Source organism: Anomaloglossus baeobatrachus, chromosome 3 (genome assembly GCF_048569485.1).
Source record: "Anomaloglossus baeobatrachus isolate aAnoBae1 chromosome 3, aAnoBae1.hap1, whole genome shotgun sequence".
Taxonomy (NCBI): domain Eukaryota; kingdom Metazoa; phylum Chordata; class Amphibia; order Anura; family Aromobatidae; genus Anomaloglossus; species Anomaloglossus baeobatrachus.
In genome coordinates, this window is record NC_134355.1 from 400,197,245 (window position 1) to 400,269,333 (window position 72,089).

At 46.5% G+C, this 72,089-nt stretch overlaps 1 long non-coding RNA gene across 1 annotated transcript; it reads left to right on the plus strand.

The window, feature by feature from the left end:
* The first annotated feature begins 7,254 nt into the window (after nucleotides 1-7,254).
* On the plus strand, nucleotides 7,255-30,405 carry LOC142295337 (uncharacterized). The gene is made up of 3 exons (XR_012751427.1): nucleotides 7,255-7,314; nucleotides 28,704-28,902; nucleotides 30,168-30,405. It is a non-coding gene; the product is annotated as an uncharacterized LOC142295337 (long non-coding RNA).
* Nucleotides 30,406-72,089: the final 41,684 nt, after the last annotated feature.

Here is a 72,089-nt window from a genome sequence, read left to right on the forward strand (position 1 = left end):
TGAGCCCTTATACAGAGCGGAAGCATATCAAATGATATTTTGGGGGGTATACGAGGAGGGGATGTGGGGGGGTAGTCTGGAGGTGATAGACATATTTCTGGAATGAAAAATCTGCAATGTTTGAGAGTAGAAGTGGTTGACGCCGCGCTGTCGCCAATGGATGATAAAAAAAACACATCAGAAAAATCAACAATATTGTTGATTTTTCTGATTGTTGTGGTCCTGAAGAAGAGGTCCTCACCTCGAAACACGTAGATGTTGCGGGCGGGGGCCGCTGCTGCTTCTCTGGGCCCGCTCATGTCGCGGGTGGGGAGGAGGCCGTCGCTGCTGCGCTCTCGCTAACGCTCGGGTCCGGCGCTGCTGCGGCTGCTCGGTGGCTCTAGCGGTGGGCTGGATCCAGGGACTCGAGCGGCGCTCCTCGCCCGTGAGTGAAAGTGGTGGTTGGTTTGGGGGATTTAGTCCGTGACGCCACCCATGGGTCATGGTGAAGATGGGCACCACTGCTGCTGGTGACGGCGATCCCGGGAGCGATAGTAGGGAGCAGCTGGGATGTTGTTTTCCCCCTCCGTGGGTAGGGATCGGTGGTCCCGGGGCCCAGTGATGTTGTGACTGGGAGGCAGGGTTGGTGAGGTGCAGGGTTGCAGGGACAGCGCAGCGCGGTGCCGGATGGCACGGGTGTACTCACTCAGCAAGAAAGGTACAAAGTCCTTGGTAAACCAAACGGCTGGATGGACGGGTCCCGCAGCCAGCTGCAGTGCTTCTCCCGGACAGGTGATGGCGGCTGTCTTTCCCTGCACCTTAATGTTCTCTTTCTGACTACTATGGATTCCCAACGGTAGTCCGCTCCCCGGTGTATAGGTACCGGAGGAGCCCGTTTGCCCGAAGACGCTGGCCCTTGGGTCTCTAGCCTTAGGCGGTAGCTGTATACCCTCACGGTGTGGGCTGTTGCCTTCAATCGGGACTTTTGCTGTTGTGAAACCCCTGGGGTTCCAGTCACATTCGGATCTGACTATTGTCAGCGGCTCCAAGCCTGGTCGGGGTCCGATGGCCCTGCCTGTGTGTGCTGGCTTCACTTCGCTCTCTGGTCGGTACCGGCGGGCCGTCGCCCATCCCCGGTCCTACGGTTCCGCGTTGCTCCACCACTCCTGCAGACGGCCACCACTGTCTGCCAACCTTGCTGTCAGTGCCTGGACCATAAACCCAGACACCCAAGTGTTTGCGCCTCTCACTTCAAACTCCTACACTGTTCTGTCACTTTTCCCGCCTCCAGGCCTGTGAACTCCTCGGTGGGTGGGGCCAACCGCTTAGCTCCGCCCCACCTGGTGTGGACATCAGATACTGAAGGGAGGCAACAAGGGTTTTTGTTTGGCTGGTGTCCCTGTCTAGTGGGGGTGTTTGGATGTTATCTGTGACGACCTGGCTAGGCCAGGGCGCCACACTCAGATCCGGGGTTCGCTGCTACGGCTCGAGCGGTGACCGGACCCGGGCTCGCACGGCCGTCCGTCCTCACAACCGTCGTAAAGGGGGATATTTACAGGGGATTTGTTGTGTCGGTGACGCCACCCGTGGGTTGCGGTGAGGGATGGTGACACCACCGCTGCCTGGTGATGTGGCGCCCGGGGCTGATGGAGCGGGGCAGCAAGATGGGATCCCTCCACAGGTAGGGGAGGTGTAGTCCCGGGGCCTGCGGTCTGAACACGGGAGTAATGGCTGCTGGAGGTGGCGCGCCGGGTTGAACCGGGGGTCAATGGTGTACTCACAGTTCAGTAATTTCACACAAGTCCAGTGGTAAACCAAGTTGCCAGTGACCGGCGGCCTTTGGAGGGTGTATTCGGATCCCACACCCGAGTTAGTGAACAGGTGTCCCTTTCCTCCTGCACGTTATGTTTGTCTCTCCTGTTGGACGACTTTGCATGGAACGGGGAAGTCCACTCCCAGTTCTGTGTGTATTTGGGAGCTGTGGCCTGCGAAATCTGACCTTTGGGATTTCTGTGGTTTCTGACGGACACCCTATCCCCCGCTGGACTTCCATTTCGCTCTCTGGGCTTCGGGAGAACCATGCTGAAACCCTGTCCTCTGCTGGTTAATTACCAAGGGGGCTTGCAACCTTTCTTGTCCTAGGGTCTAGGCACCCCGTCTGTGCATGGCCTCCAGACCGGATTCCCGCTGTCGGCACAGACAGGCTACGACCCTGCCCCGGCCCACTTAAGGTCTCCAGCGACCGGATCTCCATCGCCTGTGGCCCTGTTCACCGTTTGCCACCTAGCAAGGGCACCTACCCCTGACTACACTGCAGTCTCCACTCACTACTCCTCCCACACTTCAACTTGAACTAAACTCTTCTTCTCTCCAAACTCAACTCTTCTCTTCTGTTCCCGCCTCTGACACCTCAGGACCCCTAGGTGGGCGTTCTCATTTGCTTGATCCCGACCACTGATGTGTCCTTATCATGAGGGGGTGGCTAGGCTTTAATTTCTGTGTGTTGTACCTGGGTGTGGGTTTTTGGTGGTGACAAGGAGGACGAACACTTTTGTGACTACCTGGTTTTGCCAGGGCGTCACATAGACCTATGGAATAATATAATATTGTATTAAATCAACATTTTTTTTTTTTATCATCCTTTGGCGACAGCCTGGCTTTAACCCTTTCTACTCTCCAGCATTGAAGAAATCTACACGTGGGGCTGCGGCAGCCGCCTATTATCTGTGTGCTATTTGTGTTGGTTGTGACTTTCACAACCACACTAGGCGAGTGTACAGTAACATACATTTTATTTTAATATCTGGTAAGACACTATTTTGCACTCTCTTTCTCTTAGTTTTACTTTGGAATGAAAGAAAAGGAGCAGTTAAAGGTGGTGACATTTGTTCACAAGGCTCAAAAACTAGAGACCGGTTCCCTTTTGAATAAAACAAAATCTATACATGTTTGGCATCTTCGTAATTGAACGGACCTGGAGAATCCATCTGCCAGGTCAGTTTTATCATTCAACTAAAAGCTGTAAATAACAAAACAAAAAACAAATGCAGAATTTTACTTTTTTTGTTATTTCACCACACTTGGAATTTGTTTTTACTTTTTTGCCATTACAGCATATGATAAAATGAATGGTGTCATTCAAAAGTACAACTCGTCCCGCAAAAAAGAAATCCCTCAAATGGCTTTATCGGTAGAAAAATGTAAAAAAAAAAAAAAAAAATGGCTCTAGGAATAAGGGGAGGTAAAAATTGCCTGGTCCTTAGGGGTTTTGTTTTAAATAAGTTTTTTTGTTTTTTTTTTTTTTTGTTTTTAACACTTGAGGAGTTAATACATTTGGAACTTTTTTTTTTTATCAGCCTATGCCATACATTTTTGTCAACGGTCTCTAAGGTTTCGTAGGAAGTTGACTCAGGAGCAGAGTCCATGTCATATGTGACAGATGCCGGCTGTGCTGCACAGCCAAAAACAGCCTGGATCTGTAGCATCTGAACTTTGCTCTGACTAAGTTTATCCATTTAAATTTCACTGTCGATCATCGAATTACGGATTACCATGGCAACAAATATGTATAGCGTAAACAATTGAACAACTGTGGGTTCATATACGCTAGGTGTACTAAAAAAAAAAAAAACTCTTCAAAGCATTTAGCCACTCAAATAACTCCAAACTTTTTTAGTACTAATGATCTAAAACTTTTTATTTTCTAATTTTTTCATCCAAATAGAATATACCTATTTTAAACCATAAATGAAATGTGGAAAAGAAAAACAGAAATAGAAATGCTACCATTGCCATTTTTCTGTCACAGCACTTCCCCCAAAACAATCGGGCAGAATGAGTAGGTGCTTAGAACTTACAGGCAGGTGGATGTTAAGCTCCATGAGAAGAAAATCTAAATTTTCTAAGATAACCCCTTTAAAAAGTTAAAGAAAAAATGGTTTGTGTGCTGTAGGCCAGATTTTCACAACTAAATTTCAGTCCATGTTAAAGAGCAGAATACTCCGACCGTCCACAGATGTCCTGACCTCAATTCAGCAGCTTCATCTGTCTGAGGTTTAGGTCTGCCTGTTAGGCCCATTTCACACGTCCGTGTTTCCAGAGTGGGGTGTCCATTTTCACACATGCTGTAGACACATTCACACGCATACTAATTAGTCAAATGAAATCTTCACAAATCCGTGTTTTTACAGGGCTCGTGTCCATGGGTGCTCCAGATATAAATATATATAAATAAAAATACACACACTATATAAAGTGAAAGCTGCACACCAAATACAGAGACATATGAACAAGCATAACTGCTTTATAATACATATGGAATGAAAAATACAATTAGCCATATGAAAAATTGAAATGTGAAATTGCATAACTGCTGAGGATTATTTGAAAAAGAGATATTTCGCTAATGTATTGATCAATTCATTACTGCCCCATGACCACTTCACGGTAATCTGTTTATTTATGGGGTCTCTAACCAAATGTTACTTCTATATGCGGTTAAAACCTGCTTATGTGTTTTTTTAGCTAGCACCCTGTTCACATTTACAATGGTGTTCCAGCAGTCTTTTTGATTGTTTTGCATTTTTTTTCTGTCTGAGAACCCAGTCCTGCCCTTTAGTCATGTTTATTCAATTTCCTCTATAGCCAGGTCCCTTGCTTCCCATACACAAGCAGGTTTCAACTGCACATAGCGGTAGCATTGGCTAGGTACCCATACATGCAAGCAGGTTTTAACCACATATAGAGGTAACATTTTGTTAGGAACCCCATAAATAAGAGATTACCATGAAGTGGTTATGGAGCAGTAATGAATTGATCAATACATTAGCTAAATATCATTTTTTTTATTTTTTTTTTTTTTCAAATAATCCTCAGCAGTTATGCAATGTCACATTTTAATTTTTTTTCAATTTTTCATATGGCTAATTGTATTTTTCATTCTTTATGTATTATAAAGCAGTTATGCTTATTCCTATTTCTCTGAATTTGGTGTGCAGCTTTCACTTAATATAGCAGATGGATAGCGTCCGTGTGATACGTATCGGAAAAAAAACCGGTTGATACTAAAATTAACCCCTTAACGACCGCGGGCCGTAAAATTACGTCCTAAATGACATAATCTTACTGCCCGCGGTCCTCCGGCGGCAGCATGCCGCGATCGGCACACATCTCAGCTGATTTTCACAGCTGAGATGTGTGCCTGCTAGGCACGAGCAGAATCGTTATCTGCTCGTGCCGATTAACCCCTTATATGGCGCTGTCAATACATGACAGCGCCATTATAAGCGCGATCGCGGTAAAGTTTTACTTACCGCCGAAACCGGAAGTCACGTGACGCGATCACGTGACTCCCGATAGTTGTCATGGTAGCACAGGGTCATGTGATGACTCCTGTACTACACATGAATTGGTTTCACTTTCGCTGTGCCCGGGGCACAGCAAAAGAGAAAGACAGCGTATCTGCTGTTTACAGCCTTCCAGCTGTGATCAGCAGATACTGCAGAGCGATCGGAATGCTGATCGCAATAGCCCCCTAGGGGGACTAGTAAAATAAAAAAAAAAAGTAAAAAAATAAGTTTTAAAAAATTAAAAAAAAACAAAAAAACCTAAAAGTTCAAATCACCCCCCATTCGCCCCATTGAAAATTAAAGGGTTAAAAAAATAAAAAATATACACACATTTGGTATCGCCGCGTTCAGAAACGCCCGATCTATCAAAATATAAAATCAATTAATCTGATCAGTAAACGGCGTAGCGGCAAAAAAATTCCAAACGCCAAAACGACGTTTTTTTGTCGCCACAACTTTTGCGCAAAATGCAATAAGAGGCGATCAAAACGTAGCATCTGCGCAAAAATGGTACCGTTAAAAACGTCAGCTCGAGACGCAAAAAATAAGCCGTCATTGAGCCTAAGATCCCGAAAAATGAGAACGCTACGGGTCACGGAATATGGCGTAAAACGTGCGCCACTTTTTTCGGACAAACTTCCGATTTTTTTTTTTTTTAACCCCTTATATAAAAGTAAACCTATACATGTTTGGTGTCTACGAACTCGCACTGACCTGAGGCATCACACCCACACATCAGTTTTACCATATAGTGAACACAGTGAATAAAATATCTCAAAAACCATAGTGCTATCGCACTTTTTTTGCAATTTTTCAGCATTTGGAATTTTTTTGCCATTTTCTAGTACACAATATGGTAAAACTGATGGTTTCATTTAAAAGTACAGCTCGTTCCGCAAAAAATGAGCCCTCACATGACCATATTGACTGAAAAATAAAAAAGTTACGTCTCTCAGAAAAAGAATGGCGAAAAAAAAAAACGGAAAGCGAAAAATCGGCCGGTCGTGAAAGGGTTAATGGTTTTCTTGGTTTAAAAGATGTACAATGCTCGTAAAATGATAGATATTGTAGATGCAAGAGAGATAAAGAGATAAGCTAGATAGCTTGTGCAGCTTTTTAGCAGAGTTAAATACATTTTTGGGGAAAAAAAAATGACATGCGGTTCCCCTTAATTTTCAGAACCAGCACAGGTACAGCAGCAGATGCAGGCTGCAACCTCAGCTGTTAACTGTCTCTTGGCTGGCTTTGAAAAGTAAAGTTAATCCCATGCGTTTTTTTTTTTTGTTTTTTTTATTTTTTATTATTATTATTATTATTATTATTATGAAACATAATTAAAACTATGTAGGGTCCCTCCCCCCATCTTTTTTTTTTTTTCTTTTTTTTTTTTCAAAATCAGCCATTGTACTGTACAATGCAGTTTTCAGTTATTTTGTCCTATTTTATTGTTTGCAGTTGCAGCAATGTTCCTGTTGCAAACCATAAAAAAAAATGAAAATTCCTCATTGTGAGGTAGCAAAACACCAAAAATGCCAAGGGGGTTGAATACTTTCATAAGGCACTGTATACTGCTGGTTGCAGGTCATAATAATTAAAGACAGCAATTTCTCCACTCCAGGTACCTCTATAGATAACGCTGTCTCTGATCGTTGTTGTTCTCTTTTCTTCTTTTTGTCCAGACACTATGAAGAATTTTCACATCCAAAGCTTTTCCTCCGCAGACTTCCATCTTCTCTGGTCTTCTGTAGAACATCCCGGCACAATAGCCTTAAAAATAGCAGAATTATTATACTGTTCCTGAATAATATCTATCCTTCACTATGCAACTGAATAAATAATCGCCCTCAATTTGTTCCCTGCAGAAAATATGATGTACACACTGCATCTTCTGGTACATTCACACCCCCCTTCCTCCCGGCTGCCAAGGACCCCAGCACTTGCGCCGGCCCTGAGTATGGACACTGCTTGAATTGCGCTGGCATCGGAGGTGAGTATAAGTGTTGTTCTTTTATAAGTGGGAAACCTACAGATTGAGAAGGGGTTGTCCAAGTAGAAATCAACCCCTTTAAACCAGCAAGCAGAGCCGAGTCCTATCTATGTATATTTTACTGAGAGAAGGTGTGGGCTACTGGCTGTCTTACTACCCATGCACCTGCATCAGGGCCCAGAGGTTAAGGGTGGCTCATGCAGGGCAGTTATCAATGAGTGCAATCTGACTTGTTGTTTGGAGCCCCATGACCAGATTGTCCTCATCTATCATAATCGGTGCACCGCGCAGGGAGCAATCCTGATGCTCCGCTGCACAGTGCAGGCAGCAGAATCACAGGAATACATCCTCTGTGGCTAGAATGTAGTTGCTCCTGTAAGATGATGATGTAACTGGAAGGGGTGGGGCTTCCTCCTCCAGTGCGATGCTGATTTCCATCATCCTAGTGCTCAGAAATGTGCTGTGGCTGCTGAAGATGATGGCTGTGGAGAGGTCACACAGAGGACTAAGGCTATGTGCCCACGTGTGTGAGCTCTGCACAGCAGCGTAACGTCACTGCATATGTGCTTCAGAGCGCAGCTGAAAAGCTCCATTCTGAAGCTTCGGTGACTGCTGATTTCATGCGCTCTGACTGCAGCCCCTCCCATAGAGCGGGGGCTGCATGCAAAGCACCCGAAAGAAGTGACATGTCACTTCTTAGAACGCAGCGCTTCGGCAGCAGCCGAATCGCTGCGTTCTGATACGCCACGTGGGCATGGATTAGGCACAATCTTCATAGATTGTGCTGGGGACGCATGCAGTTACGCTGCGGTGCAGATCGCAGCGTAACTGCATGAATATGCGCTATGTGGGCACATAGCCTAAGGGGCTGCACCAAGGAGATAAGGGTGAGGAATGGGAGGTGGTGTTTTTGGGGGCATAGTATAACTGGATGTTCCTACATGGAGGCTGCATATTGAAGGATTGTAGAGGGAAGGTGGTGCATATTGGGGAATTGCACAGGAAAGATGCTGCATATTGAGGAATTGTACAGAGAAAGGGGTCATTTTACATATGTGGGGCCGAATGGGGAAAGGGTTGATCGTGCATTTGTGGGGCTGCGTACTGGGAGGCTGTGCAGCAAACTGGGTGATGTTACTCACTTGGGAATTGGGAAGGAGATGGTGATGTTACAGTTGTTGGGGGGGGGGGGCTGCATGCTGGGGGACTGAATGAGGAAGAGTTAAGTTTACTTGCGTGGGGCTGTATGGAGAAGGACGTGATGTTTTGTGTGGGGGGGCTGCGTTGTAAAGGGGGTGATGTTACATGCAGGAGCTGTATAGGGAATGGGGTTATGTTATATATGTGGGAAAGGGGGTGATGTTACATATGTAAAGAAGGGAATAATGTTACATATATGGGGGGAGTCCTTTCCATCCCAAAATTCATTATATAGTTCTCAGTGTCCTCCCCACCACACAATGCATAATCTAGCCCTGATACCATCCTCCCCACTCCACAATTCATTATATGGTCCTGAGTGTCCTCACCACAATTCATTCTATGGTCCTCAGTGTCCACCACACCCCACAAATCATTACATGGCCTTCATAGTCTTCTCCTCATGCCATAATTCATTATATGTGTCACGGGTGACAGACCATAATGTGGTTTCTTTCAATGCAAGCCTTGTCTGTGTGTATTTATAATACTATTCTTGAAGGGGTAATAGCTTAGTAAGTATGCAAGTGGTTGTTCACCCATATTTTGCACCTGTACTGCCCCCCACCTTTATAATGGGGGGGCCTTCTACATTGTAAAGCATAAATATTATATCTTGGTGTTGGTAAATTTTGGCTTTTTTTTTTTTCTTTTTTTTCTGTAATATACCCACAAATGCACCAATAAAAACTTCTTTAATTCATCCTGCTAAAGAAACAAACTCTTTCTTAGACATGTCGTCTGTACATGAAAAAATTGAGGTTTTATATGTCTCTAGTGCTGGAAAAGTGTAGCGCCCCTGAGCCACTCAGGGCACTACAAGGAACTGCATCATCTTGGGGATGCAGGACCTGGGACCTGGAGTACCAGTGCCGATACCACCAAAGCACAAGAAAAAAGCTAGTTCTCCACTCCACACCAGGCATAGAGGGTTAACCATGTAAGGGGATGGTTTCTACCCACCGTACGGAGGAGACTGTGCCCCAAAAGGGACAGTCAGGGCCCCAAACGCTCCACGCTATGGGGACCCAACCAACATAGTGCCGGGGACAGAGCAACCTGGGTCACTACATTGGCACTGTTACTCCACGGAACCTGAACCAGCAACTCCTGGGTCCTAGTGAGTAGAGACTGTTAAAGACAACCTGGTGTGGTCTCCGTTATTATCCCTCATCATCTCCCAGGCACGGCCCTACCTGCGGAGGGCCTAACACCATTGCTGCAATCACAATCAGCTCTGGGAGTACAAACTTTTAGTAGCGGCGGTTCCCTATCCTTAACCGCAACCCGCAGGTGGCGTCACATGACTTTAACTCTATTCACACCTGTAAATATCCCCCCTTACAAAAGGGGCCCAGGGCACAGGACTGGGCAACGGCCACCAGAGTGACATACCCGTTTGTTACCGCCCGGGACCGAGACCCCCCCCTTCCCTGAGCGACACAAAGGCATCATTGCTCCCAAAAAAACAATTCAAAGTCAACGTTCCCAAAACCAGATTGCTACCCTTCTGAGCCCTGCAGCATTTGCAAATTACAGTTAGCATCAACATGTACTACATTGCTACAGAGGTGAGAACGCACTTAAACCCTTAACGATATGACCTATAGTTATGTGATATGTCACTGACACAATGAGCATCTTTGCTGGCAAAATTGTCACTGCACCTATAGATTATTTTGCAAACTAAAGTCACAACTTGTGTTTTTCTGCTGCTTTTGCAGCTTAATGGCTCTGCAAGTGGTGCCCAGATATTACTACAGGAAACTGTGTGCTCCAAAAGCCAAATAACACTCCTTTTCTGAGCACTGCAGTGCACCAAAACAGAAGTGTATGACCACACATGAGGTATTGCTGTACTCTGGAGAAATATGGTAATATATTATAGATAGGTTTTTTGTTTTTTGTGTTAGCCCTGGTAAAGATGTAACATTTTGATATAAATTTACTACTTATTGTAACAAATGTAGTTTTCATGTTCAATGGTGAAGAGATTGGTGGAACATCTGTGGGATAAAAATGGTTATAACATGCCTAGATGAACTTTCTATTTGGTCACTTTGTGAGTTTTCTGCTGTTAGGGGACCTGGGGGATCTGCATCTTGTGCCCACAAACTACTGCCAAATTTGTGCCCTTAAATAGAGATGAGCCACCCCTCTAGTGTTCGAGTTCGGTTCGTCAAACGGCGGGTGTGTTCGTCGAACGTTCGGCGAACACCTTCGAACCCCATTGAAAACAATGGCACACAAACACATACAAACACATTATACATATACACATAGTTAATAATAAACATTGCCATTATACTTACAGGTCTCGCGACGCGTCCTGCAGACTCTGTCTCCCGCCACTTCTCCTTCCGATCATTCCTGTGTCCTCCCGGTAACCAGCACTCATGATAGGACCTTTCCGTGATGTCATCGTATGTGACCAGTCACGTGTGTTTATATTCTCTCATTGGCTACAGACTGGTCACATGGCTATGACGTCATGCTAGGTCCTGTCAGTGCATGTCGCCAGTATGCGGTGCTCACCTGAGCATCTCCGTACTCAGTATACTCGGCGAGTACCGGCGAGATACTCTGGCACATGCTTGGCTCCCCATTCCTGCAAGTCGGCGCTCTTTACACAGTCAGCCCAAATGCAGGGACTGGATGCCACAGCCGGTGAAATGCGGCGCAGGGAATCTGGTGATCAGAGATCACTGTTGCTATAGTAACCCGCCTGTCAGGTTACTCTGGCAACGGTGGCAGTGGTGACGTCACCGCTTACCAACCCGCAGCCTCTGCTCACTCATTGAGTGATTAGACTGCACTGGAGCAGCAGCGTTCTTCCTCCCATGCAGTGCTGTCTGATGTAGCAGATGGCTGGGTCAAACTTTGCCTGAAATTAAGAATCTCTGGCTTAATACTAGCTAGTAAAACAAAGCTAGTATTAACCCTTTATTACCCAGCGAGCCACCCGGCATCAGGGCTGCTGGAGGAGTTGGATACAGCGCCAGATGATGGTGCTTCTATGACAGCGCCATTTGCTGGTGCGGCTGCAGACTGCAATTCGCAGCAGAGGGGCCCAGAAAGCTTGGGCCAACCCTTGCTGAAGATTCCAATCCCCAGCTGCCTAGTTGCACCTGGCTGGACACAGAAATGGGGGGGAAGCCTATGTGTTTTTGTTTTTTTTTTTGTTTGTTATCTCATGAAATTCATGGTACAAATAGGCAGTTGGGGGTTGGGGCAGCCGTACCTGGCTAGCATACGAAAACATGGCAAAACCCACGTCTTTTTGGTTTTTTTTGCAGAAAAAAGAAAAAAAAAAAAACTTAAAAAAATGCTTCCCTGGATTTTCCATTGCCAGTGAAGGTAACACCAAGCAGTGGAGGTTAGCAGCCAGTAGCTTCTTGGATTACCCTTAGCTACCAATACAAAAAATGCAGCGGGAGCCCACGTATTTTTTTTTTTAATTATTTATTTAAATAACTAAAAAAAATGGGCTTCCCTGTATTTTGATTGCCTGACATCACAGTACTGTAAAAATAAATCATTAAAAAAAATGATGTAGCGCTCCGCAGTATTTTTGATTCTCAGCGCAGATAAAGCAGACAGCTACGGGTTGCCACCCCCAACTGCCTGGCGTTACCTTGGCTGGCAATAAAAATAAAGGGAAGCCCATTAACTTTTTTTATTTAAAAAAAAAGCGTGGGCTCCCGCCGTATTTTGATCGCCAGTCAGATAAAGCCAGGCAGCTGGGGGCTGGGATTCTCGGCAGCCCGCAGCCACCCCTGGAAATGGTGCATTGTTTCTTAGCGCCATTTCCAGGCACTTTATCCGGCTCGTCCAGCGGCCGTGATGGCGGTGGCTCGCTGGGTAATAAAGGGGTTAATACCAGCTTTGTATTCTCAGATGGTACTAAGCCAGAAATTCATGGTGTCACGCCAAAATAGACATGGCCACCATGAATTTCTAGGAAACTGTAAAGAAGAAACACAGAAAAATATTTTTATTAGAAATAAAGCACAACACAATTAGTGACTCCATCTTTATTGAACTAAAGAACCCCCCCCCCCAATCCGCTGTAGTCCTGGGTCGAGGGTCCCGCGATGCCCAATCCAGACCAATATCATCTGATCGGTTTGCTGAAAGGCAAAGCGATCAGATGATGTTTCAGGTGTTCAAGGACCTGAATCACATGACACATCAGCTGATTGTATAAATGGCTTTTATACAATCAACGGCTTTTATACAATCAGTAGAAAAAAAAAACTCCACGCTTCTGTGCAGACTCCCATCCAATCGCTGCAGGACCCGGCGGTAATCAGCTGATGTGGTCACCTGACAGAATCAGCTGATAGTTTAAGCTGGCCGGGCGGTAAAAAGCCGGTCTCACCGCTGGACTAATACGATCAGCTGATGCCGTCAGGTGACCGCATCAGTTGATCACCGCCAGGTCCTGCAGCCATCGGACGTGTCCCAGGAGTCTGCAGACAGGTGAATGATTTTTTTTGTTTTTGTTTCTACTGTTCACTTTTGATTTCGCAGCTGCTTCCACCTCCTGTCTGGACATGGCGCCGGACGGGAGGTGGAAGCAGGGGTGGCGGTACCGGGAAGATCCACACTTCTGTGTTTACCAACACAAAGAATCCTCTTCCTGTACACGTGATTGAACTACCCACCCCTTGCATTTATAGCTGCGTTTAGTCATAGAAATGCTTACGGTAAGTTCACACTGCGTTGGTTTTTTTTTTTACACTGCGTTTTTGCGTTTTTGGCTGCGTTTTGCTGCGTTTTTGCTCACTGCGTTTTTATGCGTTTTTTTTTTAAGATTTTTAGAAAAAAATAAAAAAAAGGTCTGTCATATCTTCTTCAATATGTTTTCCATTCTCCAGTAATGTATGCAAGAGAGCAGACAGTTGCAGAACTACAAGGCTCAACATGCTCCATCCAGGACTGTATGCTGGAGGGAGAGGCAGTGGGAGCAGAACTACAAGGCTCAGCATACTTCATCCATAGTGTATGCAGGATAGCAGACAGCAGCTGCAGAACTACAAGGCTCAGCATACTCCACCCAGGACTGTATGCAGGAGTTTTTTGCCCCCCATCGCCATATTTTGGTATGCTAGCCAGGTACAGCAGGCAGCCACGGGCTGCCTACTTGTACCCGGCAGGGAAGCCCTTTTTTTTTTTTTTAAATTATTTCACGAATGTCATGAAATAATTAAAAAAAAATGACGTGGGCTTCGCCCAATTTTTGTATCCGGCCAGGTACAATTAGGCAGGTGAGGATTGGAATCCGCAGTGCAGGGTGCCCAAGCTTTCTGGGCACCCCCACTGCGAATTGCAGTTCGCAGCCACCCCAGAAACTGGAGCTTTTGTAGAAGCGCCATCTTCTGGCGCTGTATCCAACTCTTCCAGTTGCGCTGGTGACGGGTGGCTCGCTGGGTAATAATGGGGTTAGGGCTAGCTGTATATTATCAACTGTCCCTAAGCCCGAAATTCATGGTGTCACACCAATATTAGACATGGCCACCATGAATTTCTAGTACAGATTAAAAAAAACACAACACACAAATATTTTTATTAGAAATAAAACACAACACAATTAGTGACCCCATCTTTATTGACATAAAGAACCCCCCCACCCACCTCCACAGTAATCCTGGGTCAAGGGTCCCGTGCCGTCCAATCCGGATCCAATATCATCTGATCGGTTTGCTGGAAGGCGATGTGTCAGCTTCAAGGGCCTGAATCACATGACACATCAGCTGATTGTATAAAAGCTGTTTATACAATCAGCTGATGCATCAGTGCAAAAAACAAAAAAATACTCACTTCTGTGCAGACTCCCGTCTGATCTGTGCAGAAGCCGGCGGTAATCATCTGATGAAGTCTCCTGACGGCATCAGCTAATAGTTTAGCCGGCCAGGGGGTAAAAAGCCGGCCTCACCGCGAGACTTATACGATCGGCTGATTCCGTCAGGTGACCGCATCAGCTGATCATCGCCAGGCCCTGCAGCCATCGGACGTATCCAGGGAGTCTGCACACAGCCGAACTGGGGGTGGCGGTACCGGGAAGAGGAGCTGGGAGCAGACATGTCAGGAGTCTGCAGAAAGGTGAATATGATATTTTTTTTTTTTTTCTACTGTTCACTTTTTTGATTTCACAGCTGCTTCCACCTCCTGTCTGGATATGGCGCAGGACGGGAGCGGACATGGTGCCGGACGGGAGGTGGAAGCAGGGGTGGCGGTACCGGAAGGATCCACTCTTCTGGGTTTACCAACACAAGGAATCCTCTTCCTGTACACGTGATTGTACTACCCACCCCTTGCGTTTATAGCTGTGTTTATAGTCAAAGAAACGCTTAGGGTCCCGTCACACATAACGACGCCCCAACGATCCAACCAGTGATCCGACCTGGCAGGGATAGTTGGTGCGTCGCTACATGGTCGCTGGTGAACTGTCAATCAGGCAGATCACCATAGCAGCCAGCCACCAGCGACCCGTGTAACGACGCTGTGCTTGGTAACCAGGGTACACATCGGGTTACTAAGCAAAGCGCTTTACTTGGATACCCGATTTGTACCCTGGTTACCAGCGTACGCCGCTCTCAGGCTGCCAGCGATGGCTCCCTGCACACGTAGCTGTAAAAAGCTACAGTTGCGCTTTTGGTGATTGAACCGTTATCTAACGGTAACTCGAACGGTCGAACGTTAAGCAAATCGTTCGAGTTAATCAAACGAATCAAACATTGCCAAAAACAACTCGAATTTGAAATTGGCGAACGGTTCGATTCGAACAACGTTCATCTCTACTCTTTTTAATAGAGATGAGTGAACCTTCCAAAGTTTGGTTTGTCGGTCTTTGGCGAACCTCCCGATATTTTCTGAATGGTTAGTCAAGAGTTTTTAAATCCCATTGGATTCAATAGGAGGAAAAACCTAAAGCAGCGAAAACACCTTGTGGGGTGGGGTTGAAATGCTTCCAAAACAGCAAAAACAAGTTTTACAGTGCATCCCCACTGTTTTGGCACAGCCATTAGCTTCCTGACATAAGGTGGCTGAGAGACAGGTGTAGGGCTGGTGTTCCCACACCCCTGCCAGTACAGGCAAGACACAACTTTGAAACCCATCTTGGAGTCTTGATATTTAAAAACCTTTCAGGCAGACAGCAGAACCGTGGTATCAATTTTCCCCCTTCCCCCATTTCCCCATAGTGTCTTTGCACAGCAGTCAGGTATAGTCCATGCACCACACAAGATGTAGCCTGGCATTTCCATTTTTAAAATCAGGAGGTGGATGAGTGACAGTGTGCTGCCCCTGCAGCGGATCGAACCGCTCAGATTCGGGGCCACACTCAAATGTAAAAGGGGGTTATTTACAGGGGATTTGGTATAGTTCGTGAGGCCACCCGTGGTGTACGGTAATTGGAAGTAACGCCGCTGCCGTTGGGAGTACCCGGGTTGATGGAGTGGGGAAGCAAGATGACGTAACCCTCCACAGGTAGGGGTAGGCCCTGGGACTCTGGATGGTGATGTGGGGACGCAGTGCAGGGGACTGTCAGTGTTCCGGGATTTCCAGTTTACTTCTGAAGGATCTTGCCCTTTGTTAACATGGAGTTTTCTGTTCTGTTGCCCTACTTCCTGTTCATCGGTTTAAAAGCCCGCCCCTAAGCTTAGTCTAGTTGCTTGAGTATACTGCTTACTGTCTACTCCTGCCCCGCTGCTCTCATTTTCTGGTTGGTATTTTGGATCCTGGTGAATCACCTGACATCGGCCCTGGACTCCACCTGGTCTCATCGAGCTGTGCACTCTCTGGTCCCGGACTCTGTCGGCTGTCTCTGGTTGGTGTTTGTGCCCGGTCCCGTCCAGTACATATCCACCCTAGGACCTGCATTCCACATCCCGTACGGATATTTTTGGACTATAACCTGTTGCCCTTTCGTGTCCCGGCTGCTGCGCATTTAGGCCTTCTGGGGTGATCGCCAGACAGCCCCTGTATAGGGGTTTGCACCTGGTGGCCTCCCTGGGGGAGTCCGGTGCGTGGTCCCGGGAATTCCCCTTTGCTCCGAACCTGGCAGGTATATATTGTGTTTATGTTCTTTTCTGTGTACATATTGTTGGTGGCATATTATAAAACTTCTTTGCACCAAGAACCTGTCTCTGGTTGTCATTGCCCTAATGCAATCGAAATCCTCAGTTCATACAATAGTATTACAGGGACAGTCGGGTACTCACTCAGCAATGAAGCAGACGCTGACAACAGGGTAAACCAAGTCTCTGGCTGCCATTGCCTATCGAGGGGAGCTCGTCCGGGTCCCGTCCCCTGCAGCACTGCCGGTGGTCCATAACCTGCCTCTTGGCACAAATTTAGATTGTCCGTAGTGGCCCGGTAGCTTGGAGCTATCCGGGCCCCACTCCCTACTATGGCTAAGTGAAAGAGCCTGCTCTCAGGGCTCATGCTTGTGATTTCAGTGGGCCGCTTGCTAGGAAAGCCCTATCCCCCTCATTGCGCTAGTGCCCCGATTTTGGAGCTGGTGGGAACAGTCCATAAAGGCCCTGTCCTCCGCAGGTTAATTGCCGGGTCGCCTGAAGCGTCTTCCCGACCTAGGGTCCGTGTACATGCCTTCGGTCCCGGACCGGTGATAGGACCAGGCTGTTGACCGTCCTTCTCAATGGGTTCCAGGCACCTAGCTTCAATCCCCTGCGACTGGGGGTCCGACTCCATTAGGTCTAAAACACCGTCTGCGACCTAGTTTACTTCTTCCCTGGGAGCTCCAACTCCCAGCTTCCTCAGAGCTCCTCACAGCTCGAGGGCCTACTCCACTTTGCTTGACACCTCCCACCTCCCTGTCTGACCCCCCTAGGTGGGCGGCCCTATTCCTGCTTAAGCAGCCCACTGGTGTGCCTGACAGGTGTGGTGCAACGTGTATCTAGGATTTGTGAATGCTGGTGGAGGCAGTACTGCAGGATAGAGACCCAGAACCATGGGGGGATGAATACTGCACGGGGAGGGTAGTTTGTGCAGTACCCTGTGACGACCTTAATAGTCCAGGGGCGTCACAACAGGATTAGGCCTCTTGATCCCACACCCCTGCCAGTACAAGCAAAAGACAATTTGGAGACCATATTTGGAGTCTCAATATTTCCAAAAATTAAAGTCAGACAACAGGAAAAATGGCAACAATTGGCACAGACTACAAATAGTCGAACGCCGCAACATGGATGTGTGGGGTCTTCACAGTAACGAGACCTGAACCTGCATTTCTACCTTCACCAGAGACCGCAAGATGGCAGATAGGTGTATGGCTGGTGTTTTCAGATCCCTAGCACTACACCATCAACTAGTCTACACAGTCTGGGATTGGGTTGGCAAAGTCATCCACGACTTGTTCATCTTTATGAAAATTAGGTGGTCTACACTTTCAGGGGACAGCTGGATGCTGGATGAAGACCAAAATGCAAAAGGGTCCAAACCCATCAATATTGAGCTCTAGATACTCCTGCACCATCCTCTCCAGTTGTTCACTATGTGTCAGACTTGTACTCTGCTCTGCTGATGCATGTGATGGTCTAAAAAATGTGTCCCAAACTTCAAAGACATTGCTTCTTCCATTTGAACTGCTGCTACTGTTAGTGTTCCTGCAGTGACAACTCAACATTCCCGTTGTTGGAATTCTAGAACTGCAAAGCACACTGTGTTTTATGCCACTAAACTTTAACCCCTTCACGACCATGGACGGAAAGATCCGTCATGGTGCCCTGGGCCTTAACGACCAAGGACGGATCTTTCCGTCATGGCGTAATCGCGGCACCGGAGCCACCGGTGACTGCAATCGGTTAACATAAACCGCAGATTCGGGGAGGAGGGGACCTGTTCCTGACCTCAGGAGGGGTGGTGCCTCCTCCCCGGACCTACGGAGGCTGTGATTGGTTGAGCGGCGTTCGTCAGCCAATCACAGCCACTGTAATGTTCCAGCCACTTAAAGTAACTGAAACATTGAAATCCAGCCCTGGCCAGTGCAGCTATAGCACTGGCCATTGGCTGGAGCTGGGTGACCTCACTGGATCACCCTCCCCCAGCTCCAGTAGCTCTGATTGGAGAGATCGGCCTTGTGACCGCTGTCTCCAATCACAGTGGACCTGTTGCCGGAGACCGCCCCATCAGCTTCACTTGTCGGCCCTGCAGCACGCCAGCACAGTGAGTGTATACAGTGCAATGGCAGGGCGACAAGATCCGGTCCCATGCTGTTATGTGACCAGAGCATGGGACCCGGAAGTTGCCGCGCTGCCATTGCACTGTATGAAACCGGCCTCCCGATCCGCCGCTGCCCTCTGCGATCTGCCACACCACCCGCACCCCCACCCCTCGTATCTGATGCCCGCACCCTCACCCCCACATTTCCCGATCCGCCGCTGCCCTCCGCAATCTGCCACACGCACCCCCACCCCTCGTATCTGCTGCCCGCACCCTCACCCCCACACCTCCCGATCCGCCGCTGCCCTCCGCGATCTGCCACCCGATCTGCTGCCCGCACCCCCACACCTCCCGATCCGCCGCTGCCCTCCGCGATCTGCCACCCGATCTGCTGCCCGCACCCCCACCCCTCGTATCTGCTGCCCGCACCCTCACCCCCACACCTCCCGATCCACCGCCCTCCATCTGCCACAGTGCCACCGGTCCCCCCCCGATCTGCTGCCCGGCCCCTTTCCCTCGTGATCGGCTGCTCGACCCCTCACCTCCGTGATGTGCTGCCAGCCCCCTCCACTCGAGATCGGCTGCCCGCTTCCTCCTCCGTTATGTGCTGCCCGGCCCCGCCCCCTCTCCGTTATGTGCTGCCCGGCCCCGCCCCCTCTCCTCCGTTATGTGCTGCCCGCTCCCCCCCCACCTCTCACCCCCGTGATCAGCTACTCGCCCCCTCCCCTGTAACCCCCGTGATATGCGCTCCCTCCCCTGTCACCGCCGTGATGTGCGCTCCCTCCCCTGTCACCCCCGTGATGTGCGCTCCCTCACCTGTCACCGCCGTGATGTGCGCTCGCTCACCTGTCACCGCCGTGATGTGCGCTCGCTCACCTGTCACCCCCGTGATGTGCGCTCCCTCCCCTGTCACCCCCGTGATGTGCGCTCCCTCACCTGTCACCCCCGTGATGTGCGCTCCCTCACCTGTCACCCCCGTGATGTGCGCTCCCTCACCTGTCACCCCCGTGATGTGCGCTCCCTCACCTGTCACCCCCGTGATGTGCGCTCCCTCACCTGTCACCCCCGTGATGTGCGCTCCCTCACCTGTCACCCCCGTGATGTGCGCTCCCTCACCTGTCACCCCCGTGATGTGCGCTCCCTCACCTGTCACCCCCGTGATGTGCGCTCCCTCCCCTGTCACCCTCGTGATGTGCGCTCCCTCCCCTGTCACCCTCGTGATGTGCGCTCCCTCCCCTGTCACCCCCGTGATGTGCGCTCCCTCCCCTGTCACCCCCGTGATGTGCGCTCCCTCCCCTGTCACCCCCGTGATGTGCGCTCCCTCCCCTGTCACCCCCGTGATGTGCGCTCCCTCCCCTGTCACCCCCGTGATGTGCGCTCCCTCCCCTGTCACCCCCGTGATCTGCTGTCCGCTCTCCCTCACCTCTCACCCCCGTGATCTGTGCTCTGCTCACCTGTCTCCTCCGTGATCTGCGCTGCGCTCCCTCCCCCACCTCTCACCCTCCCCGATCTGCTGCCTCCTTCATCTCCTGTGATCCAGCTGCCTAGATCCATCCTGTAGGGTAACTATCCTCAATCTCACCTCCCACTCCCCTTCCCACCCATCCCCCCCCCATCCCCCCCTCCGCCCATCCTCTGCCGCTCCTGCATCCACTGCGCCCTCTCCCATCCGCTCCCACCCTATCCCAGCCGCCGTCTCACAATCACAGATGCTCCCTTTATATGCCGCTGCCCCCCCATCTGCCGCCGCCCCATCTGCCCCCCCCCCCATCTGCCACTGGTTTTTTTTTTTTCTATGCCATGGGGGTCTAGTTTCCAAAATGGAGTCACATGTGGGGGAGCTCCACTGTTTCGGCACCTCAGGGGCTCTCCAAACGCAACATGGTGCGGCTAACGATTCCAGCTAATTTTCTGTTCAAAAAAGTAAAATGACGCTCCTTCCCTTCCGAGTCCTGCCGTGCGCCCAAACAGTGGTTTTTCGCCACATATGAGGTATCTGCGTGCTCAGTAGAAATTGCCCAACAAATTTTGGGGATTCATTTAATCCTGCTACCCTTGTGAATATGAAATATTTGAGGCTAAATTAACATTTTTGTTGCAAAAAGTAAAATGTTCATTTTTTCCTTCCACATTGCTTTAGTTACTGTGAAGCACCTGAAGGGTTAATAACCTTCTTTAATGTGGTTTTGAGTAGCCTGAGGGGTGCCGTTTTTGGAATGGTGTCACTTTTGGGTGTTTTGTGTCATGTAGACCTTTCAAAATCGCTTCAAATGTGATGTGGTCCCTAAAAAAAAGTGGCTTTGTAAATTTTGTTGTAAAAATGAGAAATTGCTCAAACTTTGAACCCCTATAACTTCATTAAATTTTTTTTTTTTCCCAAAATTGTTCTGATGTAAAGTAGACATGTGGGAAATGTTATTTATTAATTATTTTGTGTCATATGTCTCGTTGGTTTAAGAGCATAAAAATTCAAAGTTTGAAAATTACAAAATTTTCAAAATTTTCGCGAAATTACCGTTTTTTTTTCACAAACGCAAAAAATATCGGCATAAATTTACCACTAACATGAAGCCCAATATGTCACGAAAAAACAATCTCAGAATCACCGGGATCCGCTGAAGCGTTCCAGAGTTATAACCTCATAAAGTGACACTATTCAGAATTGCAAAAAATGGCCTGGTCTTTAGGGTCAAAATAGGCTTGGGGCTGAAGGGGTTAAGGTAAGAAAATTCATGCTTAAAGTAAGTCTTAATTTTTATTTAATTATATATTAAAAAACAGAAGTTTCCTTTATTTTAAGGGACTGGAAAACAACACCGATGTTTACATGTGCAGGTATCACAATACAATCACTAGAAATTATATCAAAATACATAAGAAAATGTATGCACAGTAGGAAGTAAACATAACATCAACCATGAACATAGAGTAGACTATGGATTGATGCACCTCAATATGCTGAATATATGATTTAAATCCTATGAATGGCACTGATGTAACTTTTGTATGCTAACTACGCAATCATATATGAGCAAATCATATACTACTGACAATACTGTGATAGAATTGAACATAACCACATCCTAAATGCTCAGGTAAGGAGAAATCATAGCTATACATATCAAATACTAATAGCCTGAGCAAACACAATTCCTAGGTGGACAGTCCCACCACCCCGACGCATATTTTGCCCAGCTTCTTCCTGTGCAACGACTGTCTGGACCTTACAGAAAATGGTATCCCTTACTCCTCCTCCTAATCTGCTTCCTCTGGGACCACCACATCTTCCTGCAGAATATTCAAAGTGTGAATCGTCAGTGCTAACCATCTTTGTAGCATTTCAATACTGTGCAGGAGGAAGCAGAGGTCCTTCATCTGTGCCCACTCCACAGTCACGATTTGTCCCAGATAAGAACTGTGGTGTCCCAGGCTATGCGTCATGACAGTGCACCAGGGCTTGCAGCTGCCACAGTCACTGCAGCATAGTTAGAGTGGCATTCCACCAGTTCGTCACATTGCATATCAACCAGTTAACCAGCAGGCCAAAAGACCTTTGTAGCGATGCAAGTCAATTAGCCGCAGGGTGCAAATGGCGGAAGTGAGCACACAGTGACCGTGCCTTCTGCAGCACTGCATCCAGGCCTGGATAGTAGCCTTGAAATTGCTGTACTTTCCTGCTAGCATTGAGACATGTGATGGTGTTTCAGCGGCAGTCTTGTTTTGCATATTTTCCCAGGGGGGCCTTGTTCTAGAATCACTGCGTTGAGAAACACGTGATGGTGTCTCCGTGGTGGTGGATGTTGATCTCCCTAAGGTCAATCATCTTTGCTTATGTTGAAATTGCTGTACAACCAGGTTGAGGATGTGAACCATGAAAGGCACATTTGTGATGTTGCCCAGACGTAGGGCCACCACCAACTTTGCACAGTTATCACACACAGCCTTCCCTGGCTCCAGGTTCAGTGGCGACAGCCATTGATCAAACTGGACCTGGAAATCGGAACACAACTCTGCAGCTGTGTGACTGCCTTCTCTAATGCATATTAATTTCGGCACTGCCTGATTGCATTGAACTCTGGCTGCTCTATACAGAAGTGGGGGGGGGATCTCTCTGCACTGTTGGAATGTGTTTTACATTAAGGGAAAGGTTGAAAGCAGAGGTGGAGGAAGCAGAAACAGTGGAGGAAGTGTTAGATCCAGAAGTTTGTCCTGCAAGCCTTGGGGATTTCAGGACTTAGAAAGCAGTTCCTTCTCTGCCTGCCCCCACAGCAGCCAGAGTAACCAGGTGCCCAGTCAGGGAGATGTAACGCCCCTGGCCATGCTTGCTCGTCCATTTGGCAGTGGTGAAATGCACCCTGGGAGACATTGTTTTTTGAGGAAAAGGTAATCTTGGCTGCAACATGATGGTGTAGCGCAGGCACAGCTTTATTAGAGAAGTAATGGTGACTGGGCAACTGATACTGGGGGACTGCAATGGCCATCAGCTTTCGGAAACCCTTCATGTATCCACCAGGCGGGAAGGCAGCATTTCTGTGGCCAGCAGATTGGATATGGGGAAGTTCAAGCTCTTAGCTTTGGCATGTGTAGTAGGAAATAATGTTTTCTGTGATCAGAACTGCGGGACCGAGGGATGTCTGGTGTGCTGAGAGAGGGCAGAGTAGGCTGTACACAACAAACTGGTGGATTAGGAGAGAAGTGCAGGCAGAGATGTTATGGGGGATTGAAAAACGTGGTGTACTCAGTCTGTGAAATTAGTCAAAAACCACAGTAATGCCCATTTCTGTAACAACGGACGGGCTCTCACTCACCCCAACTGTGGGGAAAGCTGAGAAGGAAAAAGGCAGGGCACTACTCTATATAGTCAGGATCAGTTCACAACCAAGCATGTCACTGCTGTACACTCTGCCGGTAATGCATTTAACAGTTTTTTTGCCAGGATAATCACAGCTCCGTGGTGCTCATATACAAAGTCCACAAGAGTTCAAGGCATAAAAGGTAAGAAACAATCTGTGCACTCACCGGTTGTTTGCTGTGTGGAAAAACCTTTTATTCAGGCATCGGAGTTACATGCTGTGCAGGGAGGGGAGAGGGAAGGAACCTTATAAACAGTGGTCTAATTGTCTTCCCTATATAAAAGAAGCCGCAAGGGCAGAAGACGATATAGACCACCATTTTTGTTCGGCATGTAATTAGTTGTTTCGTTGTGTGCCATATATCGCCTACTCTAAAGGATTTTTCTGTTACATGATATTGGCAAAAGGAGCAATTTCCACATCTGTGGTTACCCACTGGTCCTGTGCCATGCAACCATGTTTTGGGGGGAACGTACCGATTTTTAACCAAGACATCTCCAATATTTTTTGTACGTCTATAGGAAATAATAGGTCTGTTACTGGCTATCTCTGATAATTCTTTTTTCTTTTTCTATAATGTGCCAGTTCTTATTAATGATGGATCGAATGATCTTATCCATCGGACCATATTTAAAATTAAACACAAACCGTTGTTGCGTTTTTAGCTTGTGTTTCATTATTATTAGTCTGGGGGTGTCTTGGTTGATTTTTTTTCTATTCCCTATGGCATTTTTTTCCCAGGCTCGTTCCTGTGCCAATACAATCTCGGACCGTGGGTAACCATGTTCCAGAAATCTCAATGTCAGATCATCAATTTGTTTGGACAGCCTCACAGGGTCATTATTAATTCTATAAACTCGCAGGAACTGACTGTATGGTATCGATTGAAGGACATGTCTGGGATGTGCACTTTTATGGTGTAGTTAGACCACTGTTTATAAGGTTCAGAGAACATCGGAATTCCATCTCCACGGGGATAGGTGCTACTCGATTGATCAATCATATGATAACTACACATAATGCAGACTGCAATTTATTAACCTTTGCTGGACTGGAACTGGTGGAAACACCAGTAGGGGGCGGTGATACCCACAAACTACTGCTCCGCAAAGAAGCTCAATATATCATGAGATAAAAGGCTATGAGCCAAATTGGCTTCAATGATAAAAATGACTTAGTAGTCTTTTTAGGCTAAATTAATTTTTAGTTGCCTGCCGTACATTGCACTCTTCAGTTTGTCACATCACCTGTATAGGTTTTGTTTTTAACATTGTTTTAATCACTCCCCTTTTGATGACCGCTTGACTTGTTAATTTAAATATCAGTATGTGATGTCACAATTAATCAGACCCGTCGAAGCACCGCAGGTGTGTGAAACGATCGTCGTCTACACGTGCTGCCTGTTCCTTCCCTCTCCCCTCCCTGCACAGCATGTAACTCCGATGCCTGAATAAAAGGTTTTTCCACACAGCAAACAACCGGTGAGTGCTCATATTTTTTCTTACCTTTTTATGCCTTGAACTCACCACAACTGTAGTTGGTAAACAAGTGGAGGATCTTCGGGCGGAGACCTGGGTGAGAACAGTTACCAAAGTGATGGAGGAAGGAGCATCAGATGTTGGGGCATCTGGTGCTTGGGAATGCCTGCTAGGCCACATTTTAGTGCAGTAAGATTCCCAGAGTAACGCATGTTGGTTGGTCATGTGATGGTTTATGCAGGTAGCAGACAAATTTATTTGAATTTCTGCCTCAGCCGAGTCATTTTTTACAAAGTTTTCAGAGAACGTGAGATGGGTCATCCATTCCGGTCGCAAAAAAGGTCCAGGCTAGGCAGCCCTTGCTGACCATGTGAAATGTAGACGTACCACTGCTGCTGTATACAGCCATAGTTGTGGCTGAGGATGCAGTGATTGCCTTAGTTGCATTACTCAGTGACTGTGTGGGAAACACCTTGTCTTCCTTCTCCACCACCTCTGCTGAGCTACTCAGCTGCATGCCTCTGGGTTAACACCACCTGGCATCTACAACTTTGTCACCCTATACTTTGTCCCACTGCTCACCCTGATAGTGACCCTCCTCCTCTTTATGCCCTGACATCACAGTACAGTACCCATGCGCCTCAGGGATCTGCGTCTCATCATCCCCTACAAACCCGGGGATTAACTACTGTTGATGAGGGTCTGGATCTTGCTAGGACCCTACTTTGCCCGCTCCTGGATCCAACTGATAAAGATTTTGGGCATTAGTGCAGATGCTTGCCTCCTCTTCTTCAGTCAGTGAATATTTGGAGCAGACCTCAGATGCCCATTGGATAGGATGTGTGAACAGTTCTGCAGGCGCGCCCATGTGTGGTTCCCCACAGTCAGATGGGGAGTTTTGACTCATGGGGATGCAAGTGTAATTGGGGTGGCATCTCTGAGGAATTAACTGCCGTCCACTCTAGCACATGCAATTTCTGGCCCTCTTTTACAAGTTGAAGCAATGTGCAACTACCAAAGAAATTTGAGTGGAGTAGCCCATCCAGTAACGGAAGTTATCAGTCCTCTAGGGATAGGACAAGCTGGTCTTTGCTCATTAGTGCTTTACTAATGATAGGACGTCCCACATGTACAGCTCAAACACCACATGTACAGCTCGAACACCCCATCTATTTCCCCTTTTACCACGACCTCGTGATTTACCACTCATGTTTGATGTGCTCTTCCCCTTTTGAAACAAATGGTTTACAACCCTAAGCCTAAACCTGTCAGAGGCAAAAGTAAAATTATGTATTTCTTGGCTGAGATGGAAATATTGGGATGGCACACAGAAGTACCAATACCTATTTAGATGGTTCACTGGCAAATTTTTAGCAGGCACTAAAAAGTACCAATACCTATTGAGATAGTTCAGGTCATGTGTGACAGACAGTCATGTGGTTTCTGGCAATAGGAGGTCACAGTGTTTGGCTGTGCAAAATGCTCCCTGAGTTTCTATTGTTCCCACTGTTAGTATTTATTCTATTAAGTAGCTTTCCTACTGGGTTTTCATCTCTTTCCCCTTTTGCAACCTATCTAGGGTGGTGAGGAACCACAGGGACCAGCAGTAGGTTTGATCGGGGGTCACCATCTCCCACTTCCCTAAACACAGGGTTTCCCTTCCCTTCCCTTTTGCCATACGCTTGGTACTTCCACGTACCTAGTGTGACAATTAACTGACAAATTTTTAGCAGGTACTCATAAATAGCAATACCTAATTATAATATCAAATGCCAATTTGTGGCACACACCTTTCCCTATACTACACGTCTCTATTCTACACTATAGCTCTCCTTTCTATCTCAACTACCTACTGTATGATTAAATCCATAGCTAAGGTAACTGTCTAGCAGCAGCACCTTCCCTAAGCTTTAACAATCACAAAATGGTGCAGACGCCGCATGTCCACATTTTATATGCAGAGGGACATGTGACTTAGGCAGCCAATGTGAAAAGTCCTTGTGTCTGAACCTTTTCTGCGCTGTCATTGGCTGCAGGACCATCCACACATAAAGTTAAAGTAAAGCAAAAAGTGTGCCACTCCTCTGGCCTCTCCCCATCCCCTCCCGCCACTAAACACATCCCACTATTCATCATACAGCACCACAATCCTATCTAAAAGCCTCATATGTTATTAATGCATTTTGGAAAATGAAAATAGCTGATCATTATATGGTTTTCCCAAAAATGTTCGTGTACACGTCGTCAAACCGGAAAGAGAAACGCTCATACCAAATTTGAAATTTTGAAACTTTGCTTATCTTTACTCTTAAAGTCAAATGGCAAGCCTTCATCAAGAACTGCCAGATGCACAAATGAAGTCCGAACACTAACTATTGCCATAACCAGAAATTGCACTATAAATTTTGGGATCCATTTCCTCCTGTTTTTCTTACTAAAAAATAAAAAAAAAACAAAATAAAATTTCTGTGGAAAGTGGAACGTTTGATTTCCTCAACCCAACGTTATACAATTCTATGACACACCTGTAGGTTAAAAATGCTTCCAAAACCCCTAAATGTATTCCCTGAGAGGTGTAGTTTCTAAAATCGGGCCGCATTGGGGGGATTTCTAGTGTTTGGCACCTCAAGGGTTCTGAAAGTGGCATGACCAAACCATTCCAGACTAATTAGCATTTCTTTCCCTTTTGAGCCCTGCCATGAGGTGTCCATCAGTAGTTTATGACCACATATGGGATATTGCCACATTTGGGGTAATTTGTTTTACATATTGTGAGTTCATTTTCTCCTCTTACCCCTTGTGAAAAAGAAAAGATAGTGGCTAAAACAATTTTCATGAAATAATTTTACATTTTCACATCCCAATGTTATAAACTTGTGTAGCATCAGTGGATCCAATAAGATAACTAAACCACTAGATAAATTCCTTGAGGGGAGTAGTTTCCAAAATGGGCTCACTTGCTCAGTTGTGGGGGTTTTCTGCTATATTTGGCATCTTGAGGGCCTTACAAATGGGACATGACATCCAGCCAATATTGCGCTCCAAATTTCATATAATGCTCCTTTTTTTTCTGTGCCAAAACAGTAGTTGACAACCACATATGGGGTATCAGTATGCTGAGATAAAATTGCACTTTCCTTTTGGCCCTTAAAGTCACATCTCTGGTGATGGAACGCGTGGGGAAACACCCCTTATGTAAGCTGATCTGTGGAACACGCACCACTGGCATGGCATGGCAGTGGGTAGTTAGATTATAGAACAACTTTTTTTTTTTTTCTTTTTTTTTTTTTTTTTTTTGGTCTGGAACTACGATGGAATTATTTGGTCTGACTTACTGATTTATACCGATGGTGTTTTCACCATAGCTTTACTCTAAGTGTACTGCACCCAGGCTCCCTACTTATCCTACACTGAGACAGGGTTGGTGGTGTCAGATAAAGTGGTCTATTAATATGGCATGGGTTATATTCATGCAGGTTTAATTAAGCCCGTGCTTGCATGTTTGCCTTTTGTATCAAATTTGCCATTTTATTATCAGCACACTAGTATTTTATTATAGTACTAGATCTGGGGTGTTTGTTAACGGTTAATCTGTGACGTTTTTTAAATGTTTTTAATATTGCACTTTTTTCTCTTCATGTGACATCTATTTATGTATGTTTATTTTTGATAGAGGAAAGAAGGAACATCCAGCTCTTCAGGCGAGGAAAGCCATGGTCTTTATTTTAGCATGCAGACAACGGATGACATGACCAGCACAGCACTACGCGTTTCAGGTGAAACAATCACCCTTCTTTCTTCTATTTGCAATATCGAGCTGTGGCAGTGCCTGTCTGTGCTCCAGGGAGAGGCCAGGAGTCAGCGTGTACACGGTGAGCTGATATACATAAATTGGTTTATTTTTGAACCAATAAAATATATATTTTTTTTTTTTTTGTCTATATACACGGAGTTGCTTGGTTGATCCCTATTATACAGAAATTCTTTCATCTTACATTTGTCTGTTGTTACTGTTGGAGATCCCAAGAGGGGAAAGGTGCCCCCTGTCTTTTTATTATTGAAAGATATAAACTTTGGGGCTAAAGCAGCATTTTCATGGGAAATAAAAGTAAAGGCCGCTTTACACGCTACGATATCGGTACCGATATCGCTAGTGTGGGTACCCGCCCATGCCGCACAACATCGCCCAGACCCATCACACTACTTACCTGCCCGGCGACATCGCTGTGCCCGGCGAACCGCCTCCTTTCTAAGGGGGGCAGTTCGTTCAGCATCACAGCTGCATCACTAAACTGCCGCCCAATAGAAGCAGAGGGGCGGAGATGAGCGGGACATAACATCCCGCCCACCTCCTTCCTTCCGCATAGCGGCCGGGAGGCAGGTAAGGTGAGGTTCCTCGTTCCTGCGGTGTCACACGGAGCGATGTGTGCTGCCGCAGGAACGAGAAACAACTTCGTTACTGCTGCAGTAACGATTTTTGAGACTGGACCCCCATGTCACTGATAAGCGATTTTGCACGTTTTTGCGACGATGCAAAATCGCTCATAGTTGTCACACGCAACGGCATCGCTAATGCGGCCGGATGTGAGTCACCAATTCCGTGACCCCAACGAGTTCGCATTAGCAATGTCGCAGCGTGTAAAGCCCCCTTAATTTTCATTGCCAAGTCCCAATGTTAAAAATTTTTGTGAAGCACCGGAGTCCACAAAAGTCATTATTCCAGCCCAAATTGCAATACAAATTTAAATATCTTGCCTCCCCCTACAAGCTCTGCTGTGTACCCAAACAGTAGTTTCTGACCAAATATAGGGTATCTGCGTACTCTGGAGAAAAAGAAATTACAAAACAAATTGTGCTATCCAATTTCTCCTGTTATCTTTGCAAAAGGAAAAATTTGTGGCTAAAAACAGTATTTTCATGGAAAAAAAATGATAATATTTCATGTTCCAATGTAATAAACTTTTATGAAATCCAAAAAGGTCTGTACACCCATAGATTTATTGCTTACAAAATTCAATTACTCTGCTGTTTTGGCTCCTTGGAATCATGAATAGATAAGAAAGTCGGGTTTAACACTGCGCTAAAACCATGAAGCCAAACGATATGATGAATTCTTTGCTATATTTTCTTTATTTAGGCCAAGTCAACGCGTTTCAAAGGCATGTCCGCCTTCTTAATCAGGACAAAGGAAAAGACAGCATGATACCAATTGCTACTTGGGGATACATATATATTGAAAAAGAGGCTTCACGTCTACACAGGTGATGTCAGCCAAGAAGTAACTGAACATCACGTGTGTGAAAAACAGAAAGAAGTGGAGAAAAAAATGGAAGAAACAGATAGAAGAAAGAGAGAGGATTGAAAGAGATTAAAACCAGAGAGGGTGTACACTTATGTCTGTAAAAAAAATTTTTCTTTAATAAAAACAAATGTAAAAAAATGTGTTTTATTTATAAAGCTTGTGCCTAAAAATACATAAAAATATAGTGTCAGGTCGCTGACAAAACAATCAACAAAAAAAATGCAAAAATATATATACGTATAATACTGGAAATGATCCAGCAGTAAAAAAAGAGAGGGGGTTTTTGCTTTAATAAAAACAGATATGCTATATTTGTAAAGCTTACGCCTAAAAATACATAAAAATATAGTGCCAGATCACTGACAAAACAATCTGCAAAAAAGTGAAAAAATATATAAATGTATGATACTGGAGATGATCCAGCAGTGGAAAAAAAGGGGGGGGTTTTTGTGAGGTACAAAAATGTGGAAAAAAAGGGGGTGAGACACACGGGTTTTTTTTTCTTCTTTAAAAACCAATGTAAAGAAATGTGCTATATTTGTAAAGCTTGCGCCTAAAAATACATAAAAATATAGTGTCAGGTCGCTGGCAAAACAATCAGCAAAAAGTGCAAAAATATATAAATGTATGAATACTGGAGATGATCCAGCAGTGAAAAGAAAGGGGGTTTTTGTGAGGTACAAGAATGTGAAAAAAGGTGGGACACACGGGTTTATTATTTTAATGAGAAGAGGTGTAAAAAAATATGCTTTATTTGTGAAGCTTGCGCCTAAAAATACATGAAAATATATGGTGTCAGATCGCTGACAAAACAGCAAAAAGGTGCAAAAATATAAATATGTATAATACTGGAGATGATCCAGCAGTGAAAAAAAGGGGATCTTTTGTGAGGTACAAGAATGTGAAAAAAGGTGGGACACACGGGTTTTTATTTTAATAAAAAACAAATGTAAAAAAATGTGCTTTATTTGTAAAGCTTGCACCTACAAATACATGAAAATATATAGTGTCAGATCGCTGACAAAACAGCAAAAAAGTGCAAATATATATATATATATATATATATATATATATATATATATATATATATATATATATATATATATATATATATATATATATATAATATGATATGATACTGGAGATGATCCAGCAGCGGAAAAAAAAGGGGGATTTTGTGAGGTACAAAAATATGAAAGAAAGATGGGACACACGGGCATAGGGAAAAAAACTCCATTGTGCTATGTGAGGTGCTGAAAGGGGTGAAATGAGTTCAAGGCGTGGGAAGAAAGTTATCTGCGCATGCGTGCGCATGAAAGAGCGGGGTGAAAAAAGTTCATGTCGGCATAGAGAACAGGCCGGAACAAAATACAGGGAGTGAAAAAAGGGGGGTAAGTCAAATATGGAAGGAATGAAAAAGATAGTTTCTGGAGAGTGAAACAAATATATAAAGATCAAATTTTGTAATCATCTATCCGAAGGCAAAAAACAGTGTTTGATGGTATCACATTTTAAATAAATACATACAATAGATATAATAAAAATATATAAAGAGTAAAAACCTTTGAGAAACACGCTGAAACCAAATAAATTAATTATCATAACCAACAGATGAAAGGATATATATAAAAAAATTGTATTATAAAAACATACAATCCCACCTTATGATGAAAGCTAGGGAAGGGGGAAGGAATTTTTGGAGTATCTTAATAAATATATAAAAATTATAAAATGTCCTTATTACATTAAGATAAAAAATGGGTGTATAAAAACTTCATGTTTATACAAACCGCATTAGAAAATGTAGAGGAAATGTATATAATATATATCCAAAAAATATTTGTTGGGAATTTATTATTTCACATAAAAACATTAAAAAGATCCAAAAAAAATTTTTTTTAAAAAAATTTTTTTTTTGGGGGTAATAAAGTGAGGATTAAGAAAACAGATCGGTCAATTCATTGAGCCCATGCGGTTTTAGAGTACTGAGCTTGTGGATCCAAAAGGTCTCCTTTTTACTTAATAATTCTAATCTATTTGGTATATCTGAGGGAATATGTTCAATAGGGGTAATTGTACAGGACATCATCTTATTGTGAAATATAGCACAATGTCTAGATAAACTATGCAACATATATCCAATCTTGACATTATGTCGGTGAGAATTTAACCTATTGTGCAATGCCTGGCAAGTCCTCCCCACATACTGCTTGCCACAGATACAATCCAATAGGTAAACGACATGGTCGGTCTGGCAGGTCATATAATCCTTAATAGGGAAAATCTCAGCACCCACATGCGAACAAAACGATATCTTATTATGACCGATGATCTTACAGCAGAGACAGTTTTTTGCATTACATCTAAATGACCCTGTTATAGGGGTTGTAGTGTTAGTGCTCCTAGCATCTTTGAGTCTACTGGGAGCTAAAATATTCTTAATAGTGGGAGCTCTCCTAAAAGTAAAACCCGGTTGGGAGGGTAAAATGCCCATTAGAATGGGGTCATTTAAAAGTATATCCCAGTGTTTTGAAAAAAAATTTTTAATCCTAAAATTGTCACTGCTGTAAGTAGTAATAAAATTGAGGGCAAAATTATTAACAATCGAGCTCACACCGTCTGCTTTATTATCGGGTTGGAAAACTTTCTTAGAAACAAGAAAATCCATTTGTTTTAAAGATCTTGTGGTAGTGAAGGCTTTTTTGATTAAATTACGGGGATATTTTTTCTCCAAGAACCGCTCTTTCAAAATGGCAACCTGATCAGAGAAATCCTCATCTGTTGTGCAATTTCTCCTTATCCTTTTATACTGATTTACCGGTATATTGAGCAACCATTTATCATAGTGTTCGCTATAGAAATTTATATAGCTACTAGAAGGTGGCCCGATTCTACGCATCGGGTATTCTAGAATTTACGTATTGTGTAGTTCATGTATGATTTTTGTTATATATATATATATAGATGTTGTTGTGTGTAGTTACCAAGTGTTTGTGTAGGGCGCTGTACATGTTCTGAGTGTCGCGGGGGGTGAGAGCGGTGTTGTATGTGTGTTGCGTGTGTTGCGTTGTTTGTGGAGCGCTGTGTGTCTGTAGCGTTGTGTGTGTGTGTGTGTGTTGTGCGGTTTGTGTGTGTGTGGTGTGTTTTGGGGGGAGGTATGTTTTGAGCAATGTGTGTGTTGTGCAGTATGTGCGTATATTTGTGTGTGCAGCGTTGTCTGTGTGGGTGTCTGTGTAGGGCGTTGTTTGTGATTCCTAGTGTGTGTGTGTTGTGCAGTGCGCGTGTGTGTGTGTGTTGGGGGGAGGTGTGCACCTCCCATCGTGCTCCACCCGCCATGCTGCGCACTTGCAAACGTGCTCCATCCGCCATGCTGCGCACTCCTAAACGTGCTCCATCCGCCATGCTGCGCACTCCCAAACGTGGTCCATCCGCCATGCTGCGCACTTCTAAACGTGCTCCATCCGCCATGCTGCGCACTCCCAAACGTGCTCCATCCGCCATACTGCGCACTCCCGATCGTGCACCATCCGGCATGCTGCGCACTCCCAAACGTGCTCCATCCGCCATGCTGCGCATTCTCAAACGTGCTCCATCCGCCATGCTGCGCACTCCCAAACGTGCTCCAGTGCGCAGTATGGCGGATGGAGCACGTTTGGGAGTGCGCAGCATGGCGGATGGAGCACGTTTGGGAGTGCGCAGCATGGCGGATGGACCACGTTTGGGAGTGCGCAGCATGGCGGATGGACCACGTTTGGGAGTGCGCAGCATGGGGGATGCAGCACGATGGGGAGTGCGCAGTATGGCGGATGGAGCACGTTTGCTCAGCCTCTCTCCTTCCAGCCTCCCTCAGCATCAGCCTCCCCTCCTCAGCCTTCCTGAGGATCAGCCTCTCTTGTCCCAGCCTCCTTCCTCCCAGCCTTCCCATCCCAGCCTCCTTCCTCCCAGCCTTCCCATCCCAGCCTCCTTCAGCATCAGCATTCCCCTCTTCCCCATGATCAGCCTCTCTGCTCCCAGCCTCCTCCAGCACGGCCTGGTCCTCTGCCGACACTCACACACCCGATCGCATACACTCACACACACCCGATCGCATACACTCACACACACCCGATCGCATCCACTCACACACACCCGATCGCATCCACTCACACACACCCGATCGCATCCACTCACACACACCCGATCGCATCCACTCACACACACCCGATCGCATCCACTCACACACACCCGATCGCATCCACTCACACACACCCGATCGCATCCACTCACACACACCCGATCGCATCCACTCACACACACCCGATCGCATCCACTCACACACACCCGATCGCATCCACTCACACACACCCAATCGCATCCACTCACACACACCCGATCGCATCCACTCACACACACCCAATCGCATCCACTCACACACACCCGATCGCATCCACTCACACACACCCGATCGCATCCACTCACACACACCCGATCGCATCCACTCACACACACCCGATCGCATCCACTCACACACACCCGATCGCATCCACTCACACACACCCGATCGCATCCACTCACACACACCCGATCGCATCCACTCACACACACCCGATCGCATCCACTCACACACACCCGATCGCATCCACTCACACACACCCGATCGCATACACTCACACACACCCGATCGCATCCACTCACACACACCCGATCGCATCCACTCACACACACAGACACTGACGATATCGCACTTACGCGCTCATACTCACAACATCCGGGGATATCACATGCTTCTGGCCATGTGATCCTCCGTCAGGTCCTGGAAGATCACAACAGCACATTTTCGCCGCCGAGAAGCAAGCGATATCCCAGGATGTTGTGAGTATGTGGATGCGATGTGAGGTGTGTGTGAGGTGTGTGTGAGGTGTGTGTAAGAGTGAGTGTGAGTGTGATCTGATGTGTGTGTATGTTTGTGTGTGTGCGTGTGGATCTTCTGGCGCAGCAGGACCTTGATGGGCTTGATACCAACGTATCCACACCACTCCCACCACTGCCGTGCGAGCGGGGGCCGGGGGGGGAGGGTGGGGGGGGAGGGAGTACAGTACTCACCTCCGTGACAGCGCTTGTAACCATGCGAGCATGGTTAGCAACGTATCCACACCAGTCCTGTGCGAGCGGGGGCGGGGGCGGGGGGGGGAGGGGGGGGGTGGGCAGGGAGTACCGTACTCACCTCCGTGACAGCCGTGTCAGTTCGAGAAATGCGCGGGAGGAGGGAGGGGGTGGGGCCAGAGCTAACGTGCATTGCGTGAGGGGGGCGGGGCGTGGCGTGGCCGAATTGCCAATGCCTGCAGGGTGCCGGGGCGAGAGGCCAATCTGTGGGGGGGCGGAGCCTGGGCGAGCGGCTGGCCAATCCGTGTGGGGGCGCAGCCTGGGCGAGCGGCCAATCCGTGTGGGGGGGCGGGGCCATGGCGAGCCCAGCGGCCAATCAGCTTTGTGTCACCGTAAGGACACAATTTTGGAGCATGACAGACAGACAGACAGACAGACAGACAGACAGACAGAATAAGGCAATTATATATATAGATTAGTGTCCACCTGTTTAAAATAAGTCTTAGTGAGAATACGGCTATTTTCATGATATAGTGTCAGATCTAGAAAATGAATTGTCTTATCATGGACAGTTGATGTAAAATTCAAACCCCAAGTATTTTCATTTAACAAAGCAAGAAAGGAATCAATATTATTTTGTTTCTTCCCACGCCTTGAACTCATTTCACCCCTTTCAGCACCTCACATAGCACGATGGAGTTTTTTTCCCTATGCCCGTGTGTCCCATCTTTCTTTCATATTTTTGTACCTCACAAAATCCCCCTTTTTTTTTCCGCTGCTGGATCATCTCCAGTATCATATATATATATATATATATATATATATATATATATTATTATTTTTTTGCACTTTTTTGCTGTTTTGTCAGCGATCTGACACTATATATTTTCATGTATTTGTAGGTGCAAGCTTTACAAATAAAGCACATTTTTTTACATTTGTTTTTTATTAAAATAAAAACCCGTGTGTCCCACCTTTTTTCACATTCTTGTACCTCACAAAAAATCCCCTTTTTTTCACTGCTGGATCATCTCCAGTATTATACATATATATATTTTTGCACCTTTTTGCTGATTGTTTTGCCAGCGACCTGACACTATATTTTTATGTGATTTTAGGCGCAAGCTTTACAAATATAGCACATTTCTTTACATTGGTTTTTAAAGAAGAAAAAAAAAACCCGTGTGTCTCACCCCCTTTTTTTCCACATTTTTGTACCTCACAAAAACCCCCCCCCCCCTTTTTTTTCCACTGCTGGATCATCTCCAGTATCATACTATATCATATTATATATTTTTGCACTTTTTTGCAGATTGTTTTGTCAGTGATCTGACACTATATTTTTATGTATTTTTAGGCGTAAGCTTTACAAATATAGCATATCTGTTTTTATTAAAGCAAAAACCCCCTCTCTTTTTTTACTGCTGGATCATTTCCAGTATTATACATATATATATTTTTGCATTTTTTTTGTTGATTGTTTTGTCAGCGACCTGACACTATATTTTTATGTATTTTTAGGCGCAAGCTTTATAAATAAAACACATTTTTTTACATTTGTTTTTATTAAAGAAAAATTTTTTTTACAGACATAAGTGTACACCCTCTCTGGTTTTAATCTCTTTCAATCCTCTCTCTTTCTTCTATCTGTTTCTTCCATTTTTTCTCCACTTCTTTCTGTTTTTCACACACGTGATGTTCAGTTACTTCTTGGCTGACATCACCTGTGTAGACGTGAAGCCTCTTTTTCAATATATATGTATCCCCAAGTAGCAATTGGTATCATGCTGTCTTTTCCTTTGTCCTGATGAAGAAGGCGGACATGCCTTTGAAACGCGTTGACTTGGCCTAAATAAAGAAAATATAGCAAAGAATTCATCATATCGTTTGGCTTCATGGTTTTAGCGCAGTGTTAAACCCGACTTTCTTATCTATTCATGATTCCTTGTTGCATTATCGGGGCTGCTGCTTGACCATTTTCTGCATATATAGGAGTTGTGCCTGTCACAACTTCCATAGGTGAGCACCTGTTTTCATTTTCTAAGCCTGCATTGTTTGCCAGATAAGACCCTATGTGCGCTTTTCTCTCCACAGCCTTTTGTTTTGGCTCCTTGGGGGACTTTGTACATGTAGCATGGAATCCAGAGACAATTGCAGGTAAAACTGCGCTGAAAAAGTCAAATGGCAATCCCTCGTTACTGTCTGTGGTGTGACCAACCAGTATGCTCTAACCAAATATGGTGTATTGGCACGTGCCATAGAAATTGCTTAATAAATTGTTCAGAGCATTTTCTCTCATTACAGATTGTGAGAATTAAATATTTGCGGTCAAAGCAATATTTTTGTAGCAAGAATGTACGGTAATTCCTAATTGTATATTATTTCCTCTGATGCACCTGAGGGTTAACAACTGTCCACAATAGGTGTGTAGTAAAGATTTTGTACATTTTGTTGAAGAAATCAAAATTGTAGCTACATTTTTAAACCTTCTAATATCCTAACAAAATAAAAGGTTGTTTCAAAAATGATGTAAAGTAAACATCATTACTTTTACAATGATGTAAAGTAAACATCAAATAGGTACTGTAAATATTCATTACCTATTTTGTGTGGTATGACTATTAAAAGGGCATAAAAATGCAAAGCTTGAAAATTGCTTATGACTTTATTTTCACCAAATTTCTAATATTTTCTTAAATAAATGCAAATTGTATTGACCTTAAGGGGGTGGTTCATCCATATTTTTTTTTTTATTGTCTAGATCTATATTATATTGAGAAACAATGTTTCTCTCAAATACCTTATGTTGGCAATAGTGCCTGTGAGAGGCGGTATTGCGGACCGCTGTTCCCCGCTCCGTGACCCCCGGGCTCCGTGACCTCGGGGACCCGGTGGTGTCACATGAAGTTCCTGACACCACGGCTGGCTGCAGTGTCAGTGAGTGATGGGCTGTGGGTGGTGTTTATACCACTCGTCACAGCCCATCAGCTCCCTCCTCCCTCCTCCCTTACAGCAAAGCACTGCAAGCAGGAGACACGATGAGCTGTGACAAGCGGTGAAACACCGCCCACAGCTCAGTGAGTCAGGAAGACTGGGGCCAGATGCAGGAATGTGACGTGTCCGTAACTTGACGTCACTGGATCCCCGAGGTCACGGAGCGGGGGACAGTGGTCCGCAATAGTGCCTCTCACAGGCACTATTGCCAACATAAGGTAATTGAGAGAAACATTGTTTCTCAATATAATATCGATCTAGAAAATAAAAAAATAAATGGGTGAACCACCCTTTTAATTGACCATGTACATGAAAAACAGTGTCATGAAAAAAAACCTCTTAGAATCAAAGTTATTGAAAGAAGCATTCTAAAGTTACAACATAAAGTAACACGTGAGAATGGACAAATGAAAACCTGTCAAGAAGACGAAAACAGGAGTTAATAAACTTGAAAACTTTCCCATTCATTTGATCCATACTCAAAACCCTCAAACTCTGTACACATGCCCTCAATTTTTCCTATGCAAAGAAATTAAACACCTTGGTGCAAGTATTTGGCATTTCATATAGCAATGTAATTAAAGCACGGATTCAATGATGCCAAATTAGTGAGGAGGCCCATAAATTTTAGACTTTTCTTAAAGATCTAAAATGAAATCTATGAGATGGGAAACATACGGCCAGGAAACAGTATGCAGCTAATGAATTGTTTTGAGAACCCTGCTATTAAAAGTAGAAATAAAGAACAGACAACAAATTCTGAATGAAAAAAGAGGGGCTAGAGAAATGGACTGCAAATTTAAATGTGTCTATACTAATTCACAAAGCATGGTAAACAAATAAGGAGAATTGGAGCTGCTACCACATATGATGTCACAGGCATCACTGAAACTTGGTGGGATAATAGGCATGATTGGAATATAAACCTTAAAGGCTACAACTTATTTGTAAGAAGTAGGCTTAACAAGAGTGGAGGAGATGTTGTATTGTATGTTAGGAAAGCATATACACTCATAGCCAAAATTGTTGGCACCCATGAAATTGTTCCAGAAAATGAAGCATTTCTCCCAGAAAATTATTGTAATTACACGTTTTGTTATACATGTTTTATTTCCTTTCTGTGAGGGAAAAAAAGACAAATTGTTCATAATTTCAGACTCCAAAAATGGTCTGTACAAAATTGTTGGCACCCTCAAATTAATGTTTGGTAGCACATCGTTTTGAATAAATAACTGTAATCCCTTCCTATAACCATTTAAACAATTTTGGACCACTCTTTTGCAAAATGCTCCAGGTCTCTCATATTTGAAGGGTGTCTTTGTAGCGCCCCTGAAGCCATCAGGGAGCTACAAGGTACTGCATCCCCACCAGGATGCAGGGCCTACCCTCAGGGACCCAGACCAGTGCCGGTAACAACAAAACATTCCAGTTAGTTCCGTTTTTTTTCCCCGAATTTCCCCTCAGACTGGTACCAGACTAGGGTTGGATCAATGGATGGCCACTTAGAGGTGGAGCTGATCCAGTCCACTAGACGACCAGGTGAGAAAGGGCAGACAGTGGAGAGTCAGACAGTAGTCTGTAAGGGTCGGTGACAGAGAGAGGAAGTGAGCGGACACACCGACCGGATGTGACAATGACCTGAGGGTCCAGGCAGTTGGTTGCCAGTGGAGTACGGTGGAGTACTCCCGGAACCACAGCACCAACGGGGTCCAGAATCCTAGGTCAGGCAAACGCTCTAAGCAGACCTGATAACATCTGCACAGTGAAGGGACCATCAAGGACCTCACTGACCTTGAAGTTCGGGACTCAGTAGCAACGGAAGAACTGGGGAACAGGACCAGAGATTCTGACCCCACACCATTCACTCTATCGTCATATGGACTGCCGTTAAGAGACTACCAGGAGGGAACTCCCAGCCGCTTCAAGCCACGAGGACCCACCAACCAAAGAGGTGCAGGGGAAAGAAGCCACCAGGTCACTAAACCGGAACTGGGACTAAGGGGACATGTGGTCTGCACTAGCCTTCCTCAGGTGAACAGTTTACATCTTGCCGTGAGAAAAGGAACCAGTTACACTGCAACCCCTTGTGTGGCCTATCTTCTTTCAACACCCATCTACATCACCTATCCTCTGGGGCCTGGCCCAGCTTGCAGAGGGCCTAAGATACAAGCTGCCACTAACACCCCAGTAGCCCCAGTAGTGACAACTGTGCAGCAGCGGCTCCATCCACATAGCCGCAACTCGCAAGTAGCGTCACATGATAAACTTTCATTTACTTCCCCTGTAAATATACCCCTTTTAAAAAGCACCTAAAGCACAGAACTGGGCAACGGCCACCAAGTGACATTTCTGCCAGTTATACACCGCCCAGGACTGAGTACCCCATAACCCTGGGCGACACATCTTCTCCCAATAGCAATTTTAAGATCTCTCTGCAGGTGTTTATTGGGATTTAGCTCTAGACTCATTGCTGGCTACTTCAGAACTTTCCAGCCACTTGTTTCTATCCATTTCTGGGTGCTTCTTGAAGTATGTTTGGACTCATTTGTCCTGCTGGAAGACCCATGACCTGGGACACAAACCCAGCTTTCTGACACTGTGCACATTGTAACCCAATATCCTTTAGTAATCTTAGGATTTAATAATGCACTGCACACAGTCAAGGCACTCAGTTCCAGAGGCAGCAAAACAACCTCAAAATATATTTGAACCTACACCATATTTGACTGTACGTACCATATTCTTTTCTTTGTAGGCCTCATTCTGTTTTTGGTAAACTGTAAAATATGCTTTATCAAACAGCTCTATCTTGGTCTCATCTGTCCAAAAGATGCTTCCCCAAAAAATATTTGTATTACTCATGTACATTAGGCAAACTGCAGGCTAAGTTTTTTTTATGTCTCTGTGTAAGCAGGGGGTTTCTAGGTCCCCTGCCATAGCGTTTCATGATATTCAAATGTGTATTGATATTTTGCAATGACAGTAATGCATCATGAACCTTCAGGACAGCTTGAATTTCTTTGAAACTTAATTGGGGCTACTTACCCTCCATCCGGACTATCTTGTGTTGCAACCTTTCATCAATTTTTTTTCTCTGCCATCCATGTCCAGTGAGATTAGCTACAGTGCTATGGTTTGTAACTTTCTTGATTATCTTGCACACCATGGACAAAGAAACATCAAGATCTCAGGAGATGGACTTGTAACATTCTGATTGTTGAAATTTCTCAACAATTTTGGTTCTCAAGTCCTAAGACATTTCCCTTCCTCCTCTTTTAATTCTCCATGCTTAGTGTGCCACATACAGACTCACAATGGAAAGAAAGTTAACTTTTCCCCTCTTTACCAGGTTTCAAGTGTTATTTTTGTATTGCCCACATCTGTTTCTTGCCACAAGTGAGTTTGAATGAGCATCACACGCTTGAATCAAAGTTGTTTACCACAATTTTAGAAAGGTGACAATTTTGTCCAGCCTATTTTTGAGCATTTTGTGTGAAATTATATCCAATTAGCCTTTTATTTTTTCTATTTTATTTATTTTTTTTTGTTTTGTTTTTTTTTGTGTTGTTCCATTACACTCAAGGAAATAAACATGTAAATGACATGACATGTGTAATTGCAATCATTTTCTGGGAGAAATACTTCGTTTTCTGGAATATTTTCAAGAGAGCCAACACTTTTGGCTATGACCAGGGGTGGGATTCAGCCGGTTCTGTCTGGTTTGGGAGAACCGGTTGTTAAAATAGCAGCCGGTTCCCCGAACTGGCAAACAGCTGCAGCAATCCGGTTCCCTGTATTAATTTGTGTTAGTGTCTCTTTAAGACACTGACACAAATGAATCCCTGTACCTCCGCGCCGCACTTCCGGGTTCAGTGGAGCCTGTCTGCTCCCTGACCCAGCGTACAGCGACGCGCTGACGCTGCAGAGGTGACGGCAGCGTGGAGAGGTAGCTCCTCCTCCTGCCGTCTGTCAGCGTCAGTGTGTGCAGAGAGGACGGAAGACAGAGTGGAGGCCGCTGGTGCTTGGAGCAGGTAAGCGCTCAGTGAACCGAAAATGCAGGGAGAGGGGCCGCATAAGATGGCAGCTATATGGGGAGAGGCCACATAAGATAGGAGCACTATATGGGGAGAAGGGCCACATAAGATGGGAGCGCTATATGGGGGAGAGGGGCCACATAAGATGGGAGCTATATGGGGAGAGGAGACCACATAAGATGGGAGCTATATGGGTAGAGGCCACATAAGACGGGAGCTATATGGGAAAAGGAGCCATATGGGACAGGATCTGCAGGAGAAAAGGAGCACATGGGATGAGATCTGCAGGGGAAAGAGGCCATAATGGGATGGGATCTGCAGGGGGAGAGAGGCCATAATGGGATGGGATCTGCAGGGGAAAAAGGCCATAATGGGATGGGATCTGCAGGGGAAAGAGGCCATAATGGGATGGGATCTGCAGGGGAAAGAGGCCATAATGGGATGGGATCTGCAGGGGGAGAGAGGCCATAATGGGATGGGATCTGCAGGGGAAAGAGGCCATAATGGGATGGGATCTGCAGGAGAAAGAGGCCATAATAGGATGGGATCTGCAGGGGAAAGAGGCCATAATGGGATGGGATCTGCAGGGGAAAGAGGCCATAATGTGATGGGATCTGCAGGGGAAAGAGGCCATAATGGGATGGGATCTGCAGGGGAAAGAGGCCATGATGGGATGGGATCTGCAGGGGAAAGCGGCCATGATGGGATGGGATCTGAAGGGGAAAGAGGCCATGATGGGATGGGATCTGAAGGGGAAAGAGGCCATGATGGGATGGGATCTGAAGGGGAAAGAGGCCATAATGGGATGGGATCTGCAGGGGAAAGAGGCCATAATGGGATGGGATCTGCAGGGGAAAGAGGCCATAATGGGATGGGATCTGCAGGGGAAAGAGGCCATAATGGGATGGGATCTGCAGGGGAAAGAGGCCATAATGGGATGGGATCTGCAGGGGAAAGAGGCCATAATGGGATGGGATCTGCAGGGGAAAGAGGCCATAATGGGATGGGATCTGCAGGGGAAAGAGGCCATAATGGGATGGGATCTGCAGGGGAAAGCGGCCATGATGAGATGGGATCTGAAGGGGGAAAGAGGCCATGATGGGATGGGATCTGCAGGGGGAAAGGGGCCATGATGAACACAGAACTTACATTTGCTAAAAAGGAAAAAAGAAATGTATATCAAATGGAACTAGGGGGCATATGTAAAGAAGAATGTAATTCTGTCTGCAGGGCAAGTGTTAGAAGAGCCAGTAAAGAAGTGACGCTTGCAAGGCAGACCAAAATCAATAAAAAAGGATTTTGGGGGTATGTCAAAAGCAAAAGAAAAGTCAAACGTGCAAGAATCTTTGAAAATTCCTGGAGAAAAATGGTGCAGAAGATTGGAGAAGGACAGATGTTGTTCCTATCCTCAAGAAAGGAAATAAGATGAAGCCAGGAAATTACAGGCCAGTGAGTCTTGCTTCTATACCAGGTAAATTTTTTGAACAAATTATTAAACAGCATGTATGTAAGTACTTGGAGAAGAATACATTAATAACCAGAGCCAGCATGGACTTGTAGCAAACAAGTCACGCCAGACTTATTTCCTTCTATGATGGAGTCACTGACTGGGTGGATTACAGACCCTCGGTAGATATAGTATATCTTCAATTCAGCAAAGCATTTGATAATGTATCTCATACTATGATTATTGAAAAAAATGACCAAGTATGGGATTGACAAGGCTACAGTAAGATGGATTCATAACTGGCTCAATGATCTTATTCAAATAGTGGTAATAAAGGGTTGCACATCCAATTGGAAGAATGTTTCAAGTGGGGTACCACAAGGCTCTGTCTTGGCCCCAGTGTTTTCCAATATTTTCATAAACGAGCTAGTTAAGGGAACTGTAGCTAAACTAAAGAAATTTGCAGACAATGCAAAACTAGGAGGGATAGCTAACACTAGAAAAGACAGGATTCAGAAGAATCTAGAGAAGGTGGAACAATGGGCAGTGACTAATAGATCGGTATTGAAGAGGGAAAAATACAGAATTCTATATCTGGACAAGAAAAATTAAAATATCTACAGAATGGGAGGATTAGAACTGAGCAACAGCACATGTGAAAAAGACTTGGGAATACTAATAGATCACAGACTTCACATGAGTCAACAGTGTGATGCAGCAGCAAAAAAGGCAAACACACGTTTGTGATGTATTAAGAGAACTATAGAGTCTAGGTCACGTGAAGTAATTATCACCCTCTACTGCTTTTTGACCAGACCTAATCTGGAATATTGTGTCCCGTTTTGGGCACCACATTTAAAAAAAAAAAAAAAGAGATCGAAAAATTGGAGTATGTTTAGACAAGAGCTACCTGGATGGTGAGCGTACTGCAAACAATGTCCTATGGGAAACGGTTAAAGGATTTGGGAATGTTTAGCTTGCAAAAAAAAGGCTAAGCGGAAATGTAATAGCAGTCTAGAAATATCTGAAGGGATGTGACAATGAAAAGGGGTCATTCTTATTCTCATTTGTACATGGAAATAGAATAAAACTGAAAGGGAGAAGATACAAATTAGATATTAGAGAAAACGTTTTGACAGTGAGGGTGACCAATGAGTGGAACAGGCTGCCACAAGAGGTGGTGAGTTCTACTTCAATGGAAGTCCTCAAACAGAGGTTGGACAGACATCTGTAGATGGTTTAGTGAATCCTGCATTTAGCAGGGTGTTGGACACAATGACTCAGGAGGTCCCTTCCAGCTCTAACATTCTATGATTCTATTAAATGTATTATTTAATCTAAACAAGAAAACTGGAGTAAAACAAGGTAGCAAATTTGGAGCAAGACATACTTGTGCAAAAAATATTTTATGTGCTGACCGTAAAACTGTTTTTTAAAAAGTAGCCCAAGCATAGAAAAATGGGACATTGTGACCTATTACACAAATTTCTTCTAACTTCACGTCAGAATTGACATATATCAGCAATAAATGGCATTTGATTTCTGGGGTCCTGTATGTTGCTGAGGTCTTCTCCATAAACTATAATAGGTAAAATTATATTGGTAAACATTACAAATAAAGACAGATTCCTCATTTGTTTTCTAAAAGAGAAACTGTGACAAAATCCCAACCAACAAGATACCAATGTAAATGTAGTGGAAAACCACAGCATCACCACACACAATCTGAATATACCCCCTCAAAAAGCAAGGTTATTATTATTTGCAAAGAGAAAAAAAAAACGCTAACCTGAATCAACCTACTTTTTTTTTTAATTGTAATAATTAACTATGTTAATAATTAAACAAAAATATAACTTTACTATAAAGCATATTTGGTATATATGGTCTTTGGTCAGCAGGGGGCCACATAACACAAACTTGCTTTTTACGAGAAATGCTACATCAATTCCCGACTGTAGCAGCATTTCAGGGTAAGTGCAACAGAGATACACGCCATTGACAAAGGTGCGCCAAATTCATTAATGAAACTGGCACATCACGTTCCAGCAAGCCTTTCATTAAGACTGGAATATGAAACGCCACTTAATGATGATGATGTTTTATTATCTACACTGTCATGTTCACTTGCAATATAGAGATGCCCTGCAAAATTTAGCAAAATAAAGTAAAACACAATAACATACGCTATATAGTAATATACTGTACACTTAACCTATAAAAAAAATAACATATTCAATTTCACCAAAATGACTATCTTTATTCTGTGTACTTTTTTTCTTTTCTTATATTATGAATTACATTATTAGAAATGAAGGATATTCCATGCGAGAAATTGCCAAGAAGATTTCCTACAATGGTGTGTACTACTTCCTTAAGAGGAGAGCACAACCAGGCTCTAGCCAGAGTAGAAAGAGAAATGGGAGGTTCTGCTGCATAAATGAGCAACAAGTACATTAGAGTCTCTAGTTTGAGAATTCGACACCTTACAGGTCCTCAACTGGCATCTTCATTAAATAGTAACCGCAAGTGTCAACATCTACAGTGAAGAGGCGACTCCGGGATGCTGGCCTTCAGGGCAAAGTGGCAATGAAAAAGCCATATCTGAGACTGGCTAATAAAAGGAAAAGATTAATACGGGCAAAAGAACACAGACATTGGACAGAGGAAAATTGGAAAAAAGTGTAATGGACAGACAAATTGAAGTTTGAGATGTTTGGATTACACAGAAGAACATTTGTGAGATGCAGAAGTAGATGCTGGAAGAGTGCCTGACGCCATCTGTCAAGCATGGTGGAGGTAACATGATGGTCTGGGGTTGCTTTGCTTCTAGTAAAGTGTGAGGTTTGTACAAGGTAAAAGGGATTTTGAATAAGAAAGGCTATCACTCCATTTTGTAACGCTATGCCATACCCTGTGGACAGCGCTTCATTGGAGCCAATTTCATCCTACAACAGGACAATGACCCAAAGCACACCTCCAAATTATGCATGAACTATTTAGAATACCAGCTGCCTGCTTCTTCCCTATCTGTATTGGAGTGGCCAGCCCAGTCACCAGATCTCAACCCTATTGAGCTGTTGTGGGAGCAGCTTGACCATATGATACGCAAAAAGTGCCCCTCAACAATTCAACTTAGGAGAGCGGCTTCTGGAAGCATGGGGTGAAATATATTCAGATTACCTCAGCAAATTAACAACTATAATGCCAACGGTCTCCAAAGCTGGAATTGCTGCAAAGGGAGCATTCTTAGACGAAACCAAAGTTTGAAGAAGAAAATTATTATTTCAAGTAAAAATCATTATTTCTAACATTAGAAATTAACATCTAACATTATTAACATTATTATTAACATTAAATTAACATCTAACATTATTTCTAACACAGAAAAAGACTTGGGTGTATGGGTGGATGGTAAACTTCACTTTAGTGGACAGTGTCAGGCAACTGCTGCCAGGGCTAATAAAATAATGGGATGTATTAAAAGAGGTATAAGTGTTCATGAAAAAAATGTAGTTCTACCTCTGTACAAGTCACTAGTGCGACCGCACTTAGAATACTGTGTACAATTCTGGTCACCGATATATAAGAAGGACATAGCTGAACTGGAGAGGGTGCAGAGAAGAGCCACCAAGATTATTAGAGGAATGGGTGGGCTGCAATACCAAGACAGGTTATTAAACTTGGGGTTATTTAGTTTGGAAAAACGAAAGCTTAGGGGGGATCTAATCACAATGTATAAATATATGAGGGGACAGTACAGAGACCTTTCCAAAGATCTTTTTACACCTAGGCCTGCGACTGGAACACGGGGGCATCCGCTACGTCTTGAGGAAAGAAGGTTTAATCATAATCACAGACGAGGATTCTTTACTGTACGAGCAGTGAGACTATGGAACTCTCTGCCGCATGATGTTGTAATGAGTGATAACTTGGGGTTATTTAGTTTGGAAAAACGAAAGCTTAGGGGGGATCTAATCACAATGTATAAATATATGAGGGGACAGTACAGAGACCTTTCCAAAGATCTTTTTACACCTAGGCCTGCGACTGGAACACGAGGGCATCCGCTACGTCTTGAGGAAAGAAGGTTTAATCATAATCACAGACGAGGATTCTTTACTGTACGAGCAGTGAGACTATGGAACTCTCTGCCGCATGATGTTGTAATGAGTGATTCACTACTAACATTTAAGCAGAGCCTGGATGCCTTTCTTGAAAAATTTAATATTACCAGTTATGTATATTAGATTTTATGACAGGGTATTGATCCAGGGAACTAGTCTGATTGCCGGATGTGGAGTCAGGAAGGAAATTTTTTCCCCATTGGAACTTGTTTGCCACATTGGGGTTTTTTTGTCTTCCTCTGGATCAACATGTTAGGCTACGGGTTGAACTAGATGGACTTGGAGTCTCCCTTCAACCTTAAAAACTATGATACTATGATACATAGTCAATGTCTGGACTATATTTTCTATTCATTATGCAACTCATTTGATAAATAAAAGTATAATTTTTTTTTTTTCATGGAAAAGACAAAATTGTTCGGGTGACCCCACACTTTTGAACTGTAGTGTGTATGTATATATATGTGTGTGTGTGTGTGTGTGTGTGTGTGCGTGTGTGCGTGTGTGCGTGCAAGTGTGTATATATTATATATATATAATTTATATTTATTTTCAGGTACATACATACAGTTAGGTCCAGAAATATTTGGACAGTGACACAATTTTCGCGAGTTGGGCTCTGCATGCCACCACATTGGATTTGAAATGAAACCTCTACAACAGAATTCAAGTGCAGATTGTAACGTTTAATTTGAAGGTTTGAACAAAAATATCTGATAGAAATTGTAGGCATTGTACACATTTTTTTACAAACACTCCACATTTTAGGAGGTCAAAAGTAATTGGACAAATAAACCAAACCCAAACAAAATATTTTTATTTTCAATATTTTGTTGCGAATCCTTTGGAGGCAATCACTGCCTTAAGTCTGGAACCCATGGACATCACCAAACGCTGGGTTTTCTCCTTCTTAATGCTTTGCCAGGCCTTTACAGCCGCAGCCTTCAGGTCTTGCTTGTTTGTGGGTCTTTCCGTCTTAAGTCTGGATTTGAGCAAGTGAAATGCATGCTCAATTGGGTTAAGATCTGGTGATTGACTTGGCCATTGCAGAATGTTCCACTTTTTTGCACTCATGAACTCCTGGTTAGCTTTGGCTGTATGCTTGGGGTCATTGTCCATCTGTACTATGAAGCGCCGTCCGATCAACTTTGCGGCATTTGGCTGAATCTGGGCTGAAAGTATATCCCGGTACACTTCAGAATTCATCCGGCTACTCTTGTCTACTGTTATGTCATTAATAAACACAAGTGACCCAGTGCCATTGAAAGCCATGCATGCCCATGCCATCACGTTGCCTCCACCATGTTTTACAGAGGATGTGGTGTGCCTTGGATCATGTGCCGTTCCCTTTCTTCTCCAAACTTTTTTCTTCCCATCATTCTGGTACAGGTTGATCTTTGTCTCATCTGTCCATAGAATACTTTTCCAGAACTGAGCTGGCTTCGTGAGGTGTTTTTCAGCAAATTTAACTCTGGCCTGTCTATTTTTGGAATTAATGAATGGTTTGCATCTAGATGTGAACCCTTTGTATTTACTTTCATGGAGTCTTCTATTTACTGTTGACTTAGAGACAGATACACCTACTTCACTGAGAGTGTTCTGGACTTCAGTTGATGTTGTGAACGGGTTCTTCTTCACCAAAGAAAGTATGCGGCGATCATCCACCACTGTTGTCATCCGTGGACGCCCAGGCCTTTTTGAGTTCCCAAGCTCACCAGTCAATTCCTTTTTTCTCAGAATGTACCCGACTGTTGATTTTGCTACTCCAAGCATGTCTGCTATCTCTCTGATGGATTTTTTCTTTTTTTTCAGCCTCAGGATGTTCTGCTTCACCTCAATTGAGAGTTCCTTAGACCGCATGTTGTCTGGTCACAGCAACAGCTTCCAAATGCAAAACCACACACCTGTAATCAACCCCATACCTTTTAACTACTTCATTGATTACAGGTTAACGAGGGAGACGCCTTCAGAGTTAATTGCAGCCCTTAGAGTCCCTTGTCCAATTACTTTTGGTCCCTTGAAAAAGAGGAGGCTATGCATTACAGAGCTATGATTCCTAAACCCTTTCTCCGATTTGGATGTGAAAACTCTCATATTGCAGCTGGGAGTGTGCACTTTCAGCCCATATTATATATATAATTGTATTTCTGAACATGTTTTTGTAAACAGCTAAAATAACAAAACTTGTGTCACTGTCCAAATATTTCTGGACCTAACTGTATATAGGCCCCCGCAGAACACCTATCCCACATAGGGTTAAAACAACCGAAATGAAACCCTAGTCACCCCCCTCAGGAAAACCGGGGGAAAAACAGTCAGACAGTGAGAGATTGAGCGGAGGTTCCAAGCTGACAGGTGCCAGGGTCGGAGACCTGAGACTTTGGCTAGGTGGCAGACGGTGGCCAGAGTCTTCAGGAGACTGGAAGATGGCTAGATGGATCCGAGGTGGACCAGGACAGGGTTGGAGCCCGCCGGTACCAACACCGGAGAACCGACTCAGAGACCGTGTGCACAGAGGGGGGTACTTGGACCCTGAATCCAGGACCGGCACCGACGACCTAGATAATTAACTAATTGAGGGCAGGATTTTAGGTCCTGTCCCTACCTAAGTCCCGAAAAGTAGACAACCACCCACCAAGACGGATAGGGCAACCGCCAGGGCCCGTAGATCCAAAGGGTCAGCGTCAGACAGGCACGGCTCCCAACCAAAGAACCGGGAGTAGACTCCCGTGTTTCAAACCAGGAAGTCCTACCTACAAAACACTGAGTGCAGAGGAGAGAGACTTTAACTACCAGCCCGGGTGTGGGATCAGATACACCCGTCTGCGGCGGCCGGCCACCATCACCTTGGTTTACCACAAGACTTGTGTGCTTTATTTGACCGTGAGTAACATCCCCGGCCTGGCCAGGTGCGCCGGCCCCTGCAATCAACCTCCTCAGCATAGAGACACTGGGCCCCGGGACATCCATCCCTACCCATGGAGGGGTTAACATCCAGCTGCCAGACCATCACCCCAGGAGTTCCACAACTGCAGCGGTGGTGCTACATATCACCACACACCGTAGGTGGCATCACAGACATTTTGCAAACAACCCCGTATAAAAACGTCCCCCTTTATTTGGAGTGTGCGCACGACTCCCGGGTCCGGAGATCCCCTCGAGCCGTACCGTAGATCCAGATCCAAGAAGCACCGGCTGCTGGCTCAGGGGCGGCACACCCCGAAACTTGGCACCACGAACAGGATTCTTACCCATTTACTTACCCATTGAAAGTGTGCCTTGTTCTGGACTCTCAGCAGTGCTCCGCTGCAAATTTTTTGAAAATCTCCACCTTTGCCGCCATTTTTGGGCGCGAAAAACAACAGCTCAGCGTCTTCTTACCCAAGAAAAGGGCGCAAAGCCGAAGCCCCGCCCCCTGTAACAAGGCCGGAAGGAAAAACCCTGAGGCCGAAATCGAAACTAGCAAGCCGCATCAAACGTCTGCTCCGGAAAAACCAGGGGGCGGGCGAGAATAGCGGCACGTGATCCGAGGAAATAAGAGGCAGGGACACCAGGACTCTGCCATCTTCCGTTCCTGGACACCACACCAAGAGGATATCTGACCGGTTCGGTAACCCGAAGATGGAGGAGTTTGCCCCTGGGACTGCTGACTGGGTGGAAGCCCAGAAAGAACGAATGTGCCGGAAATTCCAGGCACAGGCCAACTTCTTACTAAAGAGATGGACGGACGAGATGCAGGAACTGGCTGCAGCAGTCAGGGCCCGCGAAGTGGAGGTGACCTCGGAGGAGCAGGTAAGCGACCCACGCCCCTATGTCCGACCGGGACCGGCCCAACAAGCTGAGGGGCTCGGTCTGCCCCTGTCCGCCACGCAGCCTCCCTCGCTGCCCATACCTGTAGCTGGCACCCCGCTCGGTCCACTGCCACCAGCATTGGCAGTGGTACCCATTCCGTCCACCTGCGAGGAACCGACAACGGAGTCCTCAGGCCATGAGCATGCCACCGCACCGACACCCATAGCAGCCCCGCGAAAGATCAAAGCCCGGAAAACGTTCCTTCCGGCCCTGAGCCCGGCCGCACCAGAGATGACATCACCCCCGATCTCGGAGAAGGCAGCGCACATGATGACATCGGCCCCGGCAATCCACCCGGCCGCAGCAGAGGCGACGACCGACTGGAAGTCAGCAAAGACGCCGGCCGCTTCCCAGTACCCGGTCCCAGCTGAGGCGCAGCCGGGATGCAACTGCAAGGCGGCAGAGCAGATGGCGGACTGACGGAGCCCTCTTCCACTTCATGTGAGCCCGGTTGTAGCCAGCAGTGAGGGCGTCTGGATGGTCCAAGACCCTGAGCAGGAGGGAGCAGAGTGCGAAACCCGTACTCCGTATTGGCAGCGGCAACAGCTGAAGACTGAGATCGCGGCTCCTGAGAAGCGGAAGGACAAAGTCCTAAATAGGACATACCGGGAGAAGGATAACCTCCGGCAGGCAACTTTCCTGGTGCGGGTCCCGAAGCTCCAAGGACAAGTCCGGCACTTCAACCCCCAAAAGGGATGGGGCTTTATATATGAACCAGGCCTGGAGGCCGAGATTTTTGTGTCCCGGAGGGACGTGGCCTCTCATTTGCCTACGTGCCACCCGGCTCCTGACCTCCTGGAGCCAGGAGAGCTGGTCTTCTACACCCGGCATTGCGGAGAGAGGGGATGGTTTGCCCTCGACATGAAGAAGTGGGAAATAGGGAAAAAGAAGTGTTCCTCCACCCCCCTCCGCCATCCTCAAGCAAGGAAGATTGTTAAGGTAGCGGTTCCCAGCTACCCCGGTAAAGTTGAAGCCCCCCCATCCCCGTTACAGATACCGTTTATAAATCTAGACCACGGCTTTGGACTGGAAAGCCAACCCAAAAACTTTTGCGCCTTGTAAATACCCTTAGGCTACCTTTCTTGTCCCGCGGGAGCCACTGGAGAGGCTGATTGGAGGAAGGGCCTGCGGTAGAGTCGGCCGAGGCCCAGTCACTACCAAAACCGGTGACAAACCTCCAGGCCAGGGGTCCCCAGACTCCCCAGGGGAACCCGTGACAAGGACTGCCGGGTAAGGAACTTTTTACCCGGCCCGTGTGGGCGCCACCTGGCCCAGGTCCTGGACTTGGGAAAAGGGGTGCCACCCAGTTCTTAGGGGTGGCACCAGGGTCAGGTTTGTTTGGGTGGGAGCAGCAAGAAGGTGGCCCGCTCCATCCCGTTCTGTTTAAATGTGCAACGTTTAAGATATGTGCCTCCCATAAGGGAAGAAATTGTTTACTGTTATTATGCTTGTATTTATGCCTTTTTACCTTTTTCCACTTCCGGTTATAATAAATGGTGCTGGTAGGACAGCACGCGGACGGTCTGTATTCAACCAAGGGGGAATGTAGCGCCCTGGAAAACAAGGTAGATACACATATAGGCCCCCGCAGAACACATATCCCACATAGGGTTAAAACAGCCGACCTGACACCCTAGTCACCCCCCTCAGGGAATGACGAACACACCAGTGGCCGGGACCAGGCGGTAAGGGAATGCCCACCTAGGGTTTTGGAGAGCCCAGGCCGGGAAAAACAGTCAGAGAGTGAGAGATTGAGCGGAGGTTCCAAGCTGACAGGTGCCAGGGTTGGAGCCCTGACACCTTGGCTAGGTAAAGCTGTACGGGGGAAAAAGCACAATAGGGTCTTACCCGGTATGAGGGTAGAGAGACAGAAAGAGATACACTCACCTGGTAGCGTTGTGCCAGTCACAACCCCCTATGATCGCATGTGAGTGTTTTTATACGGTTTAGCTGCGGCCCCGGAAAGCAGGTTATCATATAAATCAAATAGAAAACCGGTTTTAAATGCTGCGCTAAAAACCACAGATGCTGTAGATAGAGATTTCCTTTATTTCACAGTTCTACACGTTTCAGAAACATCTCCGTCTCCTTCCTCAGGAAAAAGAAATCATATTCAATGAATGAGCCCGCCGGTACCGACACCGGAGAACCGACCCAGAAACCGTGTGCACAGAGGGGGGTACTTGGACCCTGAAGCCAGGACCGGCACCGACGACCTAGATAATTAACCAATTGAGGGCAGGATTTTAGGTCCTGTCCCAACCTAAGTCCCGAAAAGTAGACCACCACCCACCAAGACGGATAGGGCAACCGCCAGGGCCCATAGATCCCAAGGGTCAGCGTCAGATGGGCATGGCTCCCAACGAAAGGACCTGGAGCGGACTCCCGTGTTTCAAACCGGGAAGTCCTACCTACAAAACACTGAGTGCAGAGGAGAGAGACTTTGACTACCAGCCCGGGTGTGGGATCAGATACCTGTCTGCGGCAACCGGCCACCATCACCTTGGTTTACCACAAGACTTGTGTGCTTTAGTCGACCGTGAGTAACATCCCTAGCCTGGCCAGGTGCGCCAGCCCCTGCAATCACCCTCCTCAGCATAGAGACACTGGGCCCCGGGACATCCATCCCTACCCACGGAGGGGTTAACATCCAGCTGCAAGACTATCACCCCAGGAGTTCCACAACTGCAGTGGTGGTGCTACATATCACCACACACCGTGAGTGGCGTCACAGACATTTTGCAAACAACCCCATATAAATACGTCCCCCTTTATTCGGAGTGTCCGCGCGACCCCCGGGGTTCGGAGATCCCCTCGAGCCGTGCCATAGATCCGAATCCGAGCAGCACTGGCTGCTGGCACAGGGGCGGCACACCAGTGGCGCAGTACAAGAGCTTTCAACTTATCTGTCTAAACATAGACAAAACCCATTAACCTCCCTGAAGACCATTGTTTGCTGAATCCTCACAGATAAGGCAGATGATAAAAGTGGTAAGGCAAACAACACAGCTCAGCAACACAGTCCTGGAAATCTTGTAAAGCAACAGTCAAATGCAAACATGTGTTGCTGTCCCTCTAGAATTTTAACTGTAAACTGACAAACTGACAGAGCAGAGGCAGCAAGTCTTATTGTCTATATAGTCTGCCTAAGCAGAACAGATATGTGATTTGTTACCAAAAGAAAGTGTTGGGTGCACGCAGTCCTGGCTGGGCCCAGCCTACCGTACCCAGGTACTGTGGTGTCCAGCTGCCATAAATACAGACTTGACAATCCTCTCGCGGTAATCAGTATAGCCAGCAACTGAAGAATGGCGGTCTCCGGCACAGGATGCTGCTCACACTCGTTACGGTCCTCCTCACCAAACTCCAAAACAAGTCTCCTCACAATTCACCTAAGTGTTTCTGCGGGGGCTTCTTTCTGTTACGTACACCTTTCGCTTTTCCTTCAGCTTTTCCTTCAGCATACAGCATTCCTTCACATACAGCACCTCCTCCAGTCTCCAAGTCCACAGCCGAAGACCGTTTTGCTGTTGCTATAGTGACCAAACAGTCAAAGGCAGACGCAAAACAGCGGCCCCTTGTGGGTGGTCAGCAACAATGCATACAATGAACGGCAAATAAGCATCTTGCATTCACAATGGATAAAGGTAATCAATACACCCTCACCCTATCACATCATATCCATGTGACGGTTCATGGACGATGTACTCAAAGTAGTGAGTTTTTTGCCTCTACTTACAGATTGGTGACAAATCTTACAGATGACATGAGTTGGGTGATCCTTTGCGATGTCAAAAAAGGCCCAGGCTAGGCAAGGCTTACAGCCCATGCGACCTGCAGAGCCACCATGACTTCTGCTCAGAGGCAGAGTTGTGGCTGAGGATGCACTTGTTGACGTGCTTCCAGTACTCCGTCTCTGTCCAGGAAGACGCAGCCTAAACTCATCGTCAGTAGCATCCTCCTCCACCTGCTCTGCTGACATCGACTGGCTGACTGTGGGTTGACAGAAAGTGGGGTCTCCAACCCCATCATCACCTTGAGTGTTCTCACTCCCCTCGTCCTGACTCCTCAGAGCCAACCTCTTCCTGCCCTGACCGAATAGTAAAGTTCTCGTTCCAATCAGGTATCTGAGTCTCATCAGCATGCTCCCCATTGTCTCCACCAAGGGGAGTTACAGTTTGGGAATGAGTGTCCACATTATGCTCAGTCCCTTCTTTATCTGGGCCTGGATCTGACTCACAAAGCTTCTAGGCATCAGTGCAGATCATTTCCTTGTCTGGACTCACTGCAGGTTTGGAGCAGACCTCTGATTCCCAGGCTATAGTGTGACTGAACAGCTCTGCAGACTCTACCATCTGTTACCCCATACTCAGCAGGGCGGGTGGAGACTTGAGAGCTGGTAGGAAGCAAGTGCGATTGGGGTGACACCACAGAGGAATGGAGTATTTGGGATATTGAAGTTGAGGTGGAGGAGAGGCCACTTGATGGAGCTGTTTAGATCCAGGCAAGCACCTGCTCTATTGGTGCCTCATCTACATTTGGTAGCGATGGTCGTGTCAGTAAACAAAGGGATCATATCAGATTATCCACAGGAAGAAGTAGACATCTTATTTTGGCTGGAAGTTGGTGTTATGAATCGGTGCCGCCGTAGCCGCAAGCAGCCTGCTGCGGTTCCAGTTGCACCCAGGCGTCAGCTGCCATTTTTGGCCGTGCATCAGGTCATCCAGCTGGCTGCTTCCTCCTCCACGTCTAAGTGTGTAGAGGCGGCTAGTGCGCATACATGTGCCGATTCACACCAGCCACAGCCTAAGTTCAGTGTTTTGCCCAGTGAGTATGCTCAGCCTGACTGTGCCATTCCTGAGGCTAAGTCCTCAGTTCGGGCTACAGCGCATGCTCCTACACTTAGTGCGAAAAGCCTCTTTGCACAGGTACTTGGACCCCGTGCCGTGTCTAAGTCCTGTGTTGTGCCTACTGAGCATGCTCAAGCTGATAGTCTGTTTTCTGAGACTGTTGTTCAGGCTACTGAGCATGCTCAGGCACTTAGTGCATCAGAGGCTAGGTCCGGTAAGGACCTCACTGGCCATGTCCATGAGGTGGCAGGCCTTGATAGGCCAGAGAGCATTAGTTGTCCTGATGATGTGGCCACTCCGGTGTCAGGTTTCCGGGTTTTCCAGTCCTCTTTTGAAAGAGCTTGCCCTCGGTTAACATGGAGTTTTATGTTCTGTTGCCCTACTTCCTGTCCAGCTGCTTAAAAGGCCGCCTCTAAGCCTAGTCCAGTGCCTGAGTATACTGCTTGCTGTGTGCTCCTGCTTTGCTGCTGCTGCTGCTACTTGATTACCTTTGGATCCTCCTGAAAATCTACCGACCGACTCTGGACCACACCCGGTTTCTTCAAACTGTGCCCGGACTCCGTCTGCCGTCTTTGGTCAGCACGTCTGCCCGGTTTCTTCTGGTTCATAACCATTCTGGACTTTCATCCCGTACGGACACTTCTGGACTTTACCGCTTGCCCCTTGTGTCCCGGCTGCGGCGCATTTAGGCCTTCCGGGGTTGATTGCCGGACAGTCCCTGTATAGGGGTTCGCTCTGGTGGTCTCCCTGGGGGAGTCCGGTGCGTGGCCCCGGGAATCCCCTTCGCTCCGTTTCGGAAAGGTATTTTCATGTGTTTGTTATACTGTGTATTTCCGTTGTGTATCTACCGTGGTTACATATCATAAACATCTTGTACCACAAACTCGTCTCTGGCTGTCATTGCCCTAACGCTATCGAAATCCTCAAAACATACAATAGTATTACATTATACTCAGGCCACAAGAGGATTTCGCTGGGGCAATGACTGAGACACGAGGAGTAGATCAGCTCTTTTCTATGATTAACTCCTTGCAGCAGGAGATGGAGGTGGTGCAGACTAAACTTAGATGTGGAGGCACAGCTGGGCCATGATCACCAGGTACTGGGTCCGGCTATACAGGACTTGCAAGTCAGAGTGGAGGCTCAGGAAGCCGGCCCCACTACGTCCGTATCAGCTGCCGGTATGCCTAGGTTACCCCCATTCCGTTTCAATGGTGACCGTAGTCAGTTTCGTGGATTTGTGAACCAATGTATACTGTTTTTTGATGTACATGCCGATTATTACCGTTCTGACCGGTCCAAAGTGTTATGTATAATTATGTTATTAACCTCACGAGCACTGGCTTGGGCTAATCCTATGATAGAGAACCGGGACATCCGTTTAAATCACCTAGATGATTTTCTGACCGCAATGGCGCAGATGTTTGATGATCCGAATCGCCGTGCTACCGCTGAATCGGCTCTCCTTTCCTTACGTCAGGGAAAGCGTTCTGTCGTTGAATACGCCACTGAATTTAAGAGGTTAGTGGTAGACACCGACTGGGGAAACAATTCATTATTGTCTGTTTTCAGAAAGGGGTTGTCCGGTACCATCAAGGACGAGTTAGCTCGTTCTGAATCTCCAGGGGATTTTGAACTGTTTCTCCAGCACTGTGTGCGTATTGATACCCGCTTGACGGAACGTAGACAGGAAAAATGGGCAGCTGTAAACCGTGTAAACAACTTTGCATTTCCTTCCAGAGAACCCGCTCTCAGGACGCCACGGGAGGCCGAGGACGTTCCTATGCAAGTGGACTCTCTGCAAAAGCGAGAGACCAATGAACGTCGCGAACACCGGCTCCGTGAGCGTTTGTGTTTCTATTGCGGTCAATCGGACCATTTCTTGATCGACTGCCCGAAACGTCCGAATCGCCCAAATAAGGTATTGGCAGCCTTGGCAGAGTGTGACAACACGGACGCAGAGTCCGATATCTCTGAGGCAAGTGGACACTTGGATGCGGTATTTCCCTTGACTGTAATGTCAACCTCACCGAAGGACTCGGAAGGGAAATATACCCATTGCTCGCTCCCCATTCAGATCCGGTGGGAGGGACAGCTAATACCTACCTCTGCAATGATAGATTCTGGGGCAGGGGGAAATTTCATGGACTCCTCTTTTGCCAGGAAACACGGTATCCGGACTCAGCAAAGAGCCTCACCGGTTACCATGGAGACGGTAGACGGATCTCCGTTAATCTCTGAGCCAGTTGATCGGGAAACCGTACCGCTAGAATGCGTCATAAAGCCAGGTCAGCAGGAGACCCTTGTTTTCATGCTAATTTCTTCTCCTCATTTTCCGATTATTTTAGGTATTCCGTGGCTACGGTCTACAAATCCGGTCATCGATTGGGAAACTAAGGAAATATCCTTCCCACCGCAGAGTATTCCGACCATTAGTCCAACTGTTCCGGTTCCAGTAACACCGAATGCGGAGGGCACTGTACAGGTACCTGTTCTACCCCCGGTGTATAACGACTTTGCGGACATATGCGACAAAAGAAAAGCCGATCGGCTTCCCCCGCATAGACCGTATGATTGCCCCATAGACTTACTCCCAGGGGCGGAGATCCCGTTGGCGCCACCTGAGCTAGAAGCACTAAAAAGCTACATTGATGAAAGTCTAGCTAAGGGATTTATTCGTCCGTCTACCTCACCAGCAGGGGCACCCATCTTTTTTGTGAAAAAGAAAGAGGGGACTCTAAGACCCTGTATTGACTACCGGGAACTGAATAAAATAACCATCCGGAACCGGTATCCGTTACCATTGATTCCTGAGCTATTGGAGAGGGTCCAACAGGCAAAAATATTCACCAAATTGGACCTCCGTGGGGCATACTCCGCATACGTCCCGGAGACGAGTGGAAGACCGCGTTCCGATGTCGGTATGGACATTTTGAGTACCTAGTGATGCCTTTTGGACTTTGTAACGCTCCCGCGGCTTTCCAACATCTAGTTAACGATATTTTTAGGGATATCATGGACCAATTCATGGTGATTTATCTGGACGATATCCTAATCTTTTCTGATTCCCTACAGGAACACCAGGAGCACGTCAAGACCGTACTTAACCGGCTGAGGGAAAACCACCTGTACATCAAACTGGAGAAATGCAAATTCCATTGCTCACAGATACAATTCTTAGGTTATGTCATCTCTCCTCAGGGGCTGAACATGGAGTCTGGCAAAATACAAGCAATTCTAGACTGGCCGGAACCGGGAAACATCAAAGAGGTACAACGCTTTGTCGGTTTTGCCAACTTTTACCGACGTTTTATCCGTAATTTTTCAGAGATCGTTCGTCCCATCACTCTGTTAACCAAGAAAGGACAGAAGTTTGTGTGGTCCGCCCAGGCCCAGGAAGCCTTCCATCGTCTCAAGGTTTGTTTTACCTCAGCGCCTATATTGGTACATCCGAATCCCGCACTTCCCTTTATCGTGGAAGTCGACGCTTCCGACTACGCATTAGGGGCCATTCTTTCTCAAAGGACTGGGGACAAGAGTCTCTTACATCCGTGTGCTTTCTTTTCCCGCCGGTTGTCCCCTGCAGAAAGGAACTATGACATTGCGGACAAAGAATTGTTAGCGATTATTTCCGCTTTCAAGGAATGGAGACACCACTTACAGGGAGCTGCGCAGCAAGTGATAGTACTCACAGATCATCGTAATCTGGAATTTCTTAAGTCTGCCAGGTGCCTGTCTCCACGGCAAGCCCGTTGGAGCCTATTCCTTAACCAGTTCAATTTTGTCGTTACATACCGTCCAGGTTCACGTAATGGGAAAGCCGATGCCTTGTCCCGAATCCACGCCGTGGACTCCGTGCCTGGAACCCCGTCTCAGACCGTGTTATCGGATGCCAATTTCGTTGGAGTAATCCAGGACCAGGACTTGTGGAAGGACATCAAGCTGGCCTATGATGGTGACGTATTTCTTGCTGCCCCCCCGAATGATGTAACTCTTGTTCTTCGGAATGGTGTGTGGTTGAGAGAGCGACGCATTTATGTCCCGGAGGCCGTAAGACTTCGGGTTCTCAAGTTGGTCCATGACTCCGTGTTGGCTGGTCATAGGGGGGTACAGAAGACGCAGGAATTTCTGAACCGTTTTTTCTGGTGGCCTACCTGTTTAAAGGACGTAAAGGACTATGTCCACTCATGTGTGGTTTGTGCCCGGTGCAAGGTCCCTCGTGTGGCTCCTACAGGACTCCTCCAACCGTTACCCGTGCCATCTCGCCCTTGGGGGTCTATCTCAATGGATTTTATCGTGGAGTTGCCCGTCTCAGGCGGTCACAATACCATTTTAGTGGTGGTGGATCGGTTGACTAAAGCTGCTCACTTTATTCCGTGTGCCGGTCTTCCCTCAGCTGCAGAGACAGTGGATCTGGTTATCCAGAACATATTCCGATTGCATGGGGTACCAGACGAGATCATCTCTGACCGGGGCGTGCAGTTCACGTCTAGGTTCTGGAAGGGGTTTTGTACGGCACTCCAGATTGATGTCTGTTTGTCTTCTGCATACCATCCTCAGACAAATGGGCAAACCGAACGGACCAATCAAACCCTGGAACAATACCTTCGCTGTTATGTCAGCCATCTGCAGGACGATTGGTTGAAGATGCTTCCGTTGGCGGAGTTCTCGTATAACAACACTCAGAGCAGCTCCACTAAGGTAACGCCCTTCTTTGCTAACTTGGGTTACCATCCGACTATTTTGCCTAGGTCACCGGTTGCGGTCTCAGTGCCTGCGGTGGAGGACAGATTGACAGAGCTACGACAAAATCTGGAGGTTCTGAAGGACACTGTGGCTACAGCTCAGGAGCGTTACAAGAGGTCGGCAGACGCTCACCGGAAACCGGCACCCATGTATAAGGTAGGGGACTCTGTATGGTTATCCACCAAGAACCTGAGATTGGGTGTCCCTTCGCAGAAGCTGGGACAAAAATTCATCGGTCCGTTCAAGATCACCGGGATCGTGAGCCCTGTGGCCTGTCGGCTGCGGTTACCGCACCATCTAAAGGTACACCCGGTCTTTCATGTTTCGCTCCTCAAATCCGTCTCTCCCAATACGTTTCATGGTCGGGTCGTGCCTCCTCCTCCGCCTGTGATGGTCGACGGCGAGGAGCAGTTCGTGGTTGAGGACATTATTAACTCCCGGCTCCATCGTCGTCGGCTTCAGTATCTGGTACGTTGGCAGGGGTACGCCCCCGAGGACGATTCCTGGGAACCGGTGGGTAACATTCGAGCACCCCGGAAGATCGCTCAGTTTCATCGACGGTACCCGGACAAGCCGGGCCCTGACCCGTCCTGAGGCCGTTTCTGGGGGGGGGGGGGAGTAATGTCAGGTTTCCGGGTTTTCCAGTCCTCTTTTGAAAGAGCTTGCCCTCGGTTAACATGGAGTTTTATGTTCTGTTGCCCTACTTCCTGTCCAGCTGCTTAAAAGGCCGCCTCTAAGCCTAGTCCAGTGCCTGAGTATACTGCTTGCTGTGTGCTCCTGTTTGCTGCTGCTGCTACTTGATTACCTTTGGATCCTCCTGAAAATCTACCGACCGACTCTGGACCACACCCGGTTTCTTCAAACTGTGCCCGGACTCCGTCTGCCGTCTTTGGTCAGCACGTCTGCCCGGTTTCTTCTGGTTCATAACCATTCTGGACTTTCATCCCGTACGGACACTTCTGGACTTTACCGCTTGCCCCTTGTGTCCCGGCTGCGGCGCATTTAGGCCTTCCGGGGTTGATTGCCGGACAGTCCCTGTATAGGGGTTCGCTCTGGTGGTCTCCCTGGGGGAGTCCGGTGCGTGGCCCCGGGAATCCCCTTCGCTCCGTTTCGGAAAGGTATTTTCATGTGTGTTATACTGTGTATTTCCGTTGTGTATCTACCGTGGTTACATATCATAAACATCTTGTACCACAAACTCGTCTCTGGCTGTCATTGCCCTAACGCTATCGAAATCCTCAAAACATACAATAGTATTACATCCGGACTGGCTCGCAGAGGCCCGCCCCTATGACTTGGCACCTCATCATTGTTCGTCAGACAATGACTGTTGAGGTTTTTGGGGCATAGCTGCCATGAGGTCATCAGTGAAGTGGCGGTTCCGGATGGTCCGCTGGTTATGTCACTGATGACGTGGCACTCTGCTATTGGCTCCTGGAGGTGCATTGTGGTCCACCCTGGGTTGGGGCGGACCCAGGTTATAAAAAGGGCTGGAGACAACATGGAAGTGCGCAGTCTTCTATTATGCTCAGACAGAGCACAACTCCATGTGTTGAACCAATTGCGGCTTTAGGACAGAGGTAGGCAGGGATAGGACTTCGGTGCTGGACGCCACCACACTTGGTAACGTGGCATGGTTATAGCCAGCTCCTGTCCTACCAGTCCTGCTAGTTCAGCCCAGTGGCATTAACTGGGCTGCTGCTTCTGCTGCACCTGCTGTCCAGAGGTGTGCCCCCTACGCACACGGACAGGATACCCCAGGGCACCTGTGTTGTTAACAGGCAGTTCCTGGGCTGGGTGTGTGGACCCTCTGATGCTAACAGGGTTCACAGTCTCCTGATCCGTTTGTCGTCTAACTCGGGTCAGGCTCCTATTAGTTTCAGAGCCACCCAGGTCTGTATCCTCCGCCTAACCTTCGGATTGCCAGCATCTCCTTTTACATCTGGGACCGCGGTGGACCCCGACTGGCGATTTGGGATATATACCACCTTATCCTAATCTGCCAGTCCCACCGTAACAGGTGGTGTTTCTTCAGCAGATGTTACTGTTGCTTTACCACCAACCCCACGGACACAAACCTTTTTCCCCTTTCCAACACATCTGTTCCCCTTTCCACCAGCATCTGGCCTTTTTCCATTAATTTTGTAGATGGCCAAATTTGCAACTCTGCAGGGACACCCTACTCAACGCCGTCTCAGCACAGCAGCGAGCCCTCGGTCCCTCAGATGTGGACAAGTAAAAGACCATTTACTCCTAGCCATGACAAAGCGGTGAGATTCATTCTGTGCACCACTGGTGTTTAGTGGAAAAGCTGATCTAAGATTGTGTAACAGCTTCTGCTGATACTCCTGCATACGTGCGTCCCTTTTTATGGCAGAAATTATTTCGCCAAATTTGGCCACAGACATCACTTAAGTGGCATCAATTTTCCCCCAGTTGCAAACATAAAATGTTGATTTGCATGAAGCGCAATCAAAAAGCCACAAGCCTGTACTCTCCCCAGGATGACATAGGGGTAGTAAAGTCCTTGCGGATCCATGACTTGTTCATCTTAATGAACGTTAAGTCTGTCCACATTGTCACTGGCCAGATGCGTGCACTTATCTGTCAGCACACACTCAGCAGCAATGAAGACACGTTCCAAGAGAACGCTGGCTGCGGGACACGACAAGATGTCCAAGGCGTAAGTGGCGAGCTCAGGCCATTTTTCCAGATTGGAAGCCCAAAATGAGCAAGGCTCCAGTTGCAGAGTCATGGCATCGATATTCACTTGGAGATACTCCTGTATCATCCTCTCCAGGCGTTGACTACAGTGCTGGCCAAAAGTATTGGCACCCCTGCAATTCTGTCAGATAATACTCAGTTTATTCTTGAAAATGATTGCAATCACATTCTTTGGTATTATCTTCATTTAATTTGTCTTCAATGAAAAAATATAAAAAAAATTGTTATAAAGCCAAATTGGATATAATTCCACACCAAACATAAAAAAGGGGGTGGACAAAAGTATTGGCACTGTTTGAAAAATCATGTGATGCTTCTCTAATTTGTGTAATTAACAGCACCTGTAACTTACCTGTGGCACTTAACAGGTGTTGGCAATAACTAAATCACACTTTCAGCCAGTTGACATGGATTAAAGTTGACTCAACCTCTGTCCTGTGTCCTTGTGTGTACCACATTGAGCATGGAGAAAAGAAAGAAGACCAAAGAACTGTCTGAGGACTTGAGAATCCAAATTGTGAGGAAGCATGAGCAATCTCAAGGCTACAAGTCCATCTCCAAAGACCTGAAAGTTCCTGTGTCTACGGTGCGCAGTGTCATCAAGAAGTTTAAAGCCCATGGCACTGTGGCTAACCTCCCTAGATGTGGAAGGAAAAGAAAAATTGACGAGAGATTTCAATGCAAGATTGTTCGGATGGTGAATAAAGAACCTCGACTAACATCCAAACAAGTTCAAGATGCCCTGCAGTCCGAGGGTACAACAGTGTCAGTATCCGTCGGCATCTGAATGAAAAGGGACTGTATGGTAGGATACCCAGGAAGACCCCACTTCTTTCCCCGAGACATAAAAAAGCCAGGCTGGAGTTTGCCAAAACTTACCTGAGAAAGCCTAAAACGTTTTGGAAGAATGTTCTCTGGTCAGATGAGACGAAAATAGAGCTTTTTGGGAAAAGCCATCAACATAGGGTTTACAAGAAAAAAAAAGAGGCATTCAAAGAAAAGATCACGGTCCCTACAGTCAAACATGGCGGAGGTTCCCTGATGTTTTGGGGTTGCTTTGCTGCCTCTGGCACTGGACTGCTTGACCGTGTGCATGGCATTATGAAGTCTGAAGACTACTGCGGGCTTTACACACTGCGATATCGGTCCCGATATCGCTAGTGTGGGTACCCGCCCCCATCTGTTGCACGACACGGGCAAATCGCTGCCCGTGCCGCACAACATCACCCAGACCCGTCACACATACTTACCTGCCCGGCGACGTCGCTGTGACCGGCGATTCGCCTCCTTTCTAAGGGGGCGGTCCGTGCGGCGTCACAGCGACGTCACTGAGTGGCCGCCCAATAGCAGCGGAGGGGCGGAGCTGAGCGGGACGTAACATCCCGCCCACCTCCTTCCTTCCGCATTGTGGCCGGGAGGCAGGTAAGGAGAGCTTCCTCGTTCCTGCGGTGTCACACAGAGCGATGTGTGCTGCCGCAGGAATGAGGAACAACCTCGTTACTGCTGCAGTAACGATTTTTGAGAATGGACCCCCATGTCACCGATGAGCGATTTTTCACGTTTTTGCAACGATGCAAAATCGCTCATCGGTGTCACATGCAACGGCATCGCTAATGCGGCCGGATGTGCGTCACCAATTCCGTGACCCCAACGAGTTCACATTAGCGATGTCGTAGCGTGTAAAGCCCCCTTACCAACAAATTTTGCAGCATAATGTAGGGCCCAGTGTGAGAAAGCTGGGTCTCCCTCAAATGTCATGGGTCATCCAGCAGGACAATGACCCAAAACACACTTCAAAAAGCACTAGAAAATGGTTTGAGAGAAAGCACTGGAGACTACTAAAGTGGCTAGCAATGAGTCCCAGACCTGAATCCCATAGAACACCTGTGGAGAGATCTCAAAATGGCAGTTTGGAGAAGGCACCCTTCAAGTTTCAGGGACCTGGAGCAGTTTGCCAAAGAAGAATGGTCTAAAATTCTAGCAGAGCATTGTAAGAAACTCATTGATGGTTACCGGAAGCGGTTGTTCGCAGTTATTTTGGCTAAAGGTTGTGCAACCAAGTATTAGGCTAAGGGTTCCAATACTTTTGTCTGGCCCATTTTTGGAGTTTTGTGTGAAATGATCAATGATTTGATTTTTGTTTCATTCTCTTTTGTGTTTTTTCATTGCAAGCAAAGTAAATGAAGTTAATAATTCCAAAGAATTTGTGATTGCAATCATTTTCAAGAAGAAACTGAGCATTATCTGACAGAATCGCAGGGGTGCCAATACATTTGGCCAGCACTGTATGTGTCAGACTTCTTGTGTCTTGTGGCCTTGCAAAGGATGATAAGGATTTTTAATAAATATAATAAAATCATAATAGATCAAAGTGCAATGTAAAGTATAATAAAAGGAAGGATCTCACCCAGCTCTTCTCCTGAGAGATCCACACCACTGTACAATCCAAGGCGGGCGGGCACCAGACCAATGATGTAACGTAGGGGATGAATAATACAATTACATTACCCCTGTCGTGCCCATGCGATAGCTTCCGCCCTTACAAGGGCAGCACCCAAGTCAGGATAACTACCCCAAAATATATACAATACCCCTCCCAACGCGTTTCCTTCTCCGTCTGACCGGAGAGTTCTTCAGGGGAGAAATGAAAAGTAGAGCCTGCAGTGGCAGGTCAATACAACACACTACTCGCTTTCTGTCAGTGTATTCACACACCACTTAGTTTTCAGTATGTGTGCTAATGGCCAGTGGGACGCTGTATACTGCCAAAACCCTACCTTATATATCCCTCAGTACTCCTATGCCACCTGCAATCAGTGGGAGCACATGTCTCAGCAGCCTTACTAATCGATCACCGACTACAAGCGGGCAGACCTCAGTAGATCTGCCCGGATCCTTATACGGCAGAACAATTACAGTCATCCTTATGTTTACCTAAGGTGGACTGTATTAATTTCGCCCATCCTCTCCGAGGACTTACAGTTCGCCATGTGGAGCATAGTGGCTGCACCCGTGCGATCCGCCATCCATCTATCGGGTCTGGGTTACCCGGGCGGCCGCTCGTGCGCACGCGCGGATAACTCATAGCTCTTCCGCGTTCCAGCGTGGAGCGCACCTATCGCGCATGCGCGGGTCACGCTCCAGTGTTATCAGCTGATAAGTAGTACTTCCGCGTTTCACCCTGGAGCGCATCTATCGCGCATGCGTGGCGCATAAGTGGACATCCAATAGGGGCCGCGATAAACCGGCGAAAAAAAAAAGTTTTTATCAACATAGTATTCTATATAGAATCGGCTATCCATCACTATAAGAATAATAATGGCACCTAAAGAATTCAAAAACATAGCATCTTTATTAGCCTATTAATCAAAATATGAGATTCATTGGAGCCACTAACTAATATCCACATTAAAGTATAAGGATCTAAGGGATCGATGAAGGACAGGGTCGGCAGGAACTAAACTAACACTGCACAATTATGGGAGAACATGAGTGAAGGGAAAACCCATTCACGAATATATCAAATACTAGAAGATCTGTGAGGTGCAAACTCACTGCCCCCCAGAAAGTCCATAATATTTCCCACAAGCCTACTGTCTCAAAAACCTCGGTCCGGTGTAGGCTAACAAATAAGCTCCATATACCTGATCAAATGGCACGGTTAAATGAACGAGTACCACCATCAGCCACCACAACGCTCACCTCAGCCAAAACCTTAAATAAAACAGCCATAATTTATCTGGTCATTTAGACCCTCGGGACGACAGGTCCGCAGTCTAAAGATCATCCTTGCTTCCTTTTGAAGGAGCAGTCTATCCAGATTACCCCCTCTTGGGGAAGAGTTTACTCTCAAGATCCCCATGAAGGTAATTGCCTCTCTGTTACCAGAGTGTTGTGTATTCATGTGCCTGGAAATAGGAGTTTCGCGTTCATTCCTTATATCGCCTAGGTGCTCACCCACCCGACGGCGAAACTCCCTGATAGTCTTTCCAACGTATTGCTTACCGCAATGACACGTAGCTAAATACACAACACCCTTCGTCTTGCAGTTTACAAATTCCTTCAATTTTAGACATTCACCCGTGACCGTACTTGTGTAAGTTTTGCCTGTCTGGATGTGACTACAGGCCACACAAGACCCACATCTAAAGCACCCAATAGGTTTATTTGGGAGCCATGTAGTTGGTTTGTCTGGGGCCACAAAGTGACTGTGCGTCAGACGGTCACGTAAGGAACGGTTCTTTCGGAATGTTATAGACGGTTGTGTACCAATGTTTTTGAATATATGTTTTTGAATTCTATAGGTGCCATTATTATTCTTATACTCCTACATACTAGGCGTTACCGGTGGTGGCAGTGATGGATAGCCGATAACAATTGTGCAGTGTTAGTTTAGTTCCTGCCGACCCTGTCCTTCATCGATCCCTTAGATCCTTATACTTTAATGTGGATATTAGTTAGTGGCTCCAATGAATCTCATATTTTGATTAATAGGCTAATAAAGATGCTATGTTTTTGAATTCTATAGGTGCCATTATTATTCTTATACTCCTACATACTAGGCGTTACCGGTGGTGGCAGTGATGGATAGCCGATTCTATATAGAATACTATGTTGATAAAAACTTTTTTTTTTCGCCGGTTTATCGCGGCCCCTATTGGATGTCCACTTATGCGCCACGCATGCGCGATAGATGCGCTCCAGGGTGAAACGCGGAAGTACTACTTATCGGCTGATAACACTGGAGCGTGACCCGCGCATGCGCGATAGGTGCGCTCCACGCTGGAACGCGGAAGAGCTATGAGTTATCCGCGCGTGCGCACGAGCGGCCGCCCGGGTAACCCAGACCCGATAGATGGATGGCGGATCGCACGGGTGCAGCCACTATGCTCCACATGGCGAACTGTAAGTCCTCGGAGAGGATGGGCGAAATTAATACAGTCCACCTTAGGTAAACATAAGGATGACTGTAATTGTTCTGCCGTATAAGGATCCGGGCAGATCTACTTAGGTCTGCCCGCTTGTAGTCGGTGATCAATTAGTAATGCTGCTGAGACATGTGCTCCCACTGATTGCAGGTGGCATAGGAGTACTGAGGGATATATAAGGTAGGGTTTTGGCAGTATACAGCGTCCCACTGGCCATTAGCACACATACTGAAAACTAAGTGGTGTGTGAATACACTGACAGAAAGCGAGTAGTGTGTTGTATTGACCTGCCACTGCAGGCTCTACTTTTCATTTCTCCCCTGAAGAACTCTCCGGTCACACGGAGAGGGAAACGCGTTGGGAGGGGTATTGTATATATTTTGGGGTAGTTATCCTGACTTGGGTGCTGCCCTTGTAAGGGCGGAAGCTATCGCATGGGCACGACAGGGGTAATGTAATTGTATTATTCATCCCCTACGTTACGTCATTGGTCTGGTGCCCGCCCGCCTTGGATTGTACAGTGGTGTGGATCTCTCAGGAGAAGAGCTGGGTGAGATCCTTCCTTTTATTATACTTTACATTGCACTTTGATCTATTATGATTTTATTATATTTATTAAAAGTTATATTTTAAATCCTTGCTTTACTAATATTATATTCAGGATTTAGGCTGTATCTATTTGCCGTTTGGCAGGTCGCTTTTCTTCTTGCAAAGGATGATCTAAAAAAATTCATGAAACGGTTCCATAAAATTGCTGTTACCACCAGATACGGTGTTGCTGGTACGGTTTGAGTGATGATGACTCAACAGTCCCATGGTTGGCAAGTTAGAAATGTGAGATTCACTCTGTGCAACACTGGTGTTTAGTGGCAAAGCTGATCTAAGATTGCGTACCAGCTTCTGCTGATACTCCTGCATACGTGCGTCCCTTTCTATGGCAGGACTTATTTCGCCAAATTTTGTCTTGTACTGGGGATCTAAGAGTGTGGCAACCCAGTAGTCAGCATTACTTCGAATTCTGACAATCCGAGGGTCATGTTGTAGGTAGTGCAGCAAGAAGGCGCTCATGTGTCTTGCGCTTCCAGGAGGAAGCCTTGCTGTGTTGTTGGTGGCAAGGTGAGAATCATGCTTTCTTCCTCTGCCCTCTCCCCCCAACCTCACACAACAGAAATGTGATCAAGGTGTCCCTCATCTGCTGAGTCTTCCATGCCCATCGCCAGTTCGTTCTCCATTTCTTTCTGGGCTCCAGCACCTTCCTCAACAGTTTGGCTGCTACCATGCGCCCTTGTTAATCCCTCTCCCCCATCGTCACATGCCTTCCGCCTTGGTGCTGCTGACCGTCTGGAGATCTTGCTATCCCTTCCGCATATGACTCCTCCTGTACTTCCTCCCCTTCCTTTTGTCCCACCACCTGACTCCGAATAATGTTTAGAGTGTGCTCCAGCATGTAGATGACCGGAATTGTCATGCTGATAATGGCATCGTCAGCTCTAAACATCTTCGTCGCCATTTCGAGACTGTGAAGAAGGGTGCATAGGTCCTTGATCTGAGTCCACTCCAGCAGCGTGATCTGCCCCACCTCTGGATCTCGTTAGCCCAGGCTATACATCATAACGTGTTGCACCAGTGCTCGGCGGTACTGCCACAGTCGCTGTAACATGTGCAGATTCAAATTCCTGCGTGTCGGCACATCGCATTTCAGGCGGTGAACTGGCAGGCCGACAGACTTCTGGAGCGATGCAAGTCGTTGAGCTGCGGGGTGTGAACGGCGGAAGTGAGCACATAGCGAACGTGCCCTCTGCAGAAGCCCATATAGGCCGGGATAGTGGTTTAAAAATTGCTGGACAACCCGGTTCAACACGTGAGCCATACAAGGCACGTGTGTCACATTGCCCTGGCGAATGGACGCAGCCAGGTTTGCAGCATTGTCGCACACGGCCTTCCCTGGCTACAGATTGAGTGGAGACAAGCATTGATGAAACTCGATCTCCAGAGCTGACCAGAACTCCTCAGCAGTGTGACTCACATTTCCCATACATTTCAAAGTAGAGACCGCCTGATGCCGTTGAGCTCTGCTGCAGCATAGTAAGGAGGTGTGCGGGAGTCCTTGTGCGCAGTTACAATGCGGGTGGCCTTACCAAACAGGCTTTGGGCAGAGGTGGAGGACCGAGACGAGGTTGAGGAGGCAGAAGCAGTGGAGGAACTTCTACATACAGAGGATTGACGCACAACTCGTGGGGACAGCAAGATTTGTACAGCAGACCCTTCTCCATCTCTCACCATAGTTACCCAGTGCCCAGTCAGTGACATGTAACGCCACTGTTCATGCTTACTGCTCCAAGTATCTGTGGTGAAATGCACCCTGTCACACACACAGTTTCACAAGAAAGCGGTGATGTTGTGTGCCACATGCTGATGTAGCGCAAGCACATGTTTTCTTGGAGAAGTAGTGGTGACTGGGCATCTGCTCTTGGGGCACTGCGATGGACATAAGGTCTCGAAAATCCTCTGTGTCCACCGGGCGGAAAGGCAGCATTTCTGTAGCCAACAGCTTGCAGATGCTGAAAGTCAACCTCTTAGGCATGTCATGCCCTTCTAAAATCATGTAAAACACAGCAAGGGGACTCCAACAAGAGTTCAACAATGTTCTCCAAAAATTTGGCCACAGACACCACTTAAGTGGCATCAATTGTCCCACAGTTGCAAACTTAAAATGTTGATTTGCATGAAGCACAATCAAAAATCCACAAGCCTTTACTCTCCCCAGGATGACACAGGGGTAGAAAAGTCATTGTGGATCCGTGATTTGTTCATCTTGATGAACGTTAGTCTGTCCACATTGTCACTGGACAGATGTGTGCGCTTATGTCAGCACACCCCCAGCAGCACTGAATACACATTCAGAGAGAATGCTGGCTGCGGGGCACGACAAGATCTCCAAAGCGTAAGTGGCGAGCTCAGGCCATTTTTCCA